Source organism: Petaurus breviceps, unplaced genomic scaffold (genome assembly GCF_028583685.1).
Source record: "Petaurus breviceps papuanus isolate PSGF00001 unplaced genomic scaffold, PetGlider_PUasm1.0 90650, whole genome shotgun sequence".
In the NCBI taxonomy this organism is placed as follows: Eukaryota; Metazoa; Chordata; class Mammalia; order Diprotodontia; family Petauridae; genus Petaurus; species Petaurus breviceps.
In genome coordinates, this window is record NW_027187299.1 from 1,562,828 (window position 1) to 1,634,916 (window position 72,089).

Consider the following 72,089-nt stretch of genomic DNA (forward strand, 5'->3'; position numbering starts at 1 on the left):
TTTTAATTACCACAAACACACATAGACTGTGATACAAAATACCTAAAGCACATTTGTATTGTGTACAATTTGAGAATTTATTGGGCTTGGCAATGGGAAGCGATTGTTGCTTTCCACAGCTGATGGTGGGGATGATGACTCTCTCAGTAGAACTCTTAATTAAAGTGTGTCACCTGCTTTCTCTTTTCTTACTTCCAGGAATCAATTGGTAGCCATCACTGTTAATGTGCTATTTGACTATATTGACCTAAGAATGAAGGTGAGGTTGTCATTACTAATTAAATTTCCCTTCCCATAGTGAACTATATCCCAGAACCATACTCAAACTAAGCAGTTAAACAGGTTTGGGCTTTGAAAAAAAATAGCTGGGGCCTCAAGAAAGTACACTTGGCCTCATTTCTATTTGGCTCACATAGTCTGTCCTGTTCTTGGCTTCAATTCGGATCACAGGACACATTTTCTCGGTTTCCTTTTTCTCATGTTCCCAAATCTTTGTTGTAGAATTGTAGGAAATAGAAAGTCAGTAGAGTCAGCCAAAAAGGATTCTCTCCCCCTTCATAAGGGGCTTGAGCTCTGCTGCAGATATCATGTGGGGCCTTTAATTGGATTCCCACGATCTCAGAGCTAATCCTGTTCTTGTTGTTCCTGTTAGCCTCCACTGAATTCCTGCTCCGGCCTGTCTCATTGTGGTGTGGAGGTGACCTTGTGTTCTTGAAGCTTATGCGTGTGGAGTACAAGCCCTTACACATTCTGGGAAGGATCCAGGAAGGATTATCATCCCAGGACCAGCCTAGGTCTGTTCAGGAGAGGTCTATCACCAAATGGTTGACTACCAAGAGATGAGTTATTTTGGCCATGCCAACCAAATGAAATCACTGACTGAGATCTGAAAGGGTTGTGCTGTATGTCAGTGAAGAAACTGACACTGATGAAATCATAAATTGTCTGAAGCCTTGAATCATTATTATTACTTAGTATTACTTAGGTACAATGGGTAATAATCATCAGAACACCCAAGGCATTGTTGTCCAGACGTTTTTCGGTTGTGGCCTACTCTTTGTGACCCCATTTGGGATTTTCTTGGCAAACATACTGGAGTGGTTTGCCATTTCCTCATTTTACAGATGAAGAAATGAAGGCAAGCAGGGTTAAATGATTTGCCCAAAGTGACACAGATAGTAAGGGTCTAAGGTGAATCTGAACTCATAAAGATGAGCCTTCCTGACTTCAGACCTGGTTCTTTATCCACAGACCCACCTGGCTGCCCAAGGCATACCATAGCTTTATGAGGAATCCTAGCTTTCCTTAGGTTTGAGTCTTGTCCTACTTGGGAACCTGAGAGCAAGCCTGGTGGGTCACGAAGCAGAGTAAGCACATACTGATGCTGAAGAACCTTGGGATTATTGAATGTCTGACTTGGAAAGGAATACAGAAGTCATCTGGCAACTAGGTTGTATAGCAGATAGAGTATTGGACTTGGAGTCAAAGATCTGAATACAAATCCTGCCTTAGATACCTGATAGCTGTGTGACCCTGGGCAAATTATTTAACCCCTCTCAGCCTCAGTTTACTTACCTATAAAATGGGGCTAATAATGGCACCTACCTCAAAGGATTGTTGTGAGGATCAAATCAAATGAATTAATATATACATATAAAGTCCTCTGAGAACTTTAAACTGAGGGAAGGAGCCAAGATGAGGTAGAGAAGCCAGGAAGTTGCCTGAGCTCTCACCAGTTTCCCTCAGAAACAACATTAAATCAAGCCTCTAAATGGATTCTGGAGTGACAGAATCCACAAAAAGGAGTGAAACAATTTTCCAGCTTATGATAACACAGAAGGACTCAGGAAAGGTCTCTCACTTAGGTTAAAAGGAAGCACAGCCCAACACAGATGGTGTCCAGTCAAGCCAATAGGAGGCTATTAGCCATGGCAGAGATCAGCAACCTAGGCCCCTTGGTCCTGGCTCAGCAGGCCATCAGTGAGGCCTCTAGCCTCAGTGCAGAAGGAAAATTGCAAACCCTGGAACTCCGGCACAAAAGTTGTGACTAAGCTGGGCCACTCCCAGTGCAGTGAGCAAGCTGCAAGCACCTGAGGCACCAGAGTAGAAAGCCAGTGACCTGGTCCCTGACCCCTAGCATAAGAAGTTTGAGATAATGTCTCCTTGTGTCCCAGGAACAGAGTTCAACTTTAAAAATAGGCTGAAAAATGAGTAAGAAACAGAAGAGAGCTGTGACTATAGAAAACTACTATGGCAACAGAGAAGATGTCACACTGCCTACTTCTGAAAACTCAAAGGAGAATACAAATGGGTCTCAAGTCCAAAAAGTCCTCTTGGAAGAGCTCAAAAAGGATTTTAAAAATCAAATAAGAAAGAAGAAAAATTGGGAAAAGAAATGAAAGTTATGCAGGAGAATTATGAAAAATAGTCAACAGCTTGGAAAAGGAAGCACAAAAATTGACTGAAGAAAACAACTCCTTGAAAAATAGAATTCGTCGAATGGAAAAAAAAAATCCATCAAAGAAAATAACTCCTTTACAAGTAAAATTAGTCAAATGGAAAAGGAGGTACAAAAGCTAACTGAAGAAAAGAATTTCTTAAAAATTAGAATTGGGCAAATGGAAGCTAATAACTCTATGAGACATCAAGAATCAGTCAAAGAAAAAAATTTTTTAAACAGAAGAAAATGTAAAATACCTCATTGGAAAAAACAACTGACCTAGAAAACAGATCCAGGAGAATTTTAGAATTATTGAACTTCCTGAAGGCCATGATCAAAAAAAAAGAGCCTGGACAACATCTTTCAAGAAACTATCAAGTAAAACTGCCCTAATAAACTAAAATCAGAGGGTAAAATAGTAACTAAAAGAACCATCAATCATTTCCTGAAAAAGATCCCAAAATGAAAACTCCAAGGAATATTGTAGCCAAACTCCAGAAGTCAAGGAGAAAATACTGCAAATAACCAGAAAGAAACAATTCAAGTATCAAGGAGCCACAATCAGAATTACACAGGATTTAGCAGTTTCTACATTAAAGGATCAGAGGACTTGGAATATGATATTACAGAAGGCAAAGGAGACTGGATTACAAACAAGAATCAACTACCCAATAAAACTGAGCATAATCTTTCAGGGAAAATATTGATGTTCAGTGAAATAGGGAACTTTCAAACTTTCCTGATGAAAAGACCAGAGAAGAGCACCAGCTCCAGTGTCGGGATGACCTGGAGATCAAATCCTGGGCTCAGACACTTAGCACCCACCCAGAAACACCTGGTCGTGTAACCTTGAGCAAGTTACTTAACCCCAATTGCTTAGGGGTGGCCAGGAGGCTCAGCGAGTAAGAGCACTGGCTCCAGTGTTGGGATGACCTAGGGATTAAATCTGGGCTCTGATACTCAGCACCACACCCAGAAATAACTGGCCATGTAACCTTGAGCAAGTTACTTAAGCCCGATTGCTTAAAAAAAAAAAAGAAAGAAAAGACCAGAGATGAACAGAAAATTTGACTTTCAAGTATAACTCAAGAGAAGTATAAAAAGGTAAACAGGAAAGAAAAAAAAAACCCATGATATTCAATAAGATTAAACTGTTGACATCTCTACACGGGAAGATGATAACTTGTAACTCTTGATAACTGTGTCTCTATTAGGGCAGTTAGAAGGAGATAGAGAGAGGGTGTGGGTATAAATTGGTTTTGATATGATGATATGAAGAAAACTTTAGACAGCCGAAGATATATTAGATAAAGTGTTGGGCTTGTAGTGTGAAAAACCTGAGTTTAAATCCTACCTCAGAAATGTGTGCTAGCTGTGAGAATCTTGGAAAGGCACTTAAACTCTGATTGTCAGTTTCTTCATCTGTAAAGTGGGGGTAATAATAGTACCTACCTCATTACTGTTATTGTGAGGGTCAAATTACATAATAATTTGTTTTAGCTAGCATGTATGTGTGTGTGTATATGCATGTGCATATGCATATATATTATAAAATAAGTTTAAGGTTTACAAAAAACTTTATAAGTAATATCTCATTTTATCCTTACAATCACCTTGGGAGGTAGGTGTTATTATTATTTCTACTTTATAGATGAGGAAACTGAGACAGAGGTTAAATGACATGTCCAAGATCACATGGCTAGTCTCTAATTTAGTATTTGAACTCAGGTCTTTCTCACTACAGGTCTAATGCTCAATCCACATCATTTTGCTACCTGTGTCATGAATTTATATATATACATACATATATATATATAAACTCACACACACACACACACACAGATTGAATGTAGGGTAGCCTCAAGGGAAGCAATGTAGAATAAACTTAGAAAGGCAGATTAAAGACAAATTGTGAAAGGTCTTAAATGCCAAGTTGAGGAGTTTGTATTTCATCCTAGAGTCAATAGGGAGCCACTAAAGGTTCTTGAGCAGGGGAGTAGCATCATTGGAGTTGTGCTTCAGGAAGTTTCTTTAGGCAACTTTGTGAGGAGGATTTTTCAGAACAAAAATCCTCTCTACATCATACCTGACAGGCAGTCAGTCATCTAGCCTTTCCTAGAAGAGGCAGAAACCACTGCATCCCGAAGTAGGGCATTCCACTTTTGGTTGGCTCTAATTATTACAGATCAGAAGCCCTGACATGCAAGCACAGCAAACTTTTATTCCTACAATCTAAGGGCAAAGGGGAACAGGAAGATTAGGGAGGAGCCTACAGGGAGTATTAAGGAAATACTTAAGGAATGAGAGCAGAGGAATGATGAATAGGAATATACAACTTTTTTCTATACCTAGGTGAGATTGGTCACAATGGTAAATTCACTATTCATAGTATTGAGGGTGATTTTATTTGGAAGGTACAATAGAAGAGAAATCATTTTTTTGAAGAGAATAGGGATTTGCTTGAACCAAGGGGCGGAATTGGAATCACTTCATAGACAATTTATTATCCTTTAACTTACATTTTGCCTTTGGCCGTTTTCTGATCTTCATACAAGAGACCCATACCCACTACTGATGATGAAGTCAAAATTACATTGTTGTTGTTTGGTGGTGTCTGACTCTTCATGATCCCATTTTAGGCTTTCTTGGCAAAGATCCTGGAGTGGTTTGCCATTTCCTTCTCTGGCTCATTTTACAGATGAGGAAATGGAGGCAAACAGGGTTAAGTGACTTGCTTAGTAAGCGTCCAAGGTCACCTGGTGGATAGTGCACAGTGGATAGTGCACTGGACCTGGTGTCAGGAAGACATGAATTTAAAAATGGCTTCAGACACTTACTAACTGTGTGACCCTGGGCAAGTCATTTAACTTTTGTTTGCCTTAATCCACTGAAGAAGGAATGGTCCACATATGGAATGGATAATATGGTCCACAGGGTCACAAAGAGTCAGATACCCCTGAACAACAAAAATATATACTTTCTTCCCAATGCTATCCTTACATTTGCACTGTAACACACAGATACATAGACACAGAGACACACAGATATAGCCACACACACATTCTAGATAACCTCAATCTTTAAAATTTAATTTTGTGCTTTATTCCTCCATATGTTGGTAAATATTTGTATGACTTTTTATAACAGGGGTCACCAGGGGAACCCCTGATAGGACGAACTGGAGCAATCCTTCAGTCCCTGGGGACCAATCAGGAATTCCTTGTGTGATCCAAGCAAGTAGCATATGGTTCAGCAAGTAGCCAGAGGACAAGTAGAGTTCCATGGTACATGTCCTTGAGCAGCAAATCAGGGGTTCCCTTGATCACCTCTGTTATGTCCTTGAAGAATTTCTTTTGTCCTTTATGCATCAGTTCACCATAATAATAGCTAGCAGTTGTAACACCTTATGTTTTACAAAGCACTTTTCCTATGATAAGTCATTTAAGCCTCATAATAACCCTGTGAAATAAGGTGCTATTATTATCCTTATTTTATAGATGGGGAAACTGAGGCTGAAAGATTAGTGACTTACCCAGGTACTTGCATCTTCTTGATTTCAAGTCTATTACTCTATCCACTCTACCATCCAGTTGTTCCTGGTCTACTATGCTTTGTTTCTTCAACTATAAGTTCTTTGAGGAAAGAGGTTAATATTTCTTTTGTCTAGCCTTTGTTTACACTGTCTCCCTTTCTCTTTTTTTTTTTTTTTTAAAGCAATCGGGGTTAAGTAACTTGCTCAAGGTTACACGGCAGTTATTTCTGGGTGTGGTGCTGAGTATCTGAGCCCGGATTTGATCCAGGTCATACCGACACTGGAGCCGGTGCTCTTACTTGCTGAGCCACCTGGCCGCCCCTCTCCCTTTCTCTTAATATGCTTCTTCCTCACCCCTCAAACAATAACAAAAAAAGTATCAGGAACTTCTGTTTGAAAAATTAGGCACTGAGAGAAATATTTAAAATTAAATGCTAGTTAAGCATGTAAGGGAAATCCTCTGAGGCCATAAAGTAAAGAATATTTTCCAGAATCTTAGGACAAATATGAATTTTGCACTTGGAGGAGCAGGGAGGCCGTGTGGTACAAGGGATTGGGTACTAGATTTGGAGTCTAAGGATGTAGGTTCAAATCCCAGCTCTGTGTATATTCCCTATATGACTCTAGGCAACAGGCCTCACTTTCCTTGTTTATACAATGAAGGGGTCATAAAAATGACCTTGACATTCCATTCTAGCTCTAAGACCCTATGGTATGAGCCCAGCGTGAAGGCCTGCTGAAATCCTAGTGTTCCAGAGATTTTCCTGAGATATTTGTATGAGACCCAACTGTTCCTCTCAAAAGAACTCAAGCTATGGGAGGAATAAAGTGTCTTCTTGAAGTATCGATGTGATGTGTTTAATTGCAGTTGCTAATGTTAGCCATGAGACCTTCCCATTAGCAGCTGAGCTACCATATAAATGTAAAATATATCTAGCACAGTTATTTCTCAGTGACAGGACAGGTTTTATTACTAGTGGTGTAATTATTAGTGCTATTTATCATTATTATACCTTATATTTATGTTACACTTTCCTTAAAAAGCTTAAAACATTTTACAGACCTTGGAGTTTATAGACATTTTTTGAATTGAATTGAATACCCCCTATGCATGGATATATCCCTGGGCTCTGTCTGGGGCTCCATTCTCTCTTTTCACTCTCTCTACCTGATGATCTCAGCAGTTCTCAAGGGTTCAATCATCACACCAAAGCAGATGACTCCCTGGATATCCAACCAGAGTTTCTCTTTTGGGTCCCAGGCCAGCATCATCAACTTCCTATTGACATTTCAAAGTGGGTATCCCATAATGACACAGACTCAAATATCCAAAATAGAATTCATTATCTTCCCTTCCCCATTCCCAAGCTCTCCTCTTTTCCTAATTTCCCTATTTTTGTCTTTCTAATAGGCCAGGTTTGCAACCTCAAAGTCATCCTCAATTCTCCTCTTTTCTCCACTCTTCACATCCATTCAGCTGCCACATCTTGTTGATTTTATTCTCACAATATCTCTCACATCTGTATCTGTGCCTTTCTTTCCCCTTATATGGTCACTACCTTAGTGCAAGCCTTTATCACCTCTCTCTTGGACTGGTGTAATAGTTTCCTAAACGATTTCCCTGCCTCTTGTCTCCTCTCTCTCCAGTCAGTCCTCCACAGCACTACTAAATTGATATTTCGGGAGCAGAGGTGTGATCCTGTCATTCCTCTGTTTGAAAAGACCCTGTGGTTCCTTCTCACCTCAAGGGCAAAATACAAGCTCCTCTGTTTGGCTTTTGAAGGCCTTCATAATCTGCCTTCAGTCTACCTTCTCAGAATTATATTATATTGCTCTCCTTCCTACAGTTAATATTGTAGTCAAAGTGGCCTGCTTATTGCTTTAGCACACAGTAGACCACCTCTACCCCCTGTGTCTTTGTCCAGGCATTCCTCCGTGCCTAGCTCTATTTCTTCCTCATCTCTACCTCCCAGAAGACCTAGCTTCATTGAAATTCATAACTTCATTAGATATTTAAAAGAAATAGCAAGTTGTACATGATAGATTTGCAATTTTATGTGAAATCATCTTTTTAAAAATTATACTGTTATGGAAATGTGTGTTTTGTTTCATAAATTAAATTTTTAATGTGAAAAAATATAAAAAATGCTTATTGAAAAAATAATAAAAAATAAAGTTCTATTCAACTGCTCCTTCTAAAAGGAACACTATCCTTATCCATCTAGGTCAGGAGTTCTTAACCTAGGGTATATACATATGTGTGTGTATGTATATATATATACGTATATATTTGGAAACTATATTTCAATATCATAGATCTCTGTTGTAATATTATGGGTTTTATTTCACACATTTTAAAAAACTATTAAGAGAAGGGACACATAGACTTCACTAGACCGCCAATGCAATTCATTATGAAAAAACCAAAAAGGTAAGATCTCCTCCCCTGTGTGTTAGCGTCCTCCCCTTAGAAGTTATTTTGTAGATGTTGGCATTAATTCTCTATGTACATGTTGTTTCTGCCCAATACCATGTAAGCTCTTGGAGATTAGGGACTATTTTGTGTTTGTCTTTGTATCTCCTGTTCCTACTGTAGGATCTTACATACAGTAAGTGCTTAATAAACATGTTTATTTGTTGGATTGAATGTAAGATTCTCCTGTATAAGTACTAAGTCTTAGGTTTCTTAGGTACCATCATTTTTGTATTAAATTAATTTGTATAGATTTGTAGTAAGGACAGCAGGGTACTATAAATCCAGGGCTACTCTTAAAATCAGGAAGATCTGGGTTCAAATCCTACTTCTGACACCTGCTGTTTGGACAAGCCAGTTAACCTGTCAGTCTCCCCTTGCAGTTCTCTAAGATGATAAGATACAGAGAGTTGCATTTGCAAAAACATAGGGAGTTTCTACATTGGACATTAGGGAAGCTAGGTAGTGTAATAGATTGAGCGCTAGGCCTGGAGTCACAAAGATCTGAATTCAAATCTGGCCTCAGACATTTGCTAGTTATGTAACTCTGGGCAAGTCACTTAACCACTATTTGCCTCAGTCCTTCATCTATAAAATGTGGACATTATGGAGAAGGAAATGGCAAACCACTGTCATATCTTTGCCAAGAGAACCCCACGAACAAAAAGTACATGGGATCATGTAGAGTCAGACACCACTGCACAACAAAAACAACGGGGGCTCCCTATCTTAATATAATAGAAAATTGATTGAATCATACTAAGCATTACCTAGTATTTGGAGATGAATTTATACTTTTAGGCTACCAGGTTTCAATGTAATTCATTACTAGAAGTGACTTATTAAAGGTTCCTAATCAACAAGGTTTGGGAAAGAATAATGATATAAATCAGTAACCTTGATTGAAGATAATTTTAAGGCAACAAGGGCTAGAGGAAAGCACAGTGACTGAGAAGATCTGGGTTCTAGTCATGGCATTACCAATAACTAGTTTTCTTACTTTGGGTAAGCCAATACACCACTCTGTACCTTAGTTTTCTCAACTGGGAAATAGGAATAACAATACAGGCATTTCAGTGAGATAAGAGAGAGTGCAAGTACTTTGGAAGCCCGACCATTACATAAAATAGTACTATTATAGCATGTTAATGAATTGGAACTCCGTGCTGATGTCAGTTCAGAAGGTGGTACTACCAAAGTCATTCTTTTACAGACCCTGTGATTTCATCGGAATAAGGAACTGTGGGAAGGGGGACTTGCTTTATCAATGTGGAACAACTTTAACTTATTCTCTTACAGAGTTATCAGGGGACACTGAGAGCTTAAGAGACATGCTCTAGATCATACAGTGAATATGTATCAGAGGAGAAGCTTGACTCCAAAGTGACTTCTCTATCCACTACGCAGCTCTGCTTCTTACTAATCATAAGTGGGAATTTTTTCACCTGGAAAAAACAAAAACAGCAACAGTTGAAGGGGGATATAGGGAAAGAGCAAGAGATGAGAGAAAGCAGGTCAGTGGACAGTCTGAATGTGAGTGAGGTCATGTCAAGAAAGGGGACAATCTGATGCTCACTGGAGTGGCACCTGGGATACGAGAGTCCTAGCGGTAGTTGGGTCACTGTCAAGTTGGGTCTCCAGAGAGGTACCTGTTGTTATTCCCAGAGTTCTCTGGGCTACACTGTTGGTTACTATCCTCCTTAAAAGTTGCTTATGAATAATCAATGGTGGTATTGGTGGTGTTCCTAGCTGTGTCTGACTCTTCATAGACCCATTTGGGGTTTTCTTGGCAAAGGCACTGAAGTGGTTTGCCATTTCCTTCTCTAGTTCATTTTACAGATGAAGAAACTGAAGCAAATACGGTTAAATTACTTTCCCAGGATCACACAGCTGGTAAGTATCTGAGGCTAGATTCGAACTCAGGAAGATGAGTCTTCTTGACTCCAAACCTGACACTCTGTACCACCTAGCTGCCCACAGTCACTGGTGCACTTCTTAATAATCGGCCAGTAGATTTGGCTCTTAAGCAAAGTCAATTTACTCAAATGACATAGCAAGAATCAGAGTTACAAAGAAAAATTGCAAACTGCTCACAAATACCCAGAGTGCACTTATGGAAGTGTGGACATAAGTACAATGGTAATGAGGTACACATGTAAGAAACTCACATGGCCAAAGCAACTCAGAGCTCTGGAGCTTTGGGGCTTCTTTCTCCAGATGATCCTCACACATTTTACTATGGAGTATGGCATCAGAGATATAGGAGTCGCTCTACTACTCACCTGGATTCAACTGCTGCTGGGATGGACCAGGAAAGTCACTTGGCTGCTGAGCTCTTTGCAGGAGACGGCATCTCTGCTGGAATGATGAGGCTACTCTCTGGGCTCACTCTTTGACGGGCACCCATAACCTTTCACTACTTTCAGCTGCTGACTCAGCTGAGTGATATGTATTGGACTTGTCAGCTGGAGCGCTACCGTTCTCCAGGGCCTAGGACTGGCCGAAGCCTCTCCTCTTTGAGTGAGTTTTGTCATCCTCACCAGGTTGCTGTAGAGGCTGATCCTCACTTGTCTGACCAGCCTTTCTGGTTCAGAGATGTCTTTCCTCAGTTTAATTCCACATTTTCTTATTATGGTTAACTTAGCTAAATTACTATTTCCCAGACTTCTACTGGGCAGTGGCTGGCGACAAAGTTATGGAAATGCTCTGTACTCTGGGGCTAGATCACTATCTCTTAGCTTTCTTCCTCCTCCTTATGCAAAATTGAGAAGTCCAAGCCTCAGATCCTTTCTAAGATGTTGAATCTTTCCTTTGTATCCTTTACATTTCAAGGTCTGACTTTTTCTCCTTCTAAACTTCACTTTACCAGAGCACCAACAGGTCACAGCACTCCTTTATAATCCTTACCATATGCTATATCCTCACTATAGACTATCCTGGAAAATGGGGGGCTTAGACTAGATAACGCCTAAGAACTCTATGTCTTTGTCCTGATGATCACTTACTCACCCCCCTCCCCCAGGTGCTGTTCAGTCACTTCACTCTTTTCTGACTCTCTGTGACCCCATTTTGGGGTTGTCATGGCAAAGATACTGGAATGATTGCCATTTCCTTCTCTCCAGATAATTTTACAGATGAGGAAACTGAGGCAAACAAGGCTAAATTACTTGCCCAGGGTCATATAGCTAGTAAGTGTGTAAGGCCAGCTTTAAACTCATGAAGATTAGTCTTCCTGATTCCAAGTCCAGTGTTTTATTCACCTGCCTCCTCACCACCACCACCTCCCCTGACCCAGTTAGTCTCTGCCAAAGCTTACAATGTATTAGCCAACCCTTGAAGAACCCAGCATCATCTTCCCACAATAAAAAGTGGATTTGGGTGGATGAAAAATTAAATACACAACAATCAATAAACATCTATTAAACACCTACTATGTGCCAGGAACTGTGTTAGGTGCTGGGGATAAAAAGACAAAAATTAAATAATCCTTGCCTTCCTGGAGCTTACATCTTATGAAGGAATTATAACAGCCGAAAACACTGGGGTAATTAGCATTTCTGTTGAAATGACAGCCCTTGGCACAGTACCTGGCACATAGTAGGCACTAACAAATGTTACTGACTTGACTTGAATGTATTAGGTGCATGCTCCATGCTCATTTTGCCTTTAAAATGAAACTTGCTGGTTAAAGATTGGGCTTGTTTATTTATAAAATTATAGATTACTTAAAGGGAAAGAATGAAGATATCTAATTTACTTTTTCTTGTTTAATAAACATCATATTCTTATAATTTGAGTCATGATATTTTTATAGTAGTTACCTAGCTTCCTTCACCCTCCCTTTTTTCCCCCATTAGTGACAGATGGTTATGTCTATGTCTCAGACTTTCAGCAAGATATAGGACTTGTCACTTATGTAGAAAAGAAAACATGAAAGTCTTTCTATTTATATGAAAACATGCAATTTTTTTTTTTTTGCATAACCCAGTCCTCATAATTTTCAGCAAATCCCAAGGAGGTCAGGTACTTTACTATCTCAGTAGATTTGCTGACTTGTCAGAAAGGGAAATTCATCTGTGGAAAGATACCTGAATAGTTAAACCTGCTTTGTTTTTTAGGTTAAATTAAAAATACATGCTGTAATGATCTGAGTAAATAGCCTTGTGTGATAAAAATTTGAGTCACACCTTATGGCCCCATTTGTATCAGGAATTCTCCACATACCAGATGTGTATAAGACAGTGGACACAGAGAAGGAGCAGAAGAAATAGGAAGGAATACACACAAATACACACATACATATCTTTTTTATAAATATTGAATGCACTAATCTGGGCAGCGCTTCTGTCATATATGGAATCTTTAAATAAGAAGATCCTATTGTTTCTGAGTCCTATGTTATAAAACTGTGACAATGTATTTTTAGTATGCTAGGAGCTGAAAACATGCAAAATATGTGAACAATATATTTTCAAATATGCCACATATTTATAAAACACAGTAAATGCATGACAGATTGACTGGGGTATGTGGAAAAAAATAACAGCTGTGGTGCACCCTATTTCTCCACAAAAATCACATAAAAATGATATTCATGTCCAATGTTTTGCAAAAGCTATCTCCTAAACATTTCAGAAAAGGATGTGGAGATTGCAAACAAAAGTTGGTAAGATACAGATCAGTAAGAGCAACATAAATTAAAAGTATTTTTGCATGTAATTGTCATGTATATAATTAGTCCTGAAAGGTTGTCTAATTATTTTTCCTAGCATGCTGCTTCCTAACTAGGAAAACCTGGATTCAAGTACCACCTCTGATACATACGGGTTGGAAAACCCTGGGCAAGTGAATTCACTGCCACTCAGTATCTGATCAATTCTCTAAGACTGTAAAGTACAGAAAAGGTGCTCACCTGTGTTGGTAGAGGGAATATCCTTAGTTGGCCTTTCCCTGTATCAATGCATTTCAAATCTAGCCCCTAACCCTTAAGCTTCTATTGTTTGGAAACATATATCTAGTGGCAGAAGGATTATAGGGGAGTATATGGAGTATGGAGGAAAAGTGACCAAGAAACCTCCAACACAGACACACAGACACACACACACACACACACACACACACACACACACACACATGCATTTCTGGAAGCATTGAAAGGGATTTGCATTTTTAGATTTAGTTAGTAGAAACTAGTCAATAATAGAAATCCCTGTTTTCAGGAATTTTACAACCTAATTACAGATATAAAGTCTACATGTGCCATAGCAGATAAAGTCCTGGACTCAGCATCAGGAAACTGTAAGTTCACAATATATTGAAATTCACAATGTCTCAGACACTAGTTGTGTTACTTTAGACAGGTCACTTAATGGTACCAAGTCTCAGTTTCCTCAGATGTAAAATGAAGTTGATTGAACTAGAGAGGCTATAAGACCCCTTCTCGATTTGTGGTCCAATAAATTAGAAATGTTTTTGAAAGGCATATAGATGTTTAAAATTAATATAGTACAAAAATTATATTTAAATGCTGAATAGAAACAGGAAAATCAGTGATTAGAATGGAATGGACTTCCTTAATAAACATTTCTTGAAGCAGATGGGTTTTGTGTTGAGTTTGGAAAGTGAATAAAGTGATTATTGATAGCAAAAGAAGACATTTCAGATATAGAGAATAGAATAAGAAAAAGCAGAGGATAAGGCACAAGAAAGCTCTGTGTAAGAGATGGTGAGTTGTTGGCTTGAGGGGAGATTATTCACAAATAAATAATGAAAAAAAAAAGATGGCAGAAATGCTTCAATTTGATGCCACAGACAACAGGTACCCATACAAGACTCTTGAGAAGGGAATTGACAGTGACCAAAAAACTAATAAAGACTATTCTAGCAACTGTGGGCTGAATGGAGGAGAACTCATCTGTCAGCACAGAGTAATACAAAACTAAAGGCCTTCCTAAGTACTGTAATCCATTCCATGTCTCTGTAACCAGTCACCATTCATCTGGCTCAGAGAAAGGAAAACTCCATTCATATACTGTTAGAGTGACTTGGTGGATCAGATACTAATTTTAAAGTCTAAAGCACATAGTTTTCAATCTATTTTCTATAACCTTGAGTTATCCTCGGGGAGGAGGTGTGGTATAGTAGAAATAATGCTGAACTTGGACTACTGACCTGAGGTTGGATACTGTTTCTACCACTTATGCCCTGTGTGACCATGGGCAACTCACTGTAGTTCTCTGGTCCTCAGTTTCATCACATGCAAAATGAGCAGTTTCGACTAGATGATTTCTAAGGGCCCATCTAGTTCTCAATCAATTTTTTCTTCACCTTCCCATGCTCTGGTTTCCTAATCTATAGTCATTATTGCTAGAAAGACTTGGAAAGGGTGGCTAGGTGGCACAGTCAATAGAGCACCAGCCCTGGAATTAGGAGGACCTGAGTTCAAATCTGACCTCAGACACTTAACACTTACCAGCTGTGTGACCTTGGACAAGTCACTTAGCCCCAATTGCCCTCCAAAAAGCTAAAAAAAAAAGAGAGGGAGAGAGACTTGGAGATACTGGAGTAAAATTCATCTCACTAAAGTAAGGCATTAGTTAAGATTACATTTCCATGGAATCATCATAAGGGAAGAATCATAAGATGGTAGGAAAAACAAACCCTAAAATTGCAGTTAGAAGATGTGTTTGAGTCCCAGCACAGCCATTTACTAGCTCTGTGACCTTGGGTAGGTCACTTAACTCCTTTGAATTTAATAATACTTGTTCTGGCTGCCTCATAGAGTTAACAGGATTGCATGAAATAATGTATACATAGCCCCCTCCAGGATACTCCAGATTCAAGGTACTCTGCAGGCCCATACTCCTAAAACTATAGCTTATAAGCCCCTCTTAGTCCCTTTAACATTAATAGTAAGCCAGAGGACCAAGTTAGCTTAAATCAGTCATTTACTGGAATGATATAAAATGAGCACTAAGCACAAAACATGCCCCCCATAAACCTGTGTCACTAGAGTAGTGAATCACAGTGGTGTCAAATACAAACAGGTCTTTGTTGACATCCTATTGACTCAAAAAATACAAATTAACATTATTTTATGTATATATAACTATTAATATTATCTATGTTTTATATATGTAATTAACATCTCGTATTTTTAGTTCTCTCTGTATAAAACACTGTCTTATGTACATGTAATAAATATTATGCTGTATTACATTTTAATTTTGTTAAACTTTTCCCAATTATATTTTAATCCTATTTAGACTGCTGGACTGCCAGAAGAGAACCATTGGCATCATCTTGCCTTTCTTATGAATTGGACTTAAGTGAAGCAGAGTTCCACAGCCTCAGTCTCTCTTCCAGAGTCATCAAAGTCCAGTGGCGAGACACAGGTCAGGATGACCAGCCATAGCTTGGGATGCAGTGGATGACCTTGGAGTCTTTGATACCTGAACAAACTCCACTGTGTCTGCTTCAGCCTCCTTCATGGCTATTGAATGCCTATTCATCTTGGGGGGAAGTCTTTGTATACTTGAGGTAGACATGCCCATCACTCATCAAAGGGTTTGAAACCTGTTGGTTACCTTCGACCTAGGGATATATGGAGTGTTCAGGGATAACTAGCACCAGTGGGGTGAGGGTTTGCTGAGTCCTTTTCAGGTTGCTTCTCCACCTTTGTGTCCACCTGTCACTCAACTACTCAACTTTTACCTGTAGCATGCACAGCAGCAGCCATACCCTAATCATCACCTGTGACCATCTCTGCAGATGGGTTAAACCAGGAGAGAAATACACAGATAAGGAAGAGACACGTGGCAAAGACAATTCACACCTCTACCACTGTAGGGATTCCAATGTCTTTCCACTTCTAAGGTGTCTTTCTAACACCTTTGGAAGCAGCATCTCTGCTGGGCAGATTGTTCTACTGGGCTGCCTGGATGTAGGCCTCTTTGCAGCTCAACTCTCCCTTTTTATTTTTTTTTTTGGGGGGGGGGAGGTAAGGCAGAAGGTGCTAAGTGACTTGCCCAAGGTCACACAGCTAGTAAGTGTCGAGTGTCTGAGGTCAAATTTGAACTCAGGTCCTCCTTACTCCAGGGCTGGTGCTCTCTTCACTGTGCTGCTCAAATCTCTGACGCTAGGATTGACTCTCTTGAATGATTCCATGGCTTTGTTCTCCTGACCTATTCTCTGTTAGCTGTGGTGCCTCTTGGAAAAGTTACTGTGCTGCAAAATACTCTATTACCAATGTAGGGAGAGGAGAAAAATCCACCCAGTTTCACTAAAAGTAAAAGACAAAGAGTGACTCCCTATCAAAAGCTGGGTTATTTCTCCAAAGATACGTCTCTTCTCTGTTGCCAGCGGACAGAATTCTGTGAAAACATGTCTGGCTACTTCCTTTTTTAAAGACCAACTATGCTAAAAGCATGGTTAATCCTTAAACCAGTCATTGGCTAATTGCCCTATAATTCCAACAAGTTAATGGAAAAATGACTGAACAATGACAACAGAAAAGCTTCTTCATACCTCTCTCAGAGGAGCAAAAATAAAGAACCAAAAACCCAAACATTTATTTCCATTTCCTTTACAAGTGGTGAATGGGTCATTCTCGATTTCCTAAAACCTCTAAGTCACTCAAGGTTTCATACCCTTTATATGGTGCAAAATGATGTACTCAAAGATTTGAAAGGAGAACATCCCAATGTAAAATATAAAATGTCCCATCAACAACATTTAAAACTGCTTTATGTTCCATTAGGTTGTGAGCTCCTTCAGGGCAGAGATTGTATTTTACCTCCTTTTGTATCCCCAGAGTTTGCTTAGTACAGTGCCTGATACACTTGATCTTTAGCCATATTTTAGTTGTGTCCAACTCTTCCTGACCCCTTTGGGGGTTTTCTTGTCAAAGATACTGGAGTGGCTTGCCATTTCCTCCTCCAGCTCGTTTTACAGAGTAGGAAACTGAGGAAGACAGAGTTAAGTGACTTACCCAGGGTCACACAATTAGTAAGTATATGGGACTGGATTTAAACTCAGGTCCTCCTGACTCTAGGGCTGGCACCCTATCCACTTGTGCCACCTAGCTGCCTGGCATATAGTAGGCATTTAATATATGTTTGATGACTGACAAGGTTTAAATATCAGACTCAACAAATGATAACACTAGTTATATGCAAAGTGACTTAATATTCTTTTTGTAAAAAATGCATACCCGTGAGTGTTCTGTATTTAGTATTCCTTTTGTGTGTGAGGAAGTAAATACCTGTCCCATATCTGATTCATGTTGTGAGTACCATATCCTTTCCATTTTGGAGAAATCCTAGATGTGAGTCTAAACTTACATTTTAAATGATGTCTTTGAGGCATTGAATTTGGGGGAGGAGGTGTAATGAGTTGAATATTATGAGAAAATGGAGCCTAATTAGAAGCCAGGAACCCCAGAACTTAACCTGATCCATATCATGAATCTTGTTCCAGAGCAAAAGCACCTCTTAATGGAAAAGGCCAAACGCCATCTAGGTGGTGCAGTGGATAAAACATTGAACCTGGAGTCAGGAAGACCTGAGTTCAAAAGATACCAGCTGTGTGACCCTGGGCAAGTCATTTAACCCTATTTGCCTCAGTCTCCTCATCTGTAAAATGAGCTGGAGAAGGAAATGGCAAACTGCTCCAGTATCTTTGCCAAGAAAACCCCAAATGGGGTCATGATGGATCCAACACACCTGAAATGATGGAATAACATCAAGGCCAATAACATAGTACCCCAGCCCCTGTAGCCTCAGCAGTGTTTCTTTAGTGTTAGAGTTTGATGGAAAGAGATACAATGGAGGGCACCTAGCATAAACAGCAGGCGGAGAAGCACTGTGTGGTCTGGTGGATTCAGATTTAGAATGACAGTACCTTGGTTTGAATCTTGATTCTGCTACTTACCACCTGTGTGATGCTGGGTAAATCATTCTCCAGGACTCAGTTTCTTCATCCATCAAATGAGGGCATTAGACCAGAATCGAGATCAGTAAGACCCTATTACTTCTAAATCTCGGCTCCTAGACTTCTCTTTGCACTATTACTTTATGGGTCCAAATGAAGGCTATTTTGCCTCAAATCTGGCTTATACAAAAGTAGACTAATAATTATATTGTGAGTAGCATGAAGGAAAGACAGCAAAAATAATCAAGATGAGATCAGTGATTATAAAATGAATAAAATGTCTTTATTTGAATTGGGAAAAAAATAAATCAATTTCCACAATATTTTCATTCAATACTTTTGTGAATTATTTTCGGTATCTATATACATTTTTTAAAACTTTCAACTATATCTCATTGTAGGAGTGCATTCTATACAAGTTATGATCTATATTTGGACTAAAATGGTATTTGTTATTCATGAGAAATAACTTGTAAAAATCAATAATGGTCTAAAGAAAGCAGCTCAAGAAAAAAAAATCACATTTCTTGGTTAAAGTCACTTCATTTGTAGGTTAAAAAAGAAATAAGACCATTTATTCAGTAATTATAATAAAAATTTAAAAAAAACATTTTCCTATTCCAGACTAATTAATGCTTTGGGGTTTTTTCTTTGTTTTCTCTCAGTCATGAATTAGGACAAGATACTTAGTTAAGCTTTCAGAAAAAGACCTGATGTTATGGAATAGCCACATTTAAAAAAAACTACTATATATTCAAAGAAAGAAAGTCTGTATTGCTAAGGTAACTATAAGATTCTATATTAGACATGTCTTTTCTTTTGCAGTCTATTTATTGGCACAATGCACATTTCTCCCATACCAGAATATGGATAAACACATGTGTGCATGCACACATGTCTGTACACACAATCTCTTTTTTACTATCTTCTATAAAAAGAGCATGCTATTGATTGCAGCTGACTGAGTTGCTTGAGTTGATATCTAAGCAACACTAACCCAGATAGGGATTAGCATTACATCAGACATCAGGCGAGAGAGTCTGGCAGAGTGCCAGCCTGTAAAAATGGAACACATTTGCGTCACTGTTCCCTTGGTAATGCTTCTTGGAGCCTTGTCAGCTGTCCCCTGAGGTTGCTTCCTTAATATGTCAACAGACATTCCTGAATCTTTAATGCTGAATAGCTCTTTTCCTCTTCCAAAAACACTTAGGTGACCGAGCAGCTAGTGTATCCTGTTGCTGTGATCATTAAAAAATGTCTTTCTTTCATGTAATAGGTGTTTGTTCTGTTCAAAACAGTCATGGGGCTTAAAAAAAAAAAAAAAAAAGGTTTGGATTTCTCCTGCTCTGATACAGGGCTTTTTTTTTTTTTTTAAAGAAACAGGACAGCCAGCTTGGCATTTTCATGGTTGAGTCTGCTTTTTTTTTTTTCTCTTACTCAGGAAAACCCTCATTCCCTTACCCAAACCCTCCAATTAGACTGCTGCACCGTGACATTTCAAAGAACAAAACCATTGGTTCAAAGCCCGGCTGGAATTTGCTAACATTTGCAAATTGCTATCTGACCTTGCTCGGAGAGCACAGCTGAGAGACCCACGTCAGGTTCAGGTTCAGGTTCAGGGCCTGGGTGCTGCATGTGCAGTGACCTTTGGCTTCCACTGATTCCTAGCAAGCCCCAAATATGACCAAAAGATCCCCGTGGCTCAAGTCTGACTACGTCAACAGCCCTTGGCCAGGGTGAAATTCCTTTCTTCATTTCCCTGAAAACTTGCTCTATTTTTCTTTTGGTCTTGATTTTCTTCCTATTTCTTTTACATTTAGAAAGTTTCAGATTTGCCTAGGGGAAAGGTTACCTAAACCTCACATCTTTCCCTTGGGCTCCCCACAAGTAAACAAAGCTGCTCTTCCTTTCAATGCTCCCCCCACCCACTTCAGTAATCCCCTAGATTGTTATGCAGTTGCTATAGCAGTTAATCACAGGTCTGTAATTCAATCTGTTTGGGCTGCTTAAACTTGGGCAGAACTCCTTTAGAGGAGCCATTTGCTTGGGGTGGGGGAGGAGTAAGGGGAGAACTGGCTGGAGCATTAGTCAATGCATTTCATAATTACTGGCCCTGATGGGGGCAGTTTGTAAAAGCAACTGACTGCTTGTGTGAGCCTGGCCATCGGCTCCATTGATTAGGGACAGATTTGCCTCACAGCTGCTGCTGGTGAAGTCATGGCTTCCCTACTTTAGAAGCCCATTGAGGGCCCTGAGAACCTCACAGCCCCAGAACCTACCTCCAGCTCTGGGTCACAGAGAGTGATGTTTCCTTATTCTGAAAGATGATGTAACAATATTCTGTTTCTACTCAGCCATTGCATAAAACGAGAGTTTTTGCACCTGGGAATTTCATGCTTAATCCTATTTCGATTTGCTTACTCAAGGAGAAAGGAGACTCAGGTGATGAATGATAAAATAATAATAACAATAATATCCGTCTCAATAGTATCTTTCTCAAAGCCCAGCCCATAATCCATGTGGTGAGTCATAGATGGGGGTGGCAATGGCAAAGTGAAGAGAATGTCAACCAGGGTGATATACAACAAAGAGCCTGTATGAGTTGGTACCTCTATGGGAGCTATGGAAGCCTAGCAGATATTCATGAATATAGCCAATTAAGTTCTGATGATACCTTTGATTGGGTTAGCACCTGACCACTGTGACTTAACTGTTTCAATGAATCTAATAAATACACAAGGTTGCAGGTTGGCCCTAGTAGAAATGCTTATAAAGATCAGTTGAGGTGGAGGTCAGAATGATTGGCATTCCTGGTACTGACACCACTGGAAAAACCAGAAATAGCAATACTCACACCTAATGGAAATTCTTTGTCGCAAATGGCATTGACCACTAAAGCAGGCAAATCATGAGTACAGACTAAATGTTTCAATCTTGTATTACATACTAGCATGTAACAAGATTGGCAACATCTTATTCTTTATAGACAAGGTTTTCATACTGCCTTTTGTCAACAATATCCTCAGCTCCAGGGTATACAACATATAACAGATCAATGCAAGGCAATCATAAGTCACTCCATTCCCAAATGTAGATTGGGTGAAATAAGAGTGGAAATTCAGGAATTAGTTAAATGTGAAGAGGTATAACTCTATCACTCTGGTGCAGGCCATTACTACCTCACACCTGGACGGTAGTATCCTTATAGTTGGTCTCAAATCTCTCTCCTCTCCAAGTCTATCCTCCATTCAGCTGTCAAAGTGATTTTCCTAAAGCACAAGTCTAACCAGGTCACACCCTCTTACTACACAAACTCCAGTGATTTCCTATTATCTTCAGGATGAAATATATAGTATTCTGCTTGACTTTTTAAGTTCTTCACAACCTGGTTCTTTTCTACCTTTCAGTATTCTTACAACTTACTCCTCTCCCATACTTTGTGATCCAGTGACACTGGCCTCCTTGCTATTCCTGGAACATGACACTCTATCTCCTGACTCTAGGCATTTTCACTGGCTGTTCCCCAATCTTGGAACTCTCTCCCTCCTCAGTTCCACCTCCTGGCTTCCCTTGATTCCTTTGAGTTTCAGCTAAATTCTTAGCTTCTGCAAAGAAGTTTTCCCCCAGTCATCCTTAACATTATTATCTTCCTTCTAAACTTATCTGCAATTTATCCTCAATGTATCTCATTTGTACTTTTTGGTAGTTGTTTGTGATTGTTTGCCTTTTCCTCCCCCCTTGGACTTGAGAGCAGAGATGGTTTATCTTTTTTCTCTTTTGCCTTTTTGTTGTATCATTAGCACTTAGCATAGTGCCTGATACATAGTAGGTATTTAATAAATACTTATTGACTTACCAATGCATTCTTCTTAAGGGTTACCTAATAATGCAATGTATGATAATCACAAGGTTGATGTCTCAGATGATTTTGTTGAGGAGATGGGTATACTTAGAATGGAATTTCTTTTTTTTTCTTTAAGTTGGATTTATGCCAGCAATGCAAAGTTGGTTTATTTTAGAAAAACTATAAACATAAAAGTGAAAGGCAGGGTGGCACAATAGATAGAGAGGTCTCCTTGAAACCAGAAAAATCTGGGTTTGAGTCCCACCTCTGACACATACTTGCTTTGTGACCTTGGGTAAGTCATATGCTTTCTTACTGCCCTAGGTAATTCTTTTTTTTCCCATTTTTCAAATGCTTTATTAACTTATGATTTACATCATTCATTTCTGCCAGATTTTGAGTTACAAATTTTCTCTCCATTGTTCCCCTACCCACCACCCCAAAATAGCAGTCCCACAGGATATCCCCTCCTCCAATCTGCTCTCTCCCATATTTTCTCCCATACCCCTTTCGACTTTTCCAGTAGGGCATGGTGGATCTCTATGCCCCAGTACCTGTATATCTTATTTCCCAATTACATGTAAAATAGTATTAATAATACTATATATATATATAAACATTTGATTTTAAAACTTTGAATTCCAGATTCATTCCCTTCCTCCCCTTACCGGGAAGACAAGAAGTTCAGTATAGGTTGTACATGTGTAGCTAATGCAAAAAAAAATAACATGGTAGATATATTGTAAAAGACTGACTATATTTCCCTCCCTCCTATCCCACCTCCCACTTGTTCTATTCTCTACTTTGATCCTGTCCCTTTTCAAAAGTGGGTGCTTCCAACTTCCCTCCTCCCTCAGCCTGCCCTCCATTCCATCATCCCCCCTCTCATCCCCTTACCCCCTACTCTCCTGTAGGGTGAGATACCCTATTTAGTGTGTATTTCATTCCCTCCCCAAGCCAAATTCAATGAGAATAAGGTTGACCCATTCCCTTTTGCCTTCCTATTCTTCCCTTCCATTGTAACCATTTTCCCTTGCCTCTTCTATATGAGGTAGTTTACCCCATTCTGTCTCTCCCCATCTCCTCTCATTATATTCCTCTCTCACCTCTTAATTTCACCTTTTAAGTATCATCCCTTCCTATTAAATTGGTCCTGTGCCCTCTATCTATGTCTACCTGTAAACATATATACACATATTCACATATGTATTCATATGCCCATATACCCTCATATATATATTCCCTTCAACTATTTTCATACTGAGAAAAGTTTCATCAGTTATAGTTATAGTTTTTCCATCTAGGAATGTTAATAGTTCAATTTTGATAAGTTCCTTATGATTTCTTTTCCCTGTTTACCTTCTCATGCTTCTCTTGCTTCTTGTATCTAAATGTCAAATGTTCTATTAAACTCTGGTTTTTTCATCAAGAATGCTTGAAAGTCCTCTATTCCACTGAATGACCATATTTTCCCCTGAAACATGATACTCAGTTTTGCTGGGTAGGTGATTCTTGGTTTTAATCCCAGCTCCTTTGCCCTCCAGAATATCATATTCCAAGCCCTTCTATCCCTCAGTGTAGAAGCTGCCAGATCCTGGGTTATCCTGATTTTGTTTCCACAATATTCAAATTGTTTCTTCCTGGCTGCTTGTAATATTCTCTCCTTTATCTGGGAATTCCAGAACCTGGCTATAATATTCCTAGGAGTTTTGTTTTTGGGATCTTTTTCAGGAGGTGATCAGTGGATTCCTTCAACCTCTATTTTGCCGTCTGGTTCTAAAACATCAGGGCAGTTTTCTTTGAGAACTTCCTGGAGGATGATTTCTAGGTTCTTACTTTGATCATGGCTTTCAGGTAGTCCAATAATTTTTAAATTATCTCTCCTGGATCTATTTTCCAGGTCAGTGGGTTTTCCCACGAGACATTGCACATTGCCTTCTATTCTTTCATTTGTTTGGATCTGTTTAACAGCATCTTGATTTCTCATAAAGTCATTAGCTTCCATTTGCTCCAATCTAATTCTGAAGCAATGATTCTCCTTGGTGAACTTTTGAGATTCTTTTTCCATCTGGCAAATTCGTCTTTTTAAGGCATTCTTCTCCTCATTGCCTTTTTGAGCCTCTTTTGACATTTGAGTTAGTCTGTTTTTTAAGGTGTTATTTTCCTCAGTCAGGCTGTTGACTCTCATTTCGTAATTTTCTTGCATCGTTCTCATTTCTCTTCCCAATTTTTCCTCCACTTCTCTTATCTGCTTCTTAAGGTCCTCTATGGCCTGTAACCAGCTCCTATTTTCCTTTGAAGCTTTTGGTGCAGGAATTCTGACTTCACTGTCTTCCTCCTATTCCATGCTTTGCTCCTTTTTGTCCCCAAAATAGGAGTCTAATGTTGGAATCTTCTGTCTGCTTTGTTTCCTTTGCCTGGTCACGTCTCCTTTCAGTTACTTAACCCTTGGGATTTTTGCCCCAGTAGGACTCTGCCACCAGATGGGAGCTTTCTTCCCAAAAGCTGGGGTTTTCTCAGCTGCCAGAGGTATTAGATGGGTACCCTCTCTGAGGCCTCCACATACTCTGGCAAACTGGACACACACCCCAGGACCTCCACCCTAGACTGCAATCCAGATCCAAGCAGGTTAAAGCAAGAGTGATTATCCCTCAGACTGGTCACTTGGTCCCCCTACACTCTGTAGGCCAGGAGCTGAAGCTGCCACTTGGCTCTGGCTGGTTGTGCCTGTGTCTCAGTGGCTTCTTGCACCAGGGGCAAAAGCCAGATGCACTCCCACTTACTGGGTCCCAAATCCCACAGTGCACTGACCTCTCACTTTGTCTTTCACATCTATGTGTTGATAATTCTGGAAACAGCCACAGCTGCTGCTGATCTGGAGTCCTTCCAGCCAGCATCTGGTCAGACCCGCCCTGGGGCTAAAACCTCTGGCTCATGCGGGCCTTGGCTCGGCATCCAGAGCACCGTGCTGGCCGATTCCTCCAGCCTACCAGGTTGTCCTCAGTGGGAGGTTAGCTTCTCTGTGTCATTTTGTGGGTTCTGCAGCTCCAAAGTTTTTTCAAAATCCCCTTTTTACATTGATTGGGGAAGGTAGAAGCCGGAGCCTCTCAGAGGTCCTGCTTCTACTCCTCCATCTTGACTCTGCCGATACTTAGAATGGAATTTCAAAAAGCCCTTTTTTTAATTTGGTGAGGTGAATCCAACTAATAGCCCAACCATAACAAAAGATGCTAATTCAAAAAAATCATCACAAACAAATACATTCTCCTAAAAATATTTGACAGAGGATGCAAAAACTTTTAAGGACCTGCACATGACAGTATATGTTGTGACTATAGCCACAGTAAGGTCTGTATGAGAAAGGTAGAACTATCCAAGAATACCAATGAAAAGTGTAAAAAACCCAAAAGGCAGAAGTAAGAACTGTGGAAAGATATTAGTGGATTACATCAATATGCAATCAAAAATATATTATCAATTAAAGGCAACAAAAAGAAACATGAATTGAATGGAGAAAACAAATGCATATTAGAAATTCTTTTTTTGTTTGTTTTATTGCTTTTTGGAGGGGGGAAGGCTGGGTAATTTGGGTTAAGTGACTTGCCCAAGGTCACACAGCTAGTAAGTGTTAAGTGTCTGAGGCCAAATTTGAACTCAGGTTCTCCTGATTCCAGGGCCAGTGCTCTATTTACTGCACTACCTAGCCACCCTGATATTAGAAATTCTTAATCCCTTAATTAATGATTAAAAGTGAAAACTAAAAGGTTAAGGCAAAACAAAGAGCCAAAGTGGGTTAAAGAACAGAATAAACAATTCAACATCAAATAAAAAGAGGCTTGAGAAGCAAAAACATTAGGAAAGAGAGAAAACCTCTGACAAAAGAGGGTATAAAAAATGTCTGATCAGTACAACACAATTAAAATGCAAGTCAGATCAAATGCAAAACAGAAAGGTTGACTATTATTAATATAATGAATAACAGAATGGTTATGTCTAGGGAGTGGACTGAAATTCTAACTTCTCTTCAAAACTAGAAAGCATCAAGGCTGGATAAAATACATAATTACTGGCTCAAACACTTCATAGTGGTACATGAATTGCTAGCAAAGCACTTTACCAGCTTCCTTTCAGATGCAAGTCTGATCTCATCTTTTTTAAAAGAAAGCATCATGTATTTATTACCAAAAAATGGGAGCACCAGTGAACCCATAAAATATAGGCCAATTATGTTTGTAACTTACATTATACAAAACATTGATAGCTTGTGACCCTCAAAAAAATTTGTAAGCACATACAAGAAAACCATATATTGTCTTAAGAGCAAAAAATGTTCTCCAAAAAGTCCTGGGTATCAAGAATGACTCCTTATCGATTCAGTGATTATTGAACAAGCCAACTAAAAGCACTATAACATTTACATAGTCTTTATTAATTATCACCAAGCCTTTGACTCAGATCTGCAGTTATGTCTTAGTCATGTACTTTAAATATATAAAATAGCTCCAAGCAGGGCAAGAATGCTGAGAGTATTTGATGTCTACCCAGAAGACTGTTCTTTGTTTAAACTGGGCCACTAATACAATAATGTCAATAATATTTGGTATGAAGCATCACATCTTCCAAGTAGGCAGTTTAAGTTGGCTATGTCATCCCTCTCAAATAGAACTTAACATGACTTTCAAGTCAAAGATGGAGTCATGCCAAAATATTACATTAATCTGTTGATATACTTTTTTTTCTGTGAACTTAATCATCCGCATACAGAAATATGTGAATATTTTTGATACACAGAAAGACGCTTGTATAAGAAAGGAATATTTGATATTTCCAGTTTGTTTTAATTACTATATATGTATATATACACATATTATATTATATGTTGTTGGAATGATTGATTTACTCATTCTCACCCTACTTGAACTAAGTAATAAGATATCCAATTGATCATTCTCATAGGCCTTACACTAAGTGTGGAAAAGTCCTTCAAATTGTAGTGAAATTTCACAAGACTGGTCAGGTCTCGGGCATCCTCTATAAATTATCAAACTAGTTAAAATCATATTCATTTAAGACATTGGAGTAAGCTGTGACTTTCCAGCACACCCCTGAGGAGCAAAGGTAGGATTAAGCTATGGCAAAGAAAGGAAATATTGATGAGAGTCATTGGCTGTCCTGGCATCTTGGAGTAGAAAGTCTAGACTGAGGGAAGTACTGAGGAAAAAGTTGGCTCTTTTCCCAACTTTCTCTCTCCCTTTATTTCCCCAGCTAGAATTCCTCGAGATCAGCTGACAGTAAGTAGCATTTGCATGGGAAGCCAAGAATAGAATGGACATAGATTAATGACTCCTCAAAGGAACACAGCAAAGAAACTGCACCATGCCTAAGGGGAAACTTCTTCAAGTTTCCAGGAGCTATGAGGTACCTTTTTGTCATGTGATTGCTAAGCTTGCACCCACTTCACTGGATTCTACCGGTACTTGGTGAGAGAAAATGTCACAGAATTTTGAGCTGTCTTGTCCCCTTTGTTCTGCTATACCACCTTAGGGAACACCCCTTTCTAAAAGCTAGTAAAGGCTGGTTGACTAAAACAATTCTCAAATGATCATTTTGGGAGGAATCATTCCCATGAATTTTCAAGCCAAATATGAGTCTGAAAGATAAATGACTGATTTTTACTGACTCAGTGGAAATGCAGCAGAAATCATCTAGGCAAGCAGATAGCTGCTGTGGGAAGTAAGAGTATCTCAAGGCATTTGGCTCTAATTCAGACCCTATCCACCAGAAATTCTGACCAATAAGGAGAAAAAAGAAGATCAAAAGGGGAGTAGAGAAATAGTTATACTGTATCATAGAAATGTTCAAAATGCAGAATTTCATTCATTAACCTAATAAACATTGATTAATAAATTATTATTTTTTTTCAATGCACTGCTCAGGAGTATTTTATTGGAACTGGATTTGTGTAAGGCTTGCCTACACTTTCCCAGGAGTCTTGGCAATTAGGGCTTTAGTGCATTGAAAGGTGAATAGAGCAAGAGATGAGGTTCACGACTATGGTAACACCATGAATCAGATAAGCTGAATCAGTAAAAAGAGTTTTAGTCTCTCCCCAAGGGACTAGGAGCTGGGACACAAGAAAAACTGGATTTTTTTCCTTTTTTTGTTTCCCAATCTCTCTTTCTCTACCATGACAATGGAGGGTGGCTGGCATTCGAGTTCAATGCTCTCATTTCCCTCTTTCCTTTTTAAATCTGCTGCCTCAACCTTCAGAATGAGTCACCTGGTAAAGTGCTGGATGTGGAAATCAGAAGCCCTACAACTACACATTACCTCCAGAGACTGCTGTCTTTGCCAAATCCCATTCTCTCCCATGCCTGGGGTAGAGGCTGAGGAAAGAGTACAGAGGTATGGGAGAGACTTTCTGAAACCTTCATGGTGGTGATGGTACTTATGTATTGGGCCACGGGGGAACCCTAGTCAAAGCAAAAGCTTTGTTCCAATCCTTGCTCCCCCTCCTCTTCCCCCATCCCACTGGGATTATTTTTCAGTCTTTCTTCTCACACCCAGAAAAAAGAAATGAGCACATATGACATCCATATGTATCCAGATCTAAGAATTCATTCTACTTAAGTCTTTCATCTCTTGCTACCTCAGATTACTTCATTGTTGCCCACGACTCTCCCTTCTTATGCCCCAGTCATGTTAAAAAGAGAATAAACCACTTTATGTTAGCCTTGGCCAGCAGGCAATTGAGACAGAATAAGAACATGTTCATTATATGCTCTGAATTACAGCAATATTCAATGGTCCTTCCCTGCATTGTAGAAGAGTTATTTGGATTGTTCTTTTTGTCTACTATATAGTTACCCAAATATGGTTTTAACTTTTTTCACTGTATTATAAACTTAAAAAAAATACAGCCCTGACACACATGGATACATGCTAGGTTCATTTTTCAAAAAACTTTTCCTAGGGACAACTGGCAAAAGAGGGTAGTATTACAAGAGTCTCCTAGGCATCTCTCTGGATTCCATTCCTGTGAATAGGCAGGAGGATTACTCAGGATATGTCATAAGTCAAAACTAGACTTACAATCATGGGATAAAATATCCTCTGAATTTTTAGGGTTTGTCAGAGAATCTCAATGAAAAGGTCATTTAGTAGACCTAAATTTTGGTTACTGATTAAATGAATAAGGGTTTAGTGCCAGGTGGTGTTGTTTTTTAATTCACTCTTTAATTGTGAACTTAATAATCATAAATTAAATATAAACATTTCAAAATTAAAAGAATAGAAAATAGGATTGCATATGAACCTATGATCTGTTATACATAGTTCGCTTAAATTATATTGTAAACATAGTAAACATTATTATTAAGCATAATATTACATTAAGCATATTAACTGCATCTGAACTTTATCCTTTCTTCTTTTTTAATGGTTTGTTTCTCTAATGCAATTTTTAATGTTTTGTTCATGACCTTTTCTTTTTTCCATTTTCTTTTGTTTATTGTATCACCTTTCCTCCATCCCACAAAAAAAAAAAAACAGAAGCCCCGATTTGTAATAAATAAGTATAGCCAAAGATATATCAATACATTTGGATTAGTTCATTTTCAGAATGATCTGGTGTCAACCTTTTTCTTTCCATTGCTCTGAAATGATTGACTATTTTCAAGGAAAATGGTTGTGGATGATGAAATTTGAAGAGAGATTAATTAGGAACCTTTGGATGATCAAAGCAGGGGTGGTGATAGTGAGGTAGAAGTAGGGATGTATTGGCCACAGCTGAAGAATGGCTTGTGCATGCCAATTGGTAAATTTTCAGTGTATTTACACTTCAAAAATCAGCAAACCCTGCAAATTCGGGCTGGATTTATTTTGTTGATTGTCTAGACTTGACAAAGTGATGGAAAACATGTTAATAATGCAGATTAAATTCAAGTGTACCATGCATATTTATTTATTTGGGTAAAGAGTCAGTGGTTAAACATTCACCAGCACATGCCTGGTTACATGGCAATATGTTAGGAAAAAGGGAAAATCACCAATTCTTTCTCATCTACCACAGAGAGATAGAACAATTGTGCAAATAAAAACTTTTGACATCTTCCCAAGAAATTCTTTTAACTCTGTTGTGAATATGTAGTACAATTTTGTGATAATACCTACAGTACAGACTTTCAATGTAGTAGTGTTGCATGTATCATAGTTTATAGCTATCCATAGAAGCCTCATCCATTAATATCCTTCAATGCCTCATGGTGGCTTGAATTTGATCTTAGGTTCTCAAAGGCTATGTCACCTAACCTATACAATCCTATCAAGCCAGAAAGGTTTTGAGTACAGCTCTAGCAGCAGACTGATCCTGGGGTTTCTGTTTGTTGATCAAGAAGGACCAGTCTAGGTTTGGAGAGATTCATCACCAGAGGATTGACCTCAAGATGATGGAATTTTGCTTTTGGACACTGAAACCATTTACCATTACATTTACCATTTACAAAGGAATAAAAAAAACATTGTACTTTATGGAGGGATGATATTACTCAACCCCCAACACAGGCATAGTCATTTAACCTACATTGTCACCCAGTCTGAAGAATAGCTTTATAACCTTATTTTTATTGTCTTTATATATGTATGTTGGGAGGAAAATGCTGTATTCTTTTATTGTAATTGGTTGCTTTTTTTCCAGGGAAGGAGAGACCTTTTTTTTTCTTTATTGAAACTACTGGAACTATTCAAGTTTAGAAGAAAATTAATTTCTATTTTTTTTTTTTTTTTGGTAAATCTGTTCCCCCCAACAGATTTCATTGGCAGACCATCAGGTCAGATCACAGTCTTAGAAGTGCACATATTCATATCTATTGAAAGGTGAGAATTATTTTCTCTTATCCCCTTCTTTTTACAAAAATTTTATTTTTCATTATAAACTTAAGAAACATCATCAAACATGAACATTTTTATCTACAAAGCACAGAGAAGAGGATTGAAAATTAAATAATGAACTTTTATTACGAACATTTTAGTGTCTATTCAATTGAACACAATAGTAACAAAACTGCCCTGCTACATAAGGGTTTCCTTCTAGTAGCATGTACCTGACCACTGATAAACAACAAAAACCTATTTACTAGTGAGATGCTTAGTATTCTGTCTCTCTGCAATCAGAGATTAAATTCCCAATTCACTGCATCTAAGATGAAACAGCTAATTATATACAGTAATTGCATCTAAAATCCTAGCTTTTGAATGACTGATGCAATCCACTGATTTAAATGCTACTGAATCTCAGAAAGCAAAACATATATCTCTGGTTAAGGGTCATTATGGTTGGTTTTGTTTTGTTTGTTGGTTTGTTTTTTTTTTTCATTTATGTTAGGGAGACAGTTTCATATACAGAATGCCAATGTCCTTTTCTTGAGTAAAGTATACACCTTTTGGTTTTGTTTTGGGTTTTTTTTTTTTTGGTAGTTTGATTATCTCTTATCACCACCTAGCAATTGTTCTACTGATTGAAGGGAATTTGAAAAAAAGGATGTTATCTATTTAAAGAAAGGTTAGTGGGAAACCAAAACCTAGAAGTGCAAATAATTCCAGGACTCTCACTTATCATTTTATTCATTAGTCATTAAAATTTATTCAGCCATTCGTTAGAATTAATTCTAAAAATTCATTATTCATTTCAAGCACTTAGACAAAGGGTGCACGTATGTACAAGGCTCTGAGCCCAAGTCCTTGCTGACACCATAGGGGCTGCCGTGGCCCTGCACTCCCAACACGCTTGGATTTCTGGAGGATGCTCTGTGAAGCTTTCTCCTAACTTTATTGCTAGTTGAGGCTTTTGGAATTTTTTCAATTGGATGAAAAACGAAGGAAGTTATTTCAGATGAATCATTTCACTGTGTGTTGCTTTACAGAATCGCTTCCCCTAGATAATTAATAAAAGATTGACAGGAAGCCTGTCCCCAGAATAATTAGCAGGCAGTTTGAGAACAGGAACTTTGATTTTCCTCACCATTGAGTCAAATTTAGCTCCTAATTTTCTGACATTTGAGGATTTTGACAGAGACAGAGACAGACTTGGAGCTACTTGAAAGCTGTTGCTTGTTAGGCTATAGTGTATAGAGTTAAGGAGCAACAATTCCCAGTTCTCTTTATCCTAAAAACAGTATGGAAATTCTGCCATGTGACCTTCCCTTTAAGAGTTCCTGACAGACTGTTAAAGCTCTCTCTCCCCAGAATCACTTGCCTCTTCACACCGTTTTGGCATTTCATAGCTCTGATTCACATCTTTATAATGAGAAAAAATTTCCAGTTCCTAGGCAAGCAAGTCAGGCAGTGCTAATTTAAGTGGCATGTGGTTTTCTCTAATAAAAATGGAGCAAAAAAAAAGTTTTCAGAGCCTCTGCAAGAGGGATCTGAAGCCTTATGCATTTTATGGTGGTTATACTCATAGCCTGGCTACATCTAATTGTCTTGAACCCAGCAAACCACAGACAAGGAATAGTAAACCAGTTTTCCCATTTAGTCAAAATATTGATATGATTTCTCTTCCCTGTTTTTTCTTAATAAAGTTTAAATTTATTTTAGAATAATTTTTTAAAGCTATCCATTTTCATTTAAGTTTTGCTTTAGTAGGAAAAAAAATCATCAGAACTAAAGAGTCTTAAAGGCCGTTAGTTTGATTAACAATATTCTTATTACTTTGATATTTCCATTCATTGTTGATTTCATCATTGTGGGCACTCCATCCAAAAGTGCAAAGCATAGCTTATACACAGTCTTCTCTTGTCCTTCCTAAAACTACCACAGAAGATCTACCAGACCCTGCTAGATGCTTCCTTTAGGCCAGGAGTTCTTTTGGGTCATGGACCCTTTTGTAGTATGGTGAAACCTGTGAATTCCTTCTCAGAATAATGTTTTTAAAACAATAAAATAAGGTTCATAGGATTACAAAAGAAACCAATTATATTGAAATATATTTATCCAAACATTAAAAACAAAAACAAGTTCATGGACCTTAGGTTAAGAACTGTTGTTAAAGGGCTTCTACTCCTCCTCCTCTTCTTCCTCTTCCTCTGCCTCTCCTTCCTCCTCCTCCTCTTCCTTCTTGATAAGTTTTCAGAGATAACTTTTTCTTTTATATCATCTATATTTCCCACCCCCATCCCTACCAAAGTCATCCCTTTTCATAAAGTATGAAGGAATGAGGGGGAAGTTCCACAAAACTAAAGAACACATAAAAAAAAAAAGTCTGGTTATATGTAGTATCCTATCCTCATGGTCCCCCACTTCTGAAAAGCAGCAGGTGGGGTGGGGGTGGGGCAGGGGGAGGTGGGAGGTGTCATCTCACTTCTCTTTTGGGTGGGAGGCTAAATTTGGTCATTATGATTTTACAGCTTTCAGTTTTGATTCTTTTTCTGTTACTGTCATTTTCGTTTGCATTTATATTGTTCTAGCCATTGTGTATGTATGTTTTCATGGTACTGTTTTCTTCACTCCCCATGCTTCTCTGTATTTATCATATTCATCATTTTTTATAGCAGTGGGAGACTTTTCTGCCTAGACGGGGATCTGGATTCACACTTTAATGGCTTGTCCCATTTCCACTCTGAGTCTCCCTCTCCCTTGGGGTTCATTGGGGTATTTTTTTCTTTGGCATCATCTGTCTCTGGTCTGGGCTCTCTTCTGGCCTTCCTCTCCAATCACTGACGAGGATTTGCAGCCCCTACTGCAATGCTGACTAATCAACAGGAGGAAATACCTTCCTTCCGTTGATAATTTTTGCCTTAGCCTGTATGTAGCTTGTTTGTGCATAGTTATTTGCATATCGTCTCCTCTACTAGATTGTGAACTCCTCAACAGTAAGGATCGTCATTACCTTTCTTTGTATCTCCAGTGCTGAGCACAGCGCCTGGCATATAGCAGGTGATTAACAAATATTTTTTGACTGACTTTTATATCCCTCACTAAACTCCCTATGCTAATCCTAGATCACCCTGAATTTTCTCATCCATTGTATGAAGGGTTTGAACCAGATAATTTCAAGTCTCTTCTATTTCTAGGAATCTTTGAGTTGTTTTTCATCAAGCAAGACATTCCAACTTGAGAATGGGCATTTTCACCAGCTGTCCCTATCTCTAGAATTCTTTCCTTCTTTATCTCTGCCTCCTGACTTCTGTGGCTTGCTTGAAGACCCAGCTAGAACACCACTTTCTACAGGAAGCCTTTCCTCATCTTCCTTAATTATAATGTCTTCTCACTGTTTATAATTTCCAACTTATACTGTAAAAAGCTTGTCTGTATGTAGTTGTTTACATGCTGTTTCTTCTGTTGGACTGTGAGCTGCTTGAGGGTAGAGACAGTCCTTTGTGTTTCTTTGTATCCCCAGCACTCACCCCAGTGCTTGGCATATAGTAGGTCCTTAATTAATTAATAAATATTTACTGAGTGCCTACAATTTGCCAGGTGTTGTGCTAAGTACTGGGTATACAAAAAGAGGCAAAAGACTGTCTCCACCCGTAAAGAGCTTATAATCTACTGGGGGATACAACATGCAAACAAATATATAGATAGGTAGATAGATCAATCGATCGAAATTAATATATTAATTATTACATTATATATAACATATCATAATTATATATTAATTAATATATTTATATGTAATCGATCAATTATATATTATATTGATTGCTCAATCTATCTGTAAGATAAATAGGAAATAATTAACAGAGAGAAGGTACTGGAATTAAGAAGTGTTGGGGAAGGCTTCCTATAGACAAGTGGGATTTTAGTTGGCACTTAAATGAAGCCAGGGAAGTCAGCAGTCAGAGTGGATGAGGGAGAGCATTCCAGCCATGGAGAACAGCCAGACAGTATGCCTGGAGTTGAGAGATGGAGCATCTTGTTCATGGAACAGCCAGGAATCCAGTGTCATTGGACTGAAGGATATGTTGCGGTATAAGACCGGAAGGGCAGGAGGATTATGAAAGGCTTTGAATGACAACAGAACATTTTGCATTTGCTCCTGGAGGCAACAGGAAGCCGCTGGAGTTTATTGAACAGGAGGTGACATGATTGGACCTGTGTTTTAGGAAGTCACTTTAGTGGCTGAATGGAGGATGGATTGGAGTGGGGAGAGACTTGCAGCAGGCAGACCCACCAGCAGGGTTACTGTAATAATTCAGTAGTAGTGAGGTGATGAGGAACTACACTAGAGTGATGGCAGTGTCAGAGAAAAGAAGGGGGCATATTCAAGAGCTGTTGCAAAGGTAAAATCAGCAAGCCTTGGCAATAGGAGCGAGAGATAGCTGAGGAATTCAGGATGACTACTAGAATGAGGATGGTATTGCCATCTACAAAAATATAATTTATTAATTGACTACTCTTCTTCTTCTCCTCCCCTGGATGGAAATTTACTTATCTTGAATCACATTTCCTGAAGATCAGGATCCTATTCTGTCCAAGTTGACATTGGACTAATCTGATCAACTAATTGGTGGCCATGAAAGAAGAGCTAGTTGAGATGCATCCTCCCTCCCCCAGGGCTCTCCCTCACTTGTTAGGTGATACCATATATTCATCTGAACAGTGGCCTGGAGACAATCCTTTTGCCCTACTTGCATGTAATGGGGGAATTTTAGGACAAATTGAAGGGAGAGCATCATGACTTCCAGGATGTGTTTGCATGTATAAGGATTGGAGAAGGGAGGGGAGGTTGGTATTTGAAGGCAAGCAGATCTTTTCAGATCACATTGTATAGGTTACTGCTGACTTTATCTGAGGCTCTAGAAGACACATGGCATCCCCAGGTTTCCAGTTTGAGAGAGATGGCAGTCAATCAATCAATAAACCTTTATTAAATACCTACCATGTGCCACATATTGTACTAGGTGATGCAATAAAGATAGAAATGAAACAGTCTCTACCCTTGTCAAAAAGTTCATCAACAAGGTCTTAATTAAACCTAGTTGTTGGGATTCAAAGACAAAGAATGAAATAGTACTCTCAAGGAGCTTAGGGGAAACAATAAGTATATACACATATATTTGTATGTATGTGTTGATATATGCATATATATCTTATACACCATATACACAAATACATACATATATGTATATATACACAGAGAGAGAGACTTACCTAATCCTTCCTTTTCTCCAAAATGAAGTTCAAGCATTGCTTCCTACATGAAGCCTTTCCTGATCTCCCCAACTGCTGGTCATCTCTCTCAAACCACCTTGTGTTTCATCATCTTGTAATTATTTTTTTTTATTCTCTTAATATTTATTGTGCTTATACTTATATACAGTAGCAGTATGGGATAGTGGATAGAGAGCTGGTCTCAGAGTCACAGTAAGGTTGGGAATGAAATCATTTGACCTCATTTTTACCTTGATACCATAACTAGATGTGATCACAGGCTTTAAACTATTTACAGACAAGTCTTTTGAACTGGAACAATGTTGGGTATAGGGAACTCCCGAATATAGGAACTTGACTTTACCAATGTAGGTTGACCCCTCTACAAATTATAGCCTTAGACAGCTGCCTATCTACAGCACTGAGAGGTTAATTGTCTTGTCCTGTCAATATGTGTCAGAGGGACACCTTGAACACAGGTCTTCCTGACATAGCTTATGTAAGCTCTGAAAATTCATATTTTAATCCCCATTTTCACAGATGAGTCTCAGATCCCTAGTCTTGGTTCCATCTTCCCTTCAGTGTTAAAGTGATACCTTTGAGGACTGAGGCAAGGGTGACTCTCTAATGGTCGAGGTATCACCAATGAACTTCCCCCAAGATTGTCAGTTAAGAATCAGTTTAATCAACCAACCTTAACTAACTTTCAGAAAGATATATTTACCAAGGCAACACCCCCACAGGCCCATGGCACATTACCCCACAGATACATGTAGAGTTCAGGAGAAAATAGTCTCAGGCTTGAAGGGCACCTGTGGCAAAGGGGTATTTCACAGCTCCTGGTTACTGGAAAAATTTCCCCTCATTTCTAGGATGCTCAAGAAGTTTCCCCTTAAATATGGTGAATCTCTGTCTATCCGGTCTTGGCTCCCAATACATATCCTGCCACCAGCTGATCTTGGAATCTAGCTAGGAAACCCATGGAAAGTTCAAAATCTTTCAGATTCCTTTAAAACTTGCCAAAAGAGAAGCTGAGGCCTTCCCTGCAGCCCACTCTTCACATCAGAGATGTTCTGGAAATCCAATCCAATAACCATTTATTAAGCACCAACTATGCACCAGACACTGTGCTAAGTGCTGGGGATATAATTAATAATAATAATAAAAGCATCCCTGCCCCTATGCACACACAAGGAACTTACATTTGTGGCGGGGGAGACACAACACAAAAAAGGAGGCAGGAAAGGGTGGAGTGGGACACTAGGTAGTACCCTCAGTAGGTGACATCTTGTTCCATGGAGTTGAAACCAGACAGAGAAGCACCTGTAGAATGAAGGTATCTAAGAGTCCACACCTGCCCTCTATAAAGGAGGATATTGGGAGGAGTTTGGTAGTTACACGTTAGCCCTCCAATCACAGGGGAGAGGTAGCCAAAGGAGGTTGGTGTCAATCAAGGACTGAGCTAGCAACATGGTGATGAGATAGAAGTGGAGTTTAACTAAGCTACCACTTGGTCCACCTTCTCAAATGAATCTAGTTCTAACTGGCTTGGTAATTTAGGGACAACCCTTCAGGTGTAGCCACATTTCCCCAGTCTATCCAAACATCATTCTTTTGCAACATGCTCCAATTCAAAGGACTTGTTTGTAAATAGTCTATAAAGTCTATAATCTCATCTAGTTATGGTTAAAATGGCCAAAATGAGGTAGGTGGTTTCTTCCTACCCTTATGTTGACTCGTTGACTCTGAGGACAGTTCTCTATCCACTATGCTAGGCTTGCCTCTCTGTTTAAGTATATACAGAATAAATATAAGGAAAAAAAATAAAAACAAAGTAGTTAAATCCAGAGTGACTTGAGTGTTCAATTGGGGAGATCTGGAAAGGCTTCTTGTAGAAGGCAGTATCGGACTGCATCTTAGAGGAAAGGGGGCATTTTATGACTTCTCAGAATATGTTTGTTAATGTGCAAAATAAGATACATAAGATCACAAAGGGAACTAATTATAAGGAAATACAGATATCAACATATTTTTTTCAAAAACAAGTTCATGGATTCCAGATTAAGAACTCCTGATCTAACCCATCCCCTTCCTTTTAGCAATAAGGAAATTGAGGTCCAGACAAGTTACATTATAAGTTATGTGACATGGCCCCATAGTTAGTGACCAGGACTTCTAGGTTCCACTATGGGGTTCTTTCCAACCTCTCATGTGCATCCAGTCACAACAGGATGGTTTGGTTGATTGCTTATTTATTTTAGTAGCTACTGGTTAATTGTATACACACACACATAGACATTTACATGTATACTTGTATATATATTACACATGTACATATAGATCTATGTACAAACTTAAATACATACATATATTTTGAAGCCCTGTGTCATTTTTTACTATTATATTATAAATTATTATAAATCAGAAACTCACTTTCACTTTTCAGTGTTTTAAGAAAGAAGATGTTTTCCAGGACTTTATTCTAGGGCACGTACCCAGCCATTTAGGTGTCAAAATGGACTGACAGCTGGGCCTGGAGTCAGAAAGATATGAGTTCAAATCTAGTCTTGGGGTGTCTAGGTGGTGCAGTGAATAGAGCACCAGCCCTGGAGTCAGGAGGACCTGAGTTCAAATCCAGCCTCAGACAGTTGATGACATTTACTAACTGTGTGACCTTGGGCAAGTCACTTAACCCCAATTGCCCCTCCAAAAAGCAAAAAACCAAACCAAACAAACAAAAAAATCAATCTAGTCTTAGATACGTATGAGCTGTATGAGCCTGGACAAGTCATTTAACCTATTTACCTCAGTTTCCTCAACTAAAATAGGGATCATAACAGCATCTACCTTTCAGGATTATTGTGACGATCCATGGTCAATACTGGGCATTATAATATATTGTTAAGGGCTTATTCCCTTCCCACTCCTACTCCTTTCCCCATAATACTTTGGTTTTGATGGAAAGAACAGGAAGTAGTTAAACACTATGTTAAAAGCAGGTTCAGTGGGAGTGTAGTGTGACCTCATTGGCACTTGTGCTTTGGCTCTAGGGAGGAGTGAAGATGTGGCAGACCTTTCATTTAGCCCTTACTAAACGACATATGAAACTCCAAGTGACTCACCTTGCTTCATGATCGGGCCACAAATCAAAGAGGATTGGTCAATCAGCCATGAGGAATGCCCTACTAAGTTGGCCTTAAAAGGAGCGAGTCTGTCCTCTGGCATGCTCTCTCTTCCTGCTTGCTGAGCATGTGAGGAATTCTGTGAGGCTCTCGGACTTTCCCTCTACCTATGTCGGTTGCTTGCATGTGGCAGCTAGAATATGTCTTGCTAGTCACTCCTGAGCCTGAACCTGAGGTCCCTGGTCACCCTCTTTGGTTTATGTTCCCTTCCCTGAGCATAGATGACTGAACAGTCATAGTGAGGGATAAACTTCCTGGGAGTTGTTACCTTAAGCATGTGAGAGGTCCTCAATCAAGGCTGGCTTCACTGTAGGGAAATACCTCCCTACAGCTACTACAATCTTTCTTGGAGAAGATGACCATCTACAAGAGAATGAGTCCAAGTCCTGGACTGACTTTACAGAAAACATGAACCTTGGGGGAGTTGTTTAGACAAGATAGAGCTGACATGGAGGTAAAATGGTTGTTCCAATGTCCTACAAAATATTGCATGCTTGGTGCTTTATTTATCACCTTTCTAAGACAGTATATAAATTATGAGCTATTGTATTGTGTTCTCAATCTTTGTCAATGCTCACTTATGAATATTTTATGCTTTAAGTCATTTCTTAATAAATGAAGAGTTGTCTTTTACTTGACCTATTTTGGGTACTGGGTAAAGTTCTAATCCCTTTTTTGGGGAGACCCTAGATATTGGCCAAACATAGGTTATCTTCAAGTGATTTTTTTCCCATGAGGTCTCCTGAGTGAGAGTGAAAAGAGCCAGGAAATGCAAGTGGAAAAGATGAACCCTTTTATTTAGAGTTTAGACTCTTCCAAGGGCTAAACTTACGTCTACTTATGTCAGTCCAGAGCTAGGGCCCCTCACTGGAAGAGGCAGCATCATGGCTAACCACCAAGGTCTATTGTTGTTAAAAGGTAAAATGAGAGATTTGTAGGGTCTATAATTATATTAACATAATGTAAAAATTAAATTCATTGAGGAAAAATTTCAGCACACTGATCACCAAAATATAATTTTAATAGTGATTTATTCTTTAAAATGCTATGTCAAAAAAAATCAACCCAAACTTTCACCTTTTAATTCTCTGATTTCTCCCATAATTCAAGAGAAGCTCAGTAGAGACTCAAGATGAGCAGAAGGAGAGATGGAACTTCTTTAAATTGATTATACACATGCTCCAAGGTTATGTTTTCAGGTTTATTTCGGTTACCTACTCTCTTCCTGGACAATCTCATCCACTCCCACAACTTCAACTATCATCAGCACCATCATCATCGTCAGCACCATCCTCTTCCTCCTCCTCCTCCTCCTCCTCATCATCATCAGACTTCTACATTTATAACTCTAGCCCTTACCTCTCTCCTTACCTGAGCTCCATAACTATATTTCCAACTATTCTCTGAACATCTTTCCCTGGATCTCCTGGCAATACCTCGACTTCCACAAAACTCATCTTTCCTTCCAAACCTGTTCCTCCTGATTTCTATATTTTTGTTAATGATACTCTGATTTTCCCAAACACCTAGGGACTGACTCTAAACTATCTCCTGATTCTGTCTTCTCTGCTCCATTTTAACTCGCCCCTCCCTAGTTCAGGTCTTCATTATCTCTCACCTGGGCTATTGCAATGATCTTCTACTGGTTTCATCATCACAGTTTTAGACCAGGAAGAAACCTTAGGACCAATTATGGGATAACATTATTTTTAGAACTTTAAGGGACAATAGATAGAAATTAGTTTAAACTCCTTATCTTACATATTAAGAACTTGAGACCTAGAGGGTCTCCCCTCTTAAGGAACTTGTTCAGGGCCATATAGTAAGCTAAAAGCAGAGATAGAACCATAACCTGACTTCTTAACTATAAAATTAACGCCTACTGCTTAACACCGTTTCTAGTTTTTTTGTTCTCCCAGACATCTACTATCTGATTAATTTCCCTGAAGCACACCTCTGCTCAAAAAAAATCACAGCCACTCCACTGCTAAGGATATATAAGGATATATATAAACATATATATATATATATACATGTATATGTATATGTATATATGCATACTTGTATTATATATAAGGGCATGCATTATATATTATTTATGTATGCATGTATATGCAGTGCCTGTTAGGTGTGTTACCGTGTTAAGAACATCATTTTAAACAAATATTATCAACAACATTATGAGATATGATTATCTCCATTTTACAGTTGAGGAAACTGAGGCAAACAAAGGTAAAGTGATTTGCCCAGGGTCGCACAACTAGTAAGTGTCAGATTTTAGCTCACATCTTCCTGACTTCAGGATCATTGTTCTATACATTGCATCACCAGCTTCTTTAAATTAAATAATGCCTCCTTATTAAATAATGTCCAGATTCCTTGATCTGGCGTTCAAGGTCCTCTCTTAGGAGGCCTCAACATACCTTTGTAGCTTTATTTCTTACTACTACATTCATATGTAACCTATGTACTAGGGCTCCTTAAAGATTCTAAACTCACATGGATGAGTTCTGACAGTGGGAGCCTGACTGCTGGAAGATCAATTACTCTCTTTGGCAATTGCCCCAACCTGAAGTACTTCAGGAAAATCTTTAAATATGCTCATGGTATAACTCATGTCTAGGTTTCCCCAAATATGGGCAGCAAGGTCCCCAAATCCTGCACAGGCATTCAGTGTACAACATGAGCATCAGGTATGAGAGTCTTCACACAAACACACACATACACACAAACACACGCACACAATACCCAAGATGTCAAGGACTTACAGGTGTTCATGTACAGAAAAAAATACTCAAACTGATCATTAGAATCCTCCTGCAAGGAACACATACTTTGAGAGGCTCTTGAAAAAGCAGTCTTTTCTTCATATTAGACCTACGTGAACAATTGAGCAATGGTGGGAAGGGATGGGGAGGGTTGGTAAGGTGAATATACGCTTCATGTAACATGGCTTTGGCCCTTAAGCTCTCTGTTAGAGATCTTCCTCCTTCTTCAAATGCCATGCTGTGGGAAAAAAAAAATTTTCTCTCCCTAAAAAAGACTAGTGCTAGAAAACTCAAACTCAAGAATTTTTGAACTTGGGGTTACTCATAGAACATTTCTCATATCTGATCTTTCTCCCCAAAAAATCTCCTTTCTTTTGTTAATGGGCCAGATTCTGAGAGCATAATGCTTAGGGGATTTCAAAATCTATACCACAACCTACTTCTCCCTACTCCTGACCTCCAAAGAACATTTTGAGAATTCAAAAACATTGTCCATGAACTATTCTTATGGACTGAGTAGGCATGGCATGTCTATGTCTGTCTCTGCTATGTACTTCTGCAAATCCCCATTAGTTGATTCTGGGATTGAAGGAGGTAGAAGAAAGAAATCACTTCATTCAATACCCTGCCCTCCAAAGGAAGGCAGGAGGGAAATATGGAGTCTTAAAGATGAAGAGAATCCTTGAGTGGGTCTCATAGCTTCCTTTATATAGACAACGAAGGAATGTGGCAGCAATTCTGACAAACAAGGAAACAAGTATACTTTTATTAAGCACCTACTATATACATACAGGAATTATTCTAGACACTGGGGACTGAAAATAAATGAAACAATCCTTACTTGTAAGAAGCTTGCTTTCTAATTAGAGAGACAACAAGGGCATGTATAAGTATTTACAGAATTTGTATAAAGAGAATAAATACAAAGTTGTTAAATGCACAGTATTTTGGGAAGGAGAGCACCAGCAGTTGAGGGGATCAGGAATGGCTTTATGAAGATGGCATTTTGAAGGAAGAGAGATATTCAGTGAGTCAGAGGTGAGGAGGGATTGGATAGGAATTGACTAGTTCAATGACATAGAGATAGAAGATGGGGAATTGTTTGTGAGGAACTAAGAGATGACCAGTTTAACTAGATTGTGGAGTTGCGGGGTGGGTAACATATGATGAAATTAAAAAGATAGGTTAGGTCCAGGTTGCGAAGGGTTTTACAAATGAAATAGGAGTTTGTGTTTTATTCTAGAGGTAATAAGAAGCTAATGTAGTTTGTACAAAAGTTTAGTCCTCCTGCTTCTGAATCACTTACCATCTTGGAAGCAGCCCCAGTCCCTGGAAACTAATCTGAGAAGTGTAAAAGCAACCAGAGGACTTTACATTTGAGGATCTAGATTCAAATCCTGGTGTTACCCCTTTGTGACTTTGAGCAAGTCATTTCACCTCTCAACTTCAATTTCTTCATCTGTAAAATAAGAGGACTGGACTAGACAATTTCTAAATTTTCTTCTTCAGAGGTTCCCAAAGTAGCTAATACCTCCCCCTTAGAGTGGTGGAACAGTCCAAGGTGGGGTGGTAGTAGCCTTGGGTGCAATTGGGGGTAGTGAATAAAACTAAGAGGGCTATGAAAGCATAAGCAAAGAAAAGAAGAAAATTTTGAAAAATACTTCATACGTGTTTAATCTGTTATCTAATGAGTTAAAGTCATAGTGATTACATTATTTTCCAAATAAACACACAAAATGCAAGTTATAACCTATCAGTGGTCAAATCAACTGACAGGTCTTAACAAGCAAGTGTTGGCAGCCAAGCATGCATCAGTAGGAATATGTGTGTGTAATGACTTGTTAACAATATGATACTGTATGGTTACGTGACACAATATTACATCATCAAAATTTCAATGTAGGAAAAACTCCCACAAATTTATAATAAATTATTTAATTTAAGATGTATCCATTTAAAAAATATTTATATATTTTTGAAATGATGTACATTTTTAAAATAACCAGTAAAGGATTAAAGAAAGTAGATTTCTAGGGGGATGCTGAGTAATTTTTTTTAAAGGGGGTGGTAGACCAAATTAATTTGGGAACCTCTGGTAAATCTACGATCTTATTATCTCCTTTGTCAGAAATAAGCTCTTCCTCTTGTCAACTCATAACACTGTGCCTTTCTTATTATATTCTTACATTCTATATTTTTAAAATTATAATTATGTATAGATCACTCCCTTTGGTTTGGCTACCACCTCCAACTTACAGAGGGGTTTCCCCAGGGGATAGCCATTCAAGATTCAAGGTATTCTGTGAATCCACATTCCTAAAATTATTGCAAGTAAGCTCCTACAAATGTATTTACCTTTCAATAGACAGAAGATTCAATGAGTGCAAAGCAATTTACTGCAATAGTGTAGTAAGAAGATTTACAATGCAACATTTGGTCCCAAAAGCATGTGTGTGTGTGTGTGTGTGTGTGTGTGTGTGTGTGTGTGTATATATATATACACACACACACACACACACACACACACACACACACACAGGCACACAAACATATACACCACCAATGGGGAGAGTAGTCCAGCACAAAGGGATCAATCATGAGGGTGCCACATGAGGGGAATGTTCAGTTAGCTAACTCATCAACCTTTGATGTTACAGGGCTCCTGATATCCTCCTGATATACTTGTACTGCTACTCACAGGGTTTCTTAGCTCTCTGGGTATTCTCTTTGCTTTATGTTCCTTTCCCTTAGCATAGGTGACTGAACAGAAATTGTGAGATGAACTTCCTGGGAATTGTTATATGTTTCTGCAGGGAGGGTCTTCTTGCTAGTTGCCCTGGGCTTGCTTTTGAGATGGGAGCTTGGTTTCAGTATTTGATCATGCTCTCTACTATCTTCTACCATCTTCATCGTGCCCAGCCAAAATTCTGGTCCAGGGTACTACCATTAACTTTCAGAATGAACCAGAACCCATATCAGCACACCAGGAGGAGTTTTGGCTTTGGGGACTGCCATCTCTTGAATGATTTAACAGCTCTAAGCATTTCTCAATGTCTCTTACAAATTGACTTGATTGGTCTACAAAGGTGTACTTTGTTCAATTCTATGCTGTCCTGTGCTTTGCTTCAAGGCATCATTGGCAGTGGATTAGAGGAGAAAAAAGAAATTCTGTCTTCCACTCTTGATTCTGCTCTTCAAGGAGCACAGAGGAAAAGGCTAAGGCCAAGTCCTTCCTCAGAGCTGAAGGGCACAGAGTGGAACCATCTTGATTTTTATCTAGGTCATGAGGAGCATGACTCATCCTTTCAGCCAATCATTAGAAGTTGCCTCTGTTCTTCAGTTGTTCTCATCCAATGACCAATGCTCTAAAATTCTATTGTTTGTTTGAGAGCTTCATCACCCATTGTTAGCAGGTTATTTAAGAAAATTCCTTTATACTGCATTATCAGGTTGCTTAGGAAATTCTTCCATTTTATTAGAGACTGTATCTCCTTTACATTTGTGTATATTTTAATTCCTCTAGAGAGGCAGCTTGGTATAGTGACGAGAGAGGTTTGTCTTTGAAGCCAAGAAGACTTCAGTTTAAGTCCTGCTACAGATCTAGTCCCTATCTTTATCTCCTTTATAAGAATGCAAGTAAGGACTATGTCTTATTCTTTTTTTTTTTTTTTAGGTAATTGGGGTTAAGTGACTTGCCCAGGGTCACACAGCTAGTATATGAGGCCACATATTTGAACTCAAGTCCTCCTGACCCCAGGGCTGGTGACCTATCCACTATGTCATCTAGCTCCATATCTTATTTATTTTTAAATTTCCTCATAATGCTTTGCATAGAATAGGCATGCCATAAATATTGATCGAATAAATCGATGGTACAATTTTTCTGTCAGTCAATCAGGCTGAACATTTTAAGAGTAATTCTTGATTATTTCTTTATCTAAAACCAGTTACCAAGTGCTATTGATTCTTCCTTTAAAATGTTGATTACATTTTTGCCTCTCATTATATTCCCACTGCCCCTACCCTAGGCCAAGAAGGTCCTTACAACTGGGCTATTGCAATTATTTCCTGATCTATCTTCTTGTCTCTAGTTCCTCCTTGTCTAATTTGTCCTAGGAATGGTGACCGGATTAACTTTTCAAAAACACTATTTGAATTTGCTATATGCCTACTCAAAAAGTTTAATGACTCCATGTTCTTTATAGAACAAAGTGTAAATTCCTAAAATGAGGAGTTTTAACTGAATCCCAAGAGAGGGAACTTGCTGGAAGAGGGGAAGGAAGGAGGAAGAGGAGAGGGGTCAGTTTCAGCCTTGACTAGATCTCCTTGCTTTACATCTTTTACTGGAGGAGGTCATTCTGACTCCAGAGGGCCTAGAGCAGGGGTGTACTGGTAAATATTTAAATCTAAAAACAAAAGAAAAGAAAAAGTAAGCACAACACACTTTTAAGTTTAACTTACATTATTGACATTTTTAAATCAAGTCCTAATTTGTAGTATTTGCTGATTTCTGAGGTATAAATGCTTATACTGAATATTTAACAAACCACTTTCCCAGCTAGTTAGAGTTAGTTCCAGTGTACCCTTGGATAATGGACTTCCCATATTTTCACCAATGTCCTCAATGACATCTTTAGGTCATCTGGCAGCTGTGTCTGTATTGGGAGCCAAGGACAAACTGGATACAGATTCACCATGCTTAAGGGGAAACTTCTTGAGAACTTCATAAGAGGGAGAAAAGAAAGTCTAGTAACCAGAAGCTGTGTGAGTTACACATTGACCACATGACCACTCTAAACTTTAGCCCCCTTTCTCCTGAACTCCATATGTACTTACAGGAGAAGATATCACAGACTTTTTTTTTTTGCATGCATGCATGCATGCATACATGCCTCTGTGTGTGTGTGTGTGTGTTGTATTTGTTATAATCTACCAACTTAGTGGTACAAATGTTCTTATGAACTCTTCTTACTACTTTAGTAAAAGCTACTTAAGTCTGACTGACCAAATTGCTTCTTAATTGATAATCTTGAAGAACAGGGCTTAAGCCAGTGGCACTACAGAATCACCTGAATCCCTTAGAAATACTCCTAAAACCTAAAACCAAGAGGAGGAGGGGGATCCAGCCTTTCTCTGGAGATCCAACTCATCAGTAGGAGTGGGAGTTTGGATAAAGATTCTCAGAGCTTCCATGGGCTACACAAAGTTCTTTAAAGGTCTAATTTGACCCTCAATTCCTTCATAACATCTTCCCTACACATTCAGGCCTCAGTGATTGCTTTCTAATCCCAAATTCCTATAGGGCCTATTGTCATGACTACTCACTTTAAAAGAAAAAACATACAAATCTAGATAGATATAATAGAGACATATATACATACATACATGATATATGTATATAATAACATACAAATTAATTATGATACAGGAAAATAAGTATATTAACATTCAATAAACCTTTTTATATCTTTAAAAGGCTTTTAATATGCAGTATGTTCTCCATTTGCTGAAGACACTTTTTTTCACACTGATATCAAATTCAGAAGAGTTTGACACATATTCTTTCTTCATTATGAAGAACTTTTGTCACATTGGATATTTATGTACCTTTAATGAACAGAACAAATCTAACCTTGATTATATTCCATAGGCTATAATCAGATGCATCACTGAAGCATGTTTATCTCCATCTCTTGGCTATATGTCTTAACCTTTTATGACATAATGGCACGGTGCAAGACCATATTGCAGTATACAAAACTTCCCAAAACATTTTTGGGTGGATATTTTACTAAGTAATAATAATACTTAGATCTTACACTTACCTGGACTCTTGGCAATAGCTTTGGTATACTCTTCAATGAAAAAGTGAGTTTTCCCAATATTCAGTCTGATCTTTGTATTGTCTTGTCCATAACCAGAATTTTTTCTTCATAGAAATGTTTAGCTGCTAGTTTTCTTTTTTCAAACTGGTCTTCTCACTGTTCCTCCAAATTTAAGAAATGTAAGCCACATTGTTGAAGAATCAATAACAGAAATGTAAGCCACATTGCAGAAGAATCAATAACAACCTCTAATTGATAGGACTCTGAAGATCTTATCTTGTATTTCTTTTCCTGAGTATTATTTAGGCTATTTTTGCCACTATAGTTTGTCACTTCTTGGAATTTGAGGATTTTTTTTTTTTCATTTTCAAGTGTTCTTTCCTTTGTGTTTCAGTGGGACCAATGCTGTTTCATTCTGGGCTTGAATTCCTTGAAACATTTGACTTTCAAGAGCCAAACTTTTGCATGGGGTTTTTTTTTTTTTGGAGTAATATCCATTCTTAAAAACCACAGAGCTAAAAATACAACAAAAGAGATCAATTAAGCACATGTGTATAACATGAAATCTAGTACTCAACTGACAAAGAACTAACTAAAAGGTCAGGAAACTAGTTCCATCCGGTTTCATCTGGCCAAGCTCAGACTTTTTTAGTTAGTTTAATGTCTGTATAAGTACACATGCATGACCATTGCTTTCACAAAATGAAACCATTTCAAAAGTATTGTTTGTCCCAAGTAATTCACACATGTTATCTTTTGTTTCCTTCTAGAAACTGTTCCAAGTCCCCTAGGATAATATGGTATGCTTGGATGCTCATATATGAATTTCTTATGTGAAAATTTTATCAGTAGAAATTTTGGGGAATTGATTTGCTAGGAACCCTAAATTTACTGCCATTCTGAAAGGACTCTAAACCAAATGGTGAAGCTATGAGTATAGAGAACTTCAAAATCCTGGGGAAAAGTGAAACTCAAAGGAGAGGGAAATTTTGCATTTATTGGGCTGGCATGGATCCTTCATGTCTTTTCTGCATTTTCTTTAGGTTGGGATCCAAGCTGTTCTGTAATGGGTATGTCGTTACTTTGCAAAGGAACTGGAGACCTTTTTGTTCACATTTGTGAAGACTTAGACATGGGCATTATTCAAGTGACATCCTGAGATTTCTAAGTGACAACTTTAGCTGAAGGTAACACAAGCCTCCCCTCAACCCATTCCCCCCCAAGAAGGAGTGAGTTTGGGGAGGGGCTGGTAATATAAACAGATAACTTTCTCACTGTTGCTCCAGTTTGTTTGTTTTTTTTAGCTCATGTTGCTTCCACCCAGAGTTCTCTGAGAAATCTCAGAATGTCATTTGAACACAGACACACAGATATACATGTGTGTATATATTAAAATGATTTAGTGACATATAAGTGTGAATACTTACATATATAAAATATATATTATATATATGCATGTATACATGCCTTTTATATAGCATACATATATAGAATATACACATAGATAAAATATACACATACATATGTATGTATAAGAAATAAAATAAGTATACATATTTGTATGTGTATACATACATGTATACATGTGAGTTATATATGCGGTATAGGTATATGCATGTATGCATGCCTTTTCTATGGCATGTATATGTGGGTATATATAGAATACAAACATATGCATATATAAGAAATAAAATATACATATATACATACATATAAATTATATATGCATCTATGTGTATATACATACACACTATATATTTATATAAAAAGATAAAATGTGTGTGTATGCTATGTCCCAAAAGTCTTAGTGCAGTTTAAAACCTTATGGGACATAAACACATATATACATATGTGCATACATACATGTGTATATCTAATGGGCAAGGTGAGAGCTTCAAATTATGAATGGAATAGATTGTAACAGGAGCCTAGTATTGGCCCATGCATGAAGTGCAATGGATGACATCTGAATGATGAAGCTAAGAACCTGCTTCCATTAGAGTCATTTCATTAGAGACATGTGTGTGTCTTGAGGAGCCTGTCGAATACGTATGGACATTTTGGAACTGATCATGGTTTATTGACCATGTGGTGAAGAGGAGGCTCTTTGATTGCATACAGAAGCATTCAAAAAAGCCTGTTAGTCTTGGTCTAGAGTAGAACCTATTGGGCATTTTCAACCGAGTCACACTCTGGTGGTGTGATCCCTTCGCTTACAGAATCTAGAGAGAGACAGTGATGTAAGGGGAAAAGCCTTGGGTTTTTTCCCCTTCTGGGGCTATGGTAGGTCTCAGTCCTTGGCTCTTGCATTTATTCCCTTGGTATAAAAGAAATTGGCATCTCCAACCTTGTGAGATCTGAAGGTCAGGAGAATATTCCAGTATTTACAGAGTCTGGTTTTTAGAGCTGGTAGAGTGTCAATGTTTTAAGGAGCAAGGAATGATCTTTGGAAGGGACCTATGTGACCCCATCCCAGACATGACTGAGACAAGAACTTATCTGATAGAGATGCCACCTTTGGACATGACCTTGGTGGGACCAATACTACATAAGAACTGATCTAAGTTGAGCCTACTTCTATTGGAGACCAAGAAGGTGTAGATGAAATCATGTCCCTGAGGCATTGTGGTAAAATGTTTGCAGGTTTGTTCTTGTTTGTATTTTTGAAGTAGTTGTTCCTTTGTAAAAGCTAATGTTGGGTAGTTAAATGGAACTGGGGTGCTAGACATTGGAACCTAATAATGGAAGGAACCCAGTTGGTGGGAGCTCCAGCCAATGGCAATAGAGAAGAGATATTGCAGCCCTTCAGGGTTACCTCCCAGATCTCTGAGAGGAAGATATAGGAGAGTAAGGCAGAGCATATTGCTACAGAATAATAGAATCAGTAATGAATACCTTTATCTCACTTGACACTCTTATTATTGTGGAGAATTGATTGCTGGAGGCATTCATGATTAAAAATAAAATAGAACAGTCCTGAAATATCTGATCCTCTAATCTGCCATGCCAGGAGAAGATTTCTTGTCCTTATTCTTTCTTCCCTACCCACTGGGAACTGGTCCAATGTAAGGAGTCTTTGGGGGAAGCCCAAATGGTTTAGCCTAGTGACCTACCTTACAAGAACACATTTCATGAAACTAGTTAGCAACTGGAAGGCATTATATAAACTCTTCTGAAAGTGCTAAACAATAGCAACATTTCTCAAAAGGGCCTCAGTCCCTTCAGAATCTTACAGGAATTTCAACTCAAGCAGCTTTACACAGACATAATCACTTAATTACCAATATAAATCTCAGTAGCAGGTTCCATAATTTCATTTGCAAATAAATATGCACACCTCTTAAATCATTTGCTCCTTTTCTTTCTCTGCCCCAAATTATTTCATAACTTGATCTGAGAGAAATTCAGCAACTTTGATTTGCTGCCTCTCCCAGTTTCCTAGGCTCATTCCAAGCCAATTTGCAGCCTCTGAATTTGGCAACGTTGAGGCTATGGAATTTTACCTGGTTCACACTCAAACCCATAAATTCCTCCTTGGCACTAGTGGGAGTATGGACATGGCAGAAACTTGGCCCCGTTTGTTTGAAAGGTTCACAAACCACAGTGAACTTTTTAGTGATCTAGGGCCAAGTTTCCGGTATATATTGAAAACCGAAACCTGGTTTTGGGTTTCTTTACCAAATTTGCACAGAGCTAGTCATGACAAGAAACTTGTGAGGTAGTAAGGACAAGGAGAAATGAGGCCACTGACTTGCTGTGTGGCCTCAGGTAGATCACATCTTCTCTATACTTCAATTTCCTTTTTGTGTAAAACAAGGATGATGATTCTTACCACAATTCACTTCTCTGAGACCTGGTGAGTATGAGAGGATAGCCTTTCTGAAAATTCTTTAAAGCTATTTCATTGACAAACTCAAGTACATTCAGAGGAATACAGCTAAGATGATGAGAGGACTAGAGTTTTGGGTCTGGAATCGGGAAGACCTGAATTCAAATCTGGCTTCAGACACCAGCTTTGTGACCCTGGTCAAGTCACTTAATCTCTATTTGCCTCAGTTTCCTGATCTGTAAAATGGGCATTATTAATAACTGTATCTCCCTCACAGGATTATGGTGAAGATCAAATAAGCAACATTTGTAAAGCACTTATACAGTGCCTACAACATAGTAGGGTTTATATAAATGGTTAATCCCTTCTCTCCCTTGCCCTTCCATGGGAGAGTCATTTGAAAGAACAAAGGCTATTTAGTTTAGAAAAGAAAAGATTTACAGGGGACATGATAGCTATCTTCAGATATTTGAAAGGTTATCAAGCAGGACAAATAGTAGATCCATTCTGCTTAGCCCCAAAGAGTAGAACTAATAGCAATAGGTAAAAGTTTCAGAAAGGCAGCTGTAGCCTCCATACAAGGAACATTTTTACAAATCAGATTTGTCCCAAAACGGAATGGTCTGCCTCAGGTAGTGTTTCCTGTCATTGGAGATCTCCAAGCAGAGACTGTATAACTACTTTTTCAGAGGGGGATGGGATGGTGTGAAGTAGGGTGGGATGTGATAGAAGGAATTTTTGTTCAAGAACAGGTTGAACCAATGACCTCAGATATGTCCAACTTTGACATTCTGTGATAATTTAGTGAAAAGACATAGAATTCTTTTACTTTCAAGCTGAGGAACTTTTTTTTTTCTTTTTGGAGGGCAATTGGGGTTAAGTAACTTGCCCAAGTTTACATGGCTAGTTTTTGGGAGGAACTTTAGATATCATTGAGTCCAATACTTTCATTTTATAGTTGAGGAAGTGAAGAAGTTAAAGTGATTTGACCCAGGTCAAACATACTCCTTATAGGTTCTGGATATAAGGCATTCTTATTCATGGAAAGAATTATTTTGAAAAAATAGAAATGAGAGAGGGGCAGCTAGGTGGCGCAATGAATAGAGCACCAGCCCTGGAGTCAGGAGGACCTGAGTACAAATGTGGTCTCAGACACTTAACACAAAAACTAGCTGTGGGACCTTTGGCAAGTCACTTAACCCCAATTGCCCTCCAAAAAGAAAAAAAAAAAAAAAAAATGGAGATGAGTTTCCTCCTCTGCAAAATGGGGATAATAATAACACCTACCTCACAGGATTATTAAGAGGATCAAATGAGATAACATGTAAAGCTTGAAATACTTAAAGCACTATATAAACACTATTATTATTATTAATTAAATAATTGTAATTATTAAAGTAAAATGATTTGGAAAAACGTTATGCCTTCAAAAACTATCTACAAGATATGCAGAGACAGCTCCACCAATAACACTGTCCTTTATTTTTATATTTTATCACTCCCCTGAGGAATCCTATTCCCCTTTTCACTAGACCAAGACAACATCACCATATGCTTGTTGTAGGTCTACTGGAGTCACACAGAAATTGATTCTATTTTTATTTTTATCACTGACATGCTATGTGCCATTTGCTGTAATATACATTTATTGTTCCTTTACAAATTTAATTTTCCCATGAAATCTCAAAAAAGGAAACAGAAAAAAGAGTTTATTACATTTCTCTCAACCTCATAGCCTGATTTCCTTTAGGCATGACCTTATTGATTTTAGGCCTTGGGCTTGATACCATGACTGACTGTAAGTTTTCCTAGATTCTAAATATTTTTCTCTTTCAACTAGAAACAAAGCACAAGTCCATCAATTGGGAACCACAGATTGTGGCCTGTGAATGTAATAAAAGGAACTATGTATATCAAGAATTCAGAGAACTACCTGACTTCAATGAGCCTATGGAGAGTGAAGTAAAGAGAAATAGGATTATAATATATAAAATGACAACCCCGATAGAATAGAAAAAGACACTGCAACTGAACCATGTGCAATTATTATAAACAAACTTGGTCCAGGAAAAGAAATGAGGAAATCTCTCTCTTTTCTTTGTGTAAGTAGAGGACAAGGGATATGGAACATATGCTGTCAGATATGTGGTTAGTTTTGCTGAACTGCTTTTTTCCCCTCTTTCTTTTTTATTCCTGTTATAAGGAATGGTTCACTGGGTAAGGAAAAGGGGAAGGATATATTAGAAAATGAAGGTGATGTCAAAACAAAAGCTATCGCTACATTTAAAATAAATTTAAAAAAATTTTTCTCCTTCAAGAAGGGATTTAAAAGTTCTTTATCCATGCAGGTATCTAATGGGTAAAAAATGTATAGAGTCAAGGTATAATTGGCATATTGTTATTGTAACAGCTGCTTAAAAAAAAGACAAGATAGAAAGAAAGAAATATACATCCATTCTCCTGAGGCTGTCTACAAGAATAAACTACCCAATGAAATTGACTCTCAATTCAAAGGCTAGGTTATTAATTATTTATTGCATTTAGAACTGGAGGTAAGAATGGAATTTGCTGATTGGGTATCTACTCAGTGTATATGAAATGAGTTGACAAGAATGGAATTTCAAATTGCTCAATTTTATAATTTCCTGGAATTTGCTTAGTAGCAACCAAATCTGAGATTTGTAATGGTTGAAGCCAAACAAACTTTGGGCTAAATGACTGTAAGTAATACTCAGCAAACGCACTGGAATGACTGTTCTCCTTACTTTCATTTCCACTCCAGGCAATACATTTCTAGAGGATTATTTCACTTCTTGGGTGGCCCCAGTCATTTGGCCTTCAGCCTTATGGCTCAAAACACTACTCAAGGCAAGCAGTAACCACCCAAAAATGCACTATCTTGTCCCAATGGCACAAATAACATAATTAACCCTTCAAGGCCAGAGCTCTCAGCATTGTGTAAGACATTATGCACCACTGGTGTGGTATGTGAAGTAAGAGACATCCATCTAACACTGTTTATGCATCTCCTTTTTATGCCAAAAATACAGTTGTCCAAATAAACAATCCTGTGGATTCCCGCTCCCCCCCAAAAAGATTGTATTTCAACAGTATTGTGGGTTACAAGATGGAAGCTCTGTGCTCTCTTCTTCCAATTCCAGTAAGGACAAGATTACACTGAAAAACTCAGTTTGAGGTTCTTTCAGAAAGGAAAGAATATTGGCAAATATTGCTGACAGTAGGTCCAACTTCAAGAGTACAGCTGCTGTGCTTTTTGGTGTTTGGTGTTTTACATTCTATACTCCAAGCAAAGCTTTTTGATGTTTAAAAAAACCAAACAAACCACCATTGCAGGGCACTCTACATGAAATGAGACACAGTAACACATTTCCTAAGGGCCAACAGACACAGCTGGGGCAATGATGAACAAGACCCTTTTCAGTCATTATGGTTTTCTTGCACCATCTGGTGGCTCATAGTTGTGACTGCGGGTGCTCTCCAAGTTTTCATCCTGGGATGCTATTCAGCACCTGTTGGCTCTCTAATTGCACTTTCTTTGCTTGTTATCCAAGTACTAGTCTGGTTTTCACTGATACCAAGTGCTCCCCATTTTCCCAAAGCATTCAGAGCACATCAAAACAGTAAGAGCATAAAGAGAAGGAAGGTTGAACAGCGGAGGATCTAATCCCTTTTGTGAATAACCAACACTTGCTCCTTAACGAAGTTGTATGTCTCTTCTTGGAGTTGTGTCTTGTGGCTCTGATGAGTCATTGGATCATAGTTTTAGGTACAGGAGAAAACTTAAAGGTCATCTATTCCAACTGTCTAATTTTGTAAATGAATTGAAAATGAGACCCAGAGAAGATGAAGTGAGTTTCTCAAGGTCTTATAGTAGTAAGGGAGCAAAACTGGGATTTGAACCCAGATCTTCTGATTCCAAATCCAGCATTTTCCTCAACATAATCACACTTTGCCTTTCAAAGTGATATAATGAACTTTGCTCCTCCAGTTTTCCAAATTTGACATGTTGTCTCTCCCCTTAGAAAGTGAGCTCTCCAAAGGTGGGGGATATGTTTTTGCCTTTCTTTGTATGCGTAGGAGGCAGATGAAATTCCATTCTTACCTCCAGTTCTAAAAGCAATAAATAATTAATAACCTAACCTTGGTATTGAAAACCAATCTTATTGGGTGGTTTATTCCTGTAGCCTCAGGAGAATGGATGTATATTTCCTTCTTTCAATCTTGTCTTTTTTGAGCATTTGGGGTTAAGTAACTTGCCCAAGGTTACATAGCCAGTTTTTTTGTGTGGGTGTTAAGTATCTGAGGCCTGAACCGATCCTGGGTTCTCCCGACTCCGACTCCGGGGGCCAGTGCTTTTTCTCACTGCACCACCTAGCGACCCCTTGTCTTTTTTTTTTTTTTAAGCAGTAGTGTTAATTAATTAATTACTGAGTGTTTAATAATTGTTTGTTGATTGATTGTCCTGGGCATACTAGAAGACCTTGGGCAAGCCACTTAACTGCCTCCCATTTTCCACATGAAAAATATTTTCTCTCACTATACCCCTATCCAAATCATTGACTCAGCCCAGGTTACATTCACAGTACCCTCAAGCATTGTGCATTTCAATTGATGCCTTTGTCCATGTTGTTTTCACTGCCTGGAGAAAATATCCTCGTCCAGCTTTCTGCCTGTCTTAATCCTACCCATCTTTTAATGTCTAACTGAAGTCCCACATCCACTGAATATTAGCATAACCAGGAATGCTGGACAATTGATCTGTGGAACAGAAAGGCAGCAGTTTTTGACCTAAACTCTAATTAGAACAACCAGCCTCTGTTCTGCTTTGAGGTAGTTGATAGGCAGCATGCAAAACAATAGAGAATTTGAACCTTTGGACAAATGTTTGGTCTGTTCCACATTTTACTGTTACAGGAAGTAGAGACAAGAAGCCAGAAGAAAGGAGAAGTATGGTTGGTTACCTGGGTAGATTACCCTGTATTGAGGAAAGGTGAACATAGTTTGATATATACCCTAGATTTTTAAAGAACAAATTTCGAAAGATTCAGAGGGAGGATACACAGAATGTCATAGACTAAATGCTACAGGAAGATTAGAGAAACTCTCAAGAATTAAATTCTGAAGATACACATTCCAATGGAAAAAAATGAGAGGTTAGCTAAAGAGACTGACATTCACACTGACATACACATAATTCATAAACCAACATGAATTTTTTTAAAAGACACATAAAAGAAGCAAGGTCAGGTAATTGAAAATAAATACAAAACTTTGGCATGGTCCTTTAAGATTAGGAGTACAAAAGATTATAAAGAGTCTAAGCTGGTGATGAAAGCTAAGATATGAGAAAGGAGTTTTTGAAAGCTATATTGAGCAAAGAAGGGAAGCATCAAAGAAAGGATTTGCTCATTGCTCTGCATAGAAAAAAATGATAATAATTGACTATGTAGAGAAGGCCTAGATGCTCAAATCTTATTTTGCTTCCGTTTCTTAGCCAAGAAGAAGGGTTTTTGAACTAGAAAAATCAGAAGAGAAGAAGGATTTGTGACCATGGGGTGTGGGCCAGCCTGGAGTGTGAGAGCAGAACAAGTGGTGGGCTTGGAGGCAGCTATGTAGCAGCAGTAGCAGCATCTTGGGGAGCTTTCATCTAGGAATGAATGGTAAGGAATTTAGACAGCTGCTCAGAAAGAGATTACAGGGGACCCTTTGCTGGCACTGGGTGCAGCCAGCACTGATTGGCAGGTCTTATTGCCTATCAATCATTCTAGGTCACAATACAAGGGTGGAGAAGAGCTCTTGTGGTCAGTCACAAGGGAGCAGGGACCTTGGTTGCAGTTCTAAGGCAAAGAGAAGGACAAGGTCTGGTGGCTGCAGGGGAACAGGGGCCCTTCCTGGGTAAAGACCAAAGCACACACTAACTGAATGACCACACCTCTCCCTGGATCACACCACCTTGGAAACATTGAAAACTTGCAGACCTCCAGAACTACCTCTGAAAACAGTAGCACTAAAAAGCCTTAAAGTTTGTTTCTGTGCCTCCTCAACCCCACATGAGCAAAGCTCAACTTTAACATAAAATTCAAAGACAAAAAATAAGCTGGAAAAATAAGAAAGCAACAAAAAAAGAACTTGACCATAAAAGCCTGCTATAGTGGCAGGGAAGACCATCAGAAGATAACAACAATGAGAAAATAGCTACAAGCAAAGTCTTAAAGAATAATGCTAATTAGACCCAAGGCCACCAAGAATTCCTAGAAGAGTTAGAGAAAGAAGTAAGAGTGTTAGTAGAAAAATTAGGGAAAAGAAATGAGAGTGATATAAGAAAATTATGAAAAAAAGAACTAACATCTTGGTAAAAGAGGTTATTACCTTAAAAGACAGAATTGACCTACTGGTAAAATGAGGCACAAAAATTCACTGAAAAAAAGAATCCCTTAAAAAGCAGAAAAAGAAGTACAAAAGCACACTGAAGAAAATAATTCTTTAAAAGTGAGAATTGGGCAAAGTGGAAGCTAATGACACCATGAGACATCAGCAAAGAATAAGACAAAGTCAAAAGAATGGAAAAAATAGAAGAAAAGGTGAAATATCTCTTTGGAAAAGTGACAGACCTAGCAAATAGATTGAGAGAGATAATTTAAGAATTATTGGACTGCCTGAAAGCTATGATCCAAAAAAAGAAGCCTAGACATCATGATTCATAAAATTATAAACAAAAACTTCTCTGATATCTTAGATCCACAAGGTAAAATAGAAATTGAAATAATCTATTGATCACCTCCTAAAAGAGATCTCAAAATGACAACTTCTGGGAATGTTATAGCCAAATTCTAGAGCACTCAGGTCAAGGAGAAAATATTGCAAGCAGCCAGAAAGAAACAATTCAAATATTGTGGAGCCACACTCAGGATCACACAAGATGTAGCAACTTCCATATTAAAGAAGCAGAAGTCTTAGAGTATGATATTCCAGAAAGCAAAGGAACTAGGATTGCACCCACAAAAAAACCTACCCAGCAAAATTGAGTACAGTCCTTCAGGGGGAAAAATGGATATTTGATGAAATAGAGGAGTTCCAAGTATTCTTAATGAAAAGACCAGAGCTGAATAAAAAAATATGACAAATGCAAGACACAAAAGAGGCATAAAAAGGTAAACATGAAAAAATAATCATGAGAGACTCAATAAAATTAAACTATTTACATACCTATACAGGAAGAAGATACATGTAACTCCTAAGAACTTTATCATTATTTGGGCAGTTAGAAGGAGTCTATAGAGACAGAGAATCTGGGTTTGAGTAAATTATGTTAGGATGATCTAAAAAAAATGAAGGGTGAGAATGAGGGATGTTCTCTCGGAGAAGGAGGAAAGGAGAGGTAGAATGGGGAGAATTTTCTCACATAAAAGAGGCATGCATGGAAGAGCTTTTATAGCAGAGAGGAAAATGGGCGTAGTAGGCAATGCCTAAACCTCACTCTCATCAGAATTGGTTCAAAATGGGAAGAATATATAGGTATATTCAGTTGGGTGTAAAAATATCTATCTTCCCAATAGGGAAACAAGAGGAGAAGGGATAAGAGATATGAGGGAGGAGATGATAAAAGGCAGGGTGGATTAAGGAAGGCAGGGGTCAGAAGGAAAACAGACTTCTGAGGACAGACAGGATAAAAAGCACGAGAGAAGGATAAACAGAAGAAAACAGGATGGAGGAAAATACACAGTTGGCAGTATAACTGTGAATGTGAATGGGATAAGCTCACACACAAAACAGAAGCAGATAGCAGAATGTATTAGAAACCAATATGTTGTTTACAAGAGACACACATGAAATAGAAATACACACACAGAGTTAAAATAAAGGAATGGAATAGAATCTAATATACTTCAGCCAAAGTAAGAAAAGCAGGGGTAGCAATCATGATCTCTGAAAAAGCAAAAATAATTAAGAAAATTTAATTTACAGCAAGTTTCTATGATAAAGGCCTCATTTCTCAAATATGTAGGGAATTGAGTCAAAATAAAAAAAATAAGAGCTATTCCCTGATTGGTAAACATTCAAAGGACATGAACAGGCAGTTTTCAGAAGAAGAAATCAAAACTATCTATAGTCATATAAAAATGCTCTAAATCGCTATTAATTAAAGAAATGCAAATTAAAACAACTCTGAGTTATCACCTCATACCTATCAAAAAGGACTGGAGAGGATGATGGAAAATGGGTATACTAATAACTATTAGTGGAGTTGTGAACTGGTCTAAACATTCTAGAGAACAATTTGGAACTATGCCCAAAGGACTATAAAACTGTGAATACCCTTTGACCCAGCTATACCACTATTAGGTCTGTACCCCAAAGAGATCAAAGAAAAAAGAAAAGGCCCAATATGTATAAAGATATTTACATCAGCTCTTTTTTTGGAGACAGGTCAGGAGCTCAACAGTGAAACATGCTGATTCCTAAAAGAGAGAGAGAATTTTCTGCAATTATATTTCATAGGTCAGAGGCTAGGTCCTCTAAACTGCTGCACCCCCTAGCAGTTAATGGTCATGGGGTCCTAGAAATTCAGTGATGTGGACTCAGAAGACTTCCTTAGCTACTTGAATCTCAATGATGGATCTCCTCTATTCCTTCCTCCTATAAAAAACACCTATAGCACTTGCTAGCTATCCTAGTCATTTGACACTCATCCCATACTATGTTATATTGTTAGTTAACTCTATATTGTTATATGTATAATATATAATGCATTATTATAATAAATAATACATAATGTATTATTTATTATAATATAATATATAATTATATTGTTAGCTACATATTTTATACATATATTGTAATATATTGTTAATCATGTATTGTTAGCTTATATATTTAATTTATATATTATATATAACTGTTACATAATATATTTTGATATATTATAAAGTATATTATTTAATTTATATATTTTATATATAACTATATTATCTAATATATTTTATATAACCAAATATATTATTTAATTATTTAACTTTATATAATATATTATTTCTATATATTTAACTAACAATATAAGGTAATATGGGCTTGTATCAGCAAGCACCCTAGAATACCCAGGATGGCTGCTAGCACGGGTTCTTTGATCTGCTTTTCTAAAGGAAAGCAACTCAAAAGGGGTTAACAATCTTACTTTGATCCATCAGACATATATCATTTGCCTAGCTCAGGGGAAAAAGTCAGCACCCCGAACTTCAGAAAATACAAACAGAAGTTACAAGAGAAAATAACACAATTCAGCAGGCAGGGCTTCTAGCTGTCCAACGATTACATCCATACCTACCATGTTTCCCCAATAATAAGACACTGTCTTATTATTTTTTTGGAGAGAAAAACACCAGAGGGCTTATTTTCAGGGGAGGGCTTATTTTAATGAACATTGACAGCAATTTTAATAAACAGGTAAATGTGAACCAAAAAATGTACCTTTATTCAATAATGAATTCAATAAAGAACAGGATGACGCGCTCACTGCTGCAGCTGTGATTGGATGCAGCTCGGAGTGCCGTGCATTTCACGGGGGGGGGGGGGGGCGGTGCATACAGAGGGTACTGTAATGTAGCGTGTAGCGCAGGGGATCACCTTCACTACAGTAGCAATCTCAATAGGGCTTATTTTCGGGGGAGGGCTTATTTTAGAGGAATCTTACACAGTAAGGGGAGGGCTTATTTTCGGGATAGGTCTTATTATCAGGGAAACACAGTAGTAACCAGAGAGAGAAGCACCAACATCTGGATTTTCAAAGCCCAGTCAGGGGGAGGAGAGGGACTCAATGGCTGCCCAGAGTCTCATCTGGCCAAATCACACAACTCTTCCCAAAATGAACCCCAAAGCAAAACCTCACCTCAGAGGTATATATAGCCTTCTCCAGGGTCAGAGAACATCACAGTCCTCATGACCCGTTTGACTACAAAGTAACAAAAGTTGTGCTTTCCTGAAAAACAAGCCTCCTACCACAGGCTCCAGGTGAGCACATGTAGCCTATTAGGGGGCAGAGTATGTTTTCAAATCAGGACAGGTCCTCAAGTTCAATTTGAGTTTATTAAGGGGCAGGGAAGATCTTCAAATTTCTATTACCATTACATGGCTAAATGCCAAATGACCAGTATGGCTAGTAAGTGGTAAAGGTGATAAATATATATGTACATATAACATATATATAAAAAGAGAGTTAACTAACAATAAGATATACAGATACAAGATAAAATAGATATCTTATTAACTAGACTATAAGTTTCTTGAGAGCAGGGCAGGAACCATGTTGTGCACTCTGGATTCCCTCTAGCATTTCATGAGTAGGCATTGAATGAATAATTGTTAATTTCTTGATCTATAATTATAGGCACTGTGAATAATAATCATCAGTAAAAGAAACTTTGATTGCTTTAATGTAAAATATAGCAATATATTATGCTCTATAGCCCTATAAGAATGACAGCTTTGTGGATAGGGAAGGTCAGCTTTTCCATTACCACAAAGGGTTTATTTAAATTTAGATGTATAAAAGAATGCACAGAAAAAAGGAAAGGGTTATGTGAAGTGATGCAAAGCAAAATCGCTATCTACAAAGATTATTACTATGGTAATTTTTAAGAAAGAAAACAAAGTCAAAGGTAAGAATACTTCAAACAAATTCAAAAGGAAAGAGGCAAACTCATGTTTTGTTTCTCATTTACTCATATATTGGTTATACTTTATTAAAATGTTCAGTAATAATTTATTTTATTATTATTAACTTTATAATTATTTTTGTTTAATTAAATCCATTAAATATTGGAGAAAAGGATTCTTGTTTTAAGCATTCTAGATTTTAGAACCTCATGAAGTTTTGTAAATAGTAAAAAGTTTAAAAATGTTTGTTGAATTAAGAACATGCATAACAATACCAAATTTACATCCATCCTATACTTTTTTGGTAGGTGAATTTGAATGAGAGGTAAGCAATTCCTCCTTCCCCACCCCATTCCACCCATTCCAAGGTAACTACACAGATAGGTTTATACCTCTTACCTGATACAATTTTAGTTTGCAGTTTTTAATCAGTCTGGCTAAGAGCTATAAAATGTAGTATATTTTAGCAGAAGTGACAGTGTGTATTGTATAGTTGTTTTTTTCTTTTTTTAATGAGAAGAAAAGGCAAGCTAAATTTTCAAACATCAAATCACCAAGTAGAAAGTTAAGGCTGAAATTTTCTTCCAGAGAGGAGCAGAAAAAATTTTTTTTCATGAAGGATGCTGCCTACAATTGCCTCTAAGAGCCTAGCCAAAAATAGCCAAAGGATCTCCTAAAGGTTCCATTTCCCTCAAAGATGCTCCTGCTACGTAGAGAATGGGTGGCTGCTCACATCACTCACATCACACTTAGACTTCGTCTATAAGAACGTACTAAACAAAGTGGAGAGTGACTTGAGCAAGTTGAAATATATGTATATATTTACACACACATGTGTATATAAAGATATGAATATGTACACACACACATATAGTATATTCCAGTATACAATATATAGCTACTTAGTAGTAAAGAACTGAAAACTAAGTTGAAGCCCATTGGTTGAAGGAAATGACTCAACAAGTTGTGGATTATGAATATAACAGAATATATTGGTCCTTTAAGAAGTGATGAATATGAAGGATTCAGAGAAACTTGGGAAGACATATATAAACTGATGCAGAGTGAAATGAGAACCGGAAGAACAAGGTATGCAATGAGTAGACTAAAGTAAAAGAAAATCTCAGAAAGCATGGGCTCTCCCTTATTATCTTGTCCTCAGCTTTCACTTCCTGCTTCTGCTCCCCAGTCACACTCTTCCAGTTCAGTGAAGACAGTAAGAAGGTGTAGGAACATAGTGAAGAAAATTGATGCATATAGAAATGCCAAACCTCAGAGGTGAAATGGATCTCAGAGGAAATACAACTTGGTCTTGAAGAGGCATCCATCCTCATCTGACAAATGATTATCCAGCTTCCTCATGAGAAATGCCAATAAAGAGGAACCATTTCATCAATTCCTTCTATTTCTGTCCTCTAGAGCAGGATTTCTTAACCTTTTTTTGTGTGTCTTGGACCCCTTAGGCAATCTGCTGAAACCTATGGACTCCTCAGAAAAATGTTTTGTTATCTACATTGATAATAGCAGAAAATGCTAAATTTCAGTTAAACATTGGCGAAAATAAAGAAATAATTTTTTCCCATGTAAGTTCACAGACCTATTGAAATTAAGTTAAGAATCCCTGAAATGGGGCCAAGCAATACATATCTAATCCCTTTTTGATATTATATTCCTTCAAATACTTGAAGACAGTTAAGTCACCTCACAAGGCTTTACTTCTCCAAGCTCACCATAGTCATTTCTTTCAACTGATTCTCATATGGCCCAGTCTTTGGTCCCCTTACTATCCTTCTGGTCCTCTTATCCATACACTTCTAGCTTGTTAATATCCTTCCCAAAACCTGGCACCCAGGAATGAGTACAGAACTCCAGGTGGTATCCAAGCAGGTGAAAGTACAGTGGGGTGATCACCTCCCTCATTCTGATCTGTGTTTTAATTAAAGCCATCTAAGATTATGTTAGCTTTTTTGGTCTGTCATATAATATTGCTTATTCTGAGTTTTCCATCAAAAAAGACCTTCAAGACCATTTTTATATGACTTATTGTCAATTTGGGCCTTTCCCAATCATGTTATTGTTTAGTTGGGATTTTTTTGAACCTGAATGTAGAGCCACATCTATCCTTAACATTTCATTCTATTAGTTCAAACCCATCATTCTGGCTTTTTTGTATCCTAATTTTGTCTAACATTTTAGCTGTCCCTCTCAGCTCTTTCACAACAAATTTGATAAGTATCTCAAATGTTGAATAGTACAAGAATAAGGACAAAAATCAGGATGTGGACTTGTGGGTCAAGCAATCTTAAGAAAAAGATTAGGCATAATTGGCATATGACTGACCAGCAGCTGCTCAGGATGTTTAGTACACATCTATACAATGGCAAGCAAGCTTTAATTGAACTACCCATAACACATAAGCATGGTTAACAGTATCTCAATACTCACACTGGCTTCTACAGAACAATATTATCCAATGAAAACATTTTGCTAGATAGTTCATTCTGAAGGGAAAATTACCTACCAAAACTTGTCTCCGATGAAACACCTCGATTATCATTTGATCTCCCTATTGCTAAGTCGGGAAGATGGGTAACAGTTTTGTAGATAGTAAAGAAAAAGTCACTTCTGTTCTCATTTCTCCAATCCATGATTCATGCACCCCTGAGCATTATAGATAGGGGAAGGTCGGGGAAGGGAATAAGCACTGATATAATATCTAATATGTTCCAGGCATTGCGCTAAGCAGTTTTACAAATATTTCTCATTTGATAAGATTGTAGTCTTGTAGGAAATTCTCCTAGAAGTACATATAACCTAAATTAAAAGATCCCAGAGAAATGAGGACAAGCGATTATTCTATAATCAGATTTTGTATTTTCTTATAATGTTGTTCTGAATAGATGAACAACTAGGTGGCCCAGTGGATAGAGTGCCAAGTCTGGAGTCAAAAAGACTTTTCTTCCTGAGTTCAAATCTGTCCTCAGTCACTTATTAGCTGTTTGACCCTGGGCAAGTCACTAAACCCTGTTTGCCTCAGTTTTCTTATCTGTAAAATGAACTGGAGAAGGAAATGACGAACCATCCTAGTATCTTGGTCTTTTTTTTTTTGGCTTTTTTGGAGGGCAATTGGGGTTAAGTGACTTGCCCAAGGTCACATGGCTAGTATTTGTGTTAAGTGTCTGAGGCTGGATTTGAACTCAGGTCCTCCTGACTCCAGGACCAGTGATCTATTATTCACTGCACCACCTAGCCACTCCTATCTTTGTAAAAAAAAAAAAACAAAAACAAAACCCAAAAGGGGTCATGAAGAATTGGATACGGATAAAATGACTGAACAACAACAAATCTGAATAGATAATGTTATTTGATCCTTTAAACAACCTTGTGAGGCAGGTGCTATTATTATCTCCATTTTACAGATAAGGAAACTGAGGCAAACAGAGGTTGAGGGACTTGCCCAGGGTTACACAGCTAATAAATATCTGAGACTAAATTTGAACTCAGGTTAGGAATATTTTTAAAAGAAAAAAAATTTTTTTGCCTTTTTTTTTTGAGGGCAGTTGGGGTTAAGTGACTTGCCCAAAGTCACACAGCTAGTAAGTGTGTTAAGTATCTGAGGCTGGATTTGATCTCAGGTCCTCTTGACTCTAAGGCCGGTGCTCTATTCACTGCGCCACCTCAATCAAAAGAAATATTGATCATCACTAGTCACATTAATACACACTCTTTTGCCCATACGCATATACACATGACACGAGCATTTTATTTTTTTTTTTAATAGCTGGCAGAAGCACTGAGGGAAGGAATTAATGATCTATGTGCTCTTCTTTGATCAAAAAAATTATTAAAACTGGGCAGTAATAATCCCAAGGAAATCTTTGATAAAACAAAATGAAGTTTGTTATTTTCTGAGGCAAGAGAAATGCTATTTTACGCTTAATTATGGGACCCTAAGAATGAATGAGGGTGCTCCAAAGTAACCATTGAATCCAGCTTTGGAAAGTCCTGTGCAAATTAGGACCTACTAAGAAAATTAGCTACATTCATCAAAAAGAAAATATTTCAGAGCTGTGTGGTTATCAAAAAGCTAATCTGAGCAGATGTTTTCAGGAGCAAAGTTGGTTTTCTACCAATTTCATAACTTCACGGAATCATGGGAACACACAGAATATATGAGCAGTTAGTTCTTCAAAGAAAACAGAGATTTTGATAAGACACAAGCACTGCCTGCCCTTTAGTAAGGCTTAGAGTGTGGTGCTACATTGTAGTATATATTATCCATAACAAAAGTAAGGTTGTACTCTTATATATCCCAATATTCAGTGCTCCAAGCTCCTTTTGTGTGTGTGTTTTGGATCCCTTAGGCAATCTGCTGAAATCTATGGACTCCTCAGAATAATGTTTTATTATTTACATTGATAATGACAGAAAATGCTAAATTTTAGTGTTAAAGATTTGTGAAAATAAAGATGTTATTTTTTTCCCATCCAACTCTGGACTTACACAGACTGGGTTTAGTATTGGGGGCAGGCTTCCTAAATCACTCTTTAGCTTACATTATTCTCACCCACTATTGGTTCTGGAAAATCTCAGATTATTTCTTAAATGTAGCTCATATATCAATATCCACAGATGTAGGTAAAAGGATCCCCCAATCCCTTATAAGCACTCAAGTTAACAATGCATATCAACTAAGGGAAACATTTATTCTACACCACAAAAAAATACTAAGGACTCCAGGGAGGCTATGGACAATAAAAAAAAATTACATTAAGGATTCATAATAGCCTAAAAACAGTCTTTCCTCTAAGGTGAATTTCACTTTTCCCTAGGGTCTGATTCCCAGCACCACCCTGTGGCTTGTATTCCTGTCATCAAGGAAATGAGTTTGGTGTTGCTAATGGGGCAATCCCTTGACATTCCATTGAGTCCCTCTTTCACAGACCCATACGATCATACAGCCTCAAGGTACTACCCTCAAATTTTGACTCCTCAAGAGGGAAATGCCTTTCAGATCTCTAGAAAATAATTTCCCTGTCATTTCAAAGAATCCCACTTTTACTCTCAGGAACGTGTCTAGTCATCCAGCTTTATAGTTCTACCTTAAAAAGGGTTAGTCTTCCTAGAAGGAAATTTATTTGACATTGCTAGAGAAACAAAACCCTTTCCCATCATATCTGCCCTGCCTAAACAACACACTAATAGTGGAAAACAAATATACCAATTTGTTTTGTCTGACTATGGTAATTTGTTGCTAGGGTGACTTCCGTTGGGTTGGGGGTGGGATATGATAAAGGCAAAAAATTTTATAGAGGAAAGAATATCGTTAAATTATTTAAAATACATAGAAGAAAAATAAAGGAAACACTAGCAGGGCAAACTTATTACCTTGTTAAATTTATTACATACTTTTTTCAGAGCAATTTTTGCAAAACAGAAGTTCACAATTTCATATATGGTAGGGTTTTTTTTTCTTTATATAGTTTAATGTTTTCTAAATCTATAAGAAAAAATATTAAACTAAATTAAAGAGTAGAGAGCAAAGTCTAACTCTTTTTCTTCCCTGGATTATGGCTCAGATTGCCCCATTCTTCCTCCAGCTCATGGTGCTACATCTTCATTTGTCTCCATAAAACTGGATTCAGGTTGGGTACCTTCTCTTTCTGAAAAGCTAAGTCCTAGGAACATGTTGTATTTGCCACTCTCCACCCAGGAGACTGGGCTTTAGGCACTCTTGACATTCCCTCATGTTAGAAATAACTCTCTTACCAAAAATTCCATCTGCCCATAAGTGAATTTAGAAAAAAAAAAAAAGATTTTCATTTCACGTCATTTCAAACAGGTGACTTGGCCCCTTGTGAAAAGGGCCAGGCTCAAACACCCATTAAGATAGTTACAAAAGCCCTGCTATAATTCATCCAGATTCAAATTTCTCGCCTTGAATTCCATTGGTCAGCATTCCAGTGTTCACTAAACCCCACCCATTGATTACATCCTCTCATTTCCACATTTCAATTCCCCCCTCCCTTCTCATCTTCATTCTTTATACTTTTTATCAATTTGTCTGCATCAGATAGGATGAGAGAGGAATTTTCAATTGCTAAGAGAATTGACAAAAGCCATGAGTTTGAAGATTCTAACCCAGGATATTGGACCTCATCCTCATCCTTTGTGAAGAAGACCCGACCTGGCGGTCCCTTTGACGTACAGGAAAAAGGCCTTCTCAGAACAAAGAGAAGTAGATATGCTGATTTTCAGGTGGCCAACACCCCCTACGACCCCCTACAAGAAGTTTTGTCTCTGACATTAGCCATCAGTATGAACTATAATTTCTGTGGAAACAAAATTCAATTATACCTTACACTCAGAAAGGCAGGGGTTAAGAACTCTCACCACTTGGACCATGCAGTTCTTTCCATTGCTGCTATCTCTCATACATCTCAGTGCCTTTCCAAAGCTGGGACCAAGAACTGCCATCTCACATTACATGGCTGAGATTACAAGCAGCTCTCTTGCCTCTGACTTTTCTATTTCTGTGAAAGGGACCACCATTCTCCTAATCTATTCTTAGAACCTGGGTTGTAGTTTTGACTCTCTCTCTCTCTCTCTCTCTCTCTCTCTCTCTCTCTCTCTCTCTCTCTCTCTCTCTCTCTCTCTCTCTCTCTCTGTCTTTCTCTGTCTCTCTCTCTCTGTCTTTGTCTCTGTCTCTCTGTCTCTGTCTTTCTCTGTCTCTGTCAGTTTCTCTGTCTCTCTCTGTCTCTGTCTTTGTCTCTGTCTCTCTGTCTCTCTCTCTCTATTTATTCAATCAGCTGACAAATCCTGTTGAAAATTCACCCACTACATCCAGAGATATAAATGCAAATTCTAGCACCTGGGGCAAACTCAATTGTAATAGGTTCTCTATGTTTCTTAGTCCTCTGCTGCAGGAAGTACATCCATCCATTGTAGTATTTTGAGGAGAAAAGGCAAACTATGCCCTGGGGATGAGTAATATGCCCCTAAATGTTGGTGACCTGAGGCAAGCCCAGGTCACTCTCTGCTGTTACACCTTGTACTTTTACAGCCTTGCTATGTCCAGTCTTACTGTGGTCCAGTAAAAATGGAGGGGTCTCCATACCTTGAACATATCCAGCCTCTTAAGTTATCCATTCATCAGATTTTAATCTGAATTCCATAAGAACTACTTTCTACTTGGGTGACCTTGACCAAATCACTCAACTAGTCTGGGCTTCAGTGACTTCGTAAATAAAACAAGGAGACCAGTACTAGATGATCCCTTAGGTATCTCTAAATCCTATGATGTTCTTTTCCCACTCCCATCTTTTTCTATTGAAAGCCTACCTATCTTCCAAGGCCCAACTCAGATATTATGCCCTCCATGAGTACTTCTGTGATCTTCCCTCTTGTCTATTACAGCACTTTTGAAGTTCATCATTCTTATGACTTCATGATACAGACATTAATTATATTATAATTTGTGTATATGTAAATGACTTATCTTCTGACAATAGAAATGACATCTACTCTGTGTAGGCTGGGCTAGTTTTTCACTAAAAGACAATGAGAATTAATTAGTCCAGAGGAACAAGGCTAAAATAATTGACAAAGCTTCTTCATCACCTAAATAGAAAAGCTCAGTGCTTGGAAGAACGTGGATTCTCATTAGATTTGACACACCCTTTTGCCATTATGGCAAAAGTGGATGTGCCAGGAGCTGTGCCAGACTGAAACAAGGCTATAACTTTGCTAAATAGCCTTTCTGTGCTATTATTAAGTACATTTTTTTTTTGGTCAAATACTATATAGTCTATTAGTATGTCATTTTGCTTCAGTCTCAAAACTGAACTACTAGACAGACCCTGGTGAAGAATATAAGTATACAGCATTATAAATGTTTAAAGAGCAAAGGTTCTGTCTTATTTATTTCACTATCTCCCCCAACACTCAACACAGTACTTTACTAGGCACCTAATAATTACTTGTTAGATGGATGAATATCACCTCCAGTGAAAACCTAAGACTGTTGAAAAGAATTCAGTTTAGGAAAGTCTCACAAACTCTTGTACTGTTTATGTTTACAAAGAAAAAAAATTGGGGTGGCTAGGTGGCACAATGAATAAAGCACCGGCCCTGGAGTCAGGAGGACCTGAGTTTAAATGCGGCCTCAGACACTTAACACTTACTAGCCATGTGACCTTGGGCAAGTCACTTAATCCCAATTACCTTGCCTCCAAAAAGAAAAAACAAACAAACAAAGAAAATTCAAATGTGACCACCTTTTGAGGAGAAAGAGAAAGGTAGCTAGGTGCCACAGGGGATATGGTGCTAGATCTAAAGTCACAGAGAATGAAGTTCAAATGCTGCCTTTCCTTGAGTGATCCTTGGTAAGTCATTTAACCTCTGTCTGCCTCAGTTTCCTCATCTCTTAAATGGGGGTAACAGTAACACCTACCTCACTGGATTGTTGTGTACATCAGATGAGTCAGCATGTGCAAAATGCTTTGCAAAACTTAAACTACTATATTAATGCTAACTATCATTATATTAATATTATTACAGAAAATGTAACTGTCAGACCACAGGAGTACCAGAAACCATGACAAGTACTATAAGGAATGAAGTCAAGGACACCTTCTTTGAGGGAGAAAGAGAAAAAACATTTCTGCCATAAATGAAAGCAGCTAGCTATTTTTTTTCCCACATTAAAAGCCTGAAAAGCCTCAGTTTCTCATCTTAAGAGCCTTGTCATACTTCCAGTGAGAAATTAGCAATGTCTTCTTAATGATAGTGAATGTCTCATGGCTACGAGCCTAGATGGGAAAACTTAAATCCATTTGCCAAAACCATATCAAAGGACACCTGCAAAGTCCTACCAAGCTGGGAAAGGTAACTTCCCAATGTACCAGGGTAACCAGTGGGAAAGCAGCTATTACTGGGGAGAATCTGTTCTACCTAGCACGCCCAAGTCTTTTTGGCTGAATGAAGCAGTTGAAACATGATTGGAAAAGCTCTCTGTAGAGTTCAATCACTTATCAGTAGGCTAGAAAAATAAAGACAGACGGTAATGGATTTCATCTCATCTTTTATTGCCAGCACAGCCATTAAGGCCCCCTCCAGTGCACTCAGTCCAACCAGAACTCCTTCAGCTTAAACTTCTCCCTACAGCGATGTGCTGCCTGGTATAGAATCACAATTCATCATTTAATAGGAATCCTTGTGTGACTGAATTTATTGCCTTCTCCTGTCTGCACTGCAAGGAACAGAGTGCGGATTTCTGACAGCAGAAGAGAACCTTAGAATTCTGATTTTAACTTAGAAACAGAATGGAGAGACCAACTTTATCCTGTAGGCTTTATTCTTGCTTAATTCTTCTAATATCTGGAAAACCTACACTAATGAAGTGAAAAAGACTGATAGATTATTTCTATACTACAAGTTAAATGCATT

The 72,089-nt window shown here is 38.1% G+C and overlaps 1 long non-coding RNA gene across 3 annotated transcripts; it reads left to right on the forward strand.

The window, feature by feature from the left end:
- Nucleotides 1-27,088: 27,088 nt before the first annotated feature.
- On the forward strand, nucleotides 27,089-47,318 carry LOC138143613 (uncharacterized). Of its 3 annotated transcripts, XR_011163749.1 has the most exons (4): nucleotides 27,089-27,637; nucleotides 28,490-28,663; nucleotides 31,027-31,093; nucleotides 46,955-47,318. It is a non-coding gene; the product is annotated as an uncharacterized lncRNA (long non-coding RNA). The 3 variants fall into 3 exon arrangements; XR_011163748.1 differs by lacking the exon at nucleotides 31,027-31,093; XR_011163750.1 differs by lacking the exons at nucleotides 31,027-31,093; nucleotides 46,955-47,318 and adding an exon at nucleotides 34,288-34,679.
- The last annotated feature ends 24,771 nt before the right edge of the window (nucleotides 47,319-72,089 follow it).